The sequence below is a fragment of the Lethenteron reissneri genome, chromosome 22 (genome assembly GCF_015708825.2).
Source record: "Lethenteron reissneri isolate LAM-NWPU_2019-01 chromosome 22, ASM1570882v1, whole genome shotgun sequence".
NCBI classification, from domain to species: domain Eukaryota; kingdom Metazoa; phylum Chordata; class Hyperoartia; order Petromyzontiformes; family Petromyzontidae; genus Lethenteron; species Lethenteron reissneri.
The window spans coordinates 3885533-3957621 of NC_083800.1; the positions used below are offsets into that span (position 1 = coordinate 3885533).

The window sequence follows — 72089 nt, forward strand, 5'->3', positions numbered from 1 at the left end:
AGGCCTCTATCCCAGAGATCCCCTCCCCTCCTGCCCTCTCTACTCCCTACCCGATCAACAGGGGGGGATATTTTTAGAACATCGGCTGAGATTAAAATCAATGGGCATGAAATAATTATGTGTGTATGTATGTGAACTTCTTTCGCACCGTACGTAGCCAACCGTGCTATTCGGAGGTGCGGCGGGGGTGGCTACAAAATAAATACAAAAATAAGTTCCAAAGAAATGAGTTTTCAACATAGATCATTAGCCTACACGCCCTGTCCAAAATAGGGTTTAACTAGTAGGGCCCCATACATGTTGTTGCCTTACCTGCTTAGACAGGACACTTGACAAGTATGGAAGAAGGCCGGTGGTCAGGAGTAATGATGGAGTGATAGCCAAGGATTGGAACGAGTCGAAGAGGATGGAGCGATGTGTGAAGTTGCTCGATGTTTGATAATATTTCGGGATCGTGAAGAGATGCCAGCTGCAGGCGGATCAGCCGTGGCTGATGATGACACTCGTCTCTGCGCCTTCGTTGGTGCAACGTACAGACACAATATGCAAATTAAGTACTGAATATCAAGTGCAAATTCCTCACACCGACCGCGAGCCACCAAGATAAAGAATAGCGGTGTGAGTCAGCTGTGCACTTAACGGACGGCGTTAATGAATAACCGCGCTTCTGTTAATTTCCGTGCTTGTTAAAGAGGAGGTGGTGGATTGGTGTAGCCCAGGGGTCGGCAACCTACGGCTCCGGAGCCGCATGCGGCTCTTTACGGGCTGCTTCTTGACGATATGTACGTATGTACAGTATGTACTCAGATGCATTGCGGCTCTTGAAATACTGAATTTTGTACCGAATTGGAAAGAAATGGCTCTTCTTGTTATTTTGGTTGCCGACCCCTGGTGTAGCCCTTTCGGTGCTGATGTTGCTAAAAGTGTTCTGAGCTGTGATATCAACTCGCTTGTTTGCCCGTCCTAGGACGGAAGCTGTAATATTTACGGAAAAATTGAGCAGAGTATAATTGTATCTTGTGTAAATTTAATGGCAGTGAAACTGGCACAAAACGAAGTCATAAAACACCTCACTTCATGTCACTGTAGCACTGAATATAACTGACCTTCAATTTGTTCAAATTCACTGCTCTGATACTTTATTATCTTCTGCTTTCGGTCGCTGGGGTTGATATAAATTGGAATTCTATACAATATCTGGAAAAGCACCGAGAAATGTCTATTTTACCATAAAGTAGAATCATAAATTAGACTTACCTTTTGTCTCAAGTGCTGAAGACATAAATAACTATATACACCAAATCCACTTGGTTGCTGCGTAGAATTATTTATTAGATTAACTTTCAATAAAGAAACGTCAAACTTAAAGCGAATTTGCAACAACAAAAAAGTCTTTCCGCTCGACCTTCTGCGTGAGTGTAAAAATCCACCTGCTCATGAATATTAATGAGGGGGGTGCGGCAAGTGGAGTGACGTCACGCGCGTTACACACAAACAGACATGCTTGATATTCTTAGGTTTTTTCGGTAAAGTCACGTAGGTAAAAAATTAAAATTAATAAAAGTAAAATAAAATAACAATAAAATAAAAATCATGGCGTGCTGTGATGGTTCCACCTGAAGACGGAAGCTTGTGTTGCCTCCGAAACGTCGTTATTTTTATTTTATTTATTTTTTATTTTACTTTTATTTATTTTAATGTTTTACCTACGTGACTTTACCGAAAAAACCTAAGAATATGAATCCTTGCAGTCACGAAAGCTTCAAATCTAGACCCACTTATACGTGGCCGAGTTGTTCGCTTTAATCGATATGCTTGTTCACGTGGTAGGGCTAGGCACACGCATGGGCTACCCACGTTTCAGCCAGGCCACCCTCGGAATCAATCGTGATTTTCACGGGGTCACGAGGCGCGTGTCGTCAACATTGTGTCTCGTTTAGGTCCGCTCAAGGGCCATTGCTTTATTTTAAAAATGAAAATCATCAATAACATTTTGATATCAACTTTCAGTGGAATAGTCTAACCCAAAAATGATCATGTTTTTCCTTTGTGAGTGAGAACGGAGGAGGCCGACCGAGCTCACGGAGGCATGCCGAACCTTCCCCAGAACGGCCTGGGCACGGCTCGGGTCTAATTCCTATTGTGGTGGAAAAGTGGCATGGACTGTGTGTACACAGACGCACGCACCTTGGCTCCTGTGTTATCATTGACGCTCTGTCTGTACAATGTTTCACACATTAACTTATGAGTATATACACAATAAAAAAAACGGGACAGAACCATGCTGGGAATTACACTGTGTAAAATGGGAACACGTGGATTTAAGACGTAGCACAAAGCAAAGACAACACTGAAAAAATAAGAATATGTTTTTACCCTTTCTGGTAATAAAACAGGTGTCAAGATTTTCAAACACCAAATATGAACCTTTTTCAAGGGATCATGTCTGCCTTAACCACACACAGTACTCGTGGTGAACATGCAAACAAACATGCTATAATAATATATGCATTGTCTTTGAAACTGATAGGCCTACACCACGAGCGTTCCAGACGGCCGCAGAAGCGCACCTGAAAGCGCGCGATGCAGTGACCGTCTGTTTCATGGATAGACAAAAGCCACTGCAACGATGATCGGAGTTCGCGTGATAATGGTTTATGCATATAACTGATCGTACTGAACAAAGCGGATGTACAGCGGGCAGATTTTACTTTCGGAAGCAATAGCAGCTAAACATTACACTACCAATGCATGACCGTGTGTCACTCACACGTTATCGGTGGTGCCTATGGATTGGACTGTGCCCCGGGCCTGTGAGCTACGAGGTCCAAAGTTCCTGGGCGTTTCTGCCGTCGTGAGTTCACCGGGGCAATAAAGCTGTCGAGGGACAAGGGACGTTCTCGCATCGCCTTAGCATTGAGTCCTCCATTTGAGTGAGGCTGAAATAAAAAAAACTCGTTTCGCTTGCCATCATGGTTTCTGCTCGGAAAAAGGCATATTTTCTTCCAACGGGATTCATCAGCATTGGCACGATCGTCATGCTCGGCATTTCGCTGGGCTCCACAAGTTGGGTTTCCGTCAAAGTGACGTACCATCCGAACAATACCGCCAATGCCACCGCGTTCTATGCCACCAGCTACTACGGAATGTTCTCTGGAAATACACTCGTCAACAGAGGATTGAGTTCGGTGGAATTACGGGTTTTCAAGGTAAGGGTTCACCTCTGTTTGATTTTACAGGACATCGCTTCCACGAGAGTGTATTTCTTGAGCAAGGAAAATTGCAACCACCTCGACTGCCCTTATGTCTACTTCTGACACAAAGAGTCCCGAGTATGGCGTGTGGTGTCGCTATGTGAAGAGGTTGGGCAGGCGATCAGTTGGGATTGAGGGACCTGTCCTTGAGCAGTAGAAATAGTTCACCGTGCTTCATGTGATGAATATACTCGTTACTCAGGAACACCCCGCTGCTATATATTACACTTGAGTGTTTCTCAATAATTGTACTTCTCATATTCAGCAATTGTAACATGTTCCCGTTGATATTAAATTCAAGTGGTACATGTGTGTGTGTTTTTGAGCAGGTTAAAGCATAAGCACGATCAGTTTTGTTAATTTCATTCTGAAGGATTACAGCTTAGATCCTCACAGCCCACCGTGATGGATTGAACTCCAAAGTGTTTGCTTTATGAAGTTTCTATCAAAAGAAAACCACACACGCTTGAGTATTTTACAAATGGCAGCTCAGATGTGTATAATGCTACCTCGATTACTGTGAAACTATTAATTGATATGGATCTATTCTACCCTGTATTGTAAAAGTAAAATGTCGGACCATCGAAACGTGGACCTTCCCAGCAGCGTTTTGTTTCTGCCTGCAACAAAAATGCCTGCACCGATTTAGATTGTCGAGTTCGCCTTTTGGCGTCATCCGGTCCAACACCATGTGAGACTAGGCTCTAAGAAAAGCTGTCTTGGGTGTGGACCAATCAATTTCAAGGACAGTGCATACATTATCAGAGTTATATTTTTTTGTTTGCATTCCGACCGCAGGTATTGTGGTCAATGCAAACATGACTCCTTGTAAAAAAAAGTTGTACGTTTTGTTGCCAGATAAAAGGGTAAAAAACCAATTATCATATTTTGTTGCTGGCAAAGGAGGTTCCAATGGTGTCGTCTCGCCAGTTAGTTATGCGTTGGTGGGTATCATAATCGTCGTCATGTTTGATCTTCTCCCACTCAAAACATACATAACATACATGGATATGTTACAGTACATATATGTGTTGCGAACCCCCATGACATTAATTAATAGATTAATGCTCAGTTTCATGACCAACGCATTACTGGACACATAACATGATTTCGGAAAGGATATTTTCACCAACAGCGAAATCGACTCTCCTTATTAGTCGAACCTAACTTGATAATCACAACCAATCGACACTAATAATGCTTAAACTACATCTCGTGCATGATTGTGCCGCTGATGTCAGGAGGTGCCTTCACTCGAGATCCGAGCGCTTGCTCATGACATGATGATGATGATGGATGGAAGTAATCACCAGCGAAATGTCGCGTTCCATTTAAATGTTGTGAGATCGCTATCTCGAACGGCACCGGTGTTGCTGCTGATGCAGTGAAAAGAGTCGGTGCGTTTGACTCGTCTAACACTTTCATGAATTGTCTGCGACACGCCTTTTGTTTAAACGGCCTACACCAACAAAAGAAACCCATGCACGAATTAAACATTTTTGTTCGCATATATCTCCGTTCACAAAACGAACCCTACTTTTGCTGTGGCGGGTTGCTTATTTGACAGTCATCGATCAACTGTTCAAGACGGACGGAGAAAAGGGCACGAGCCAGGTAGCCTACGCCTTCGAGATGTTGTTCCTCGTCGTGGGAGTGCTCTTCGCGGTGATCAAGTGTCTCTTCGCGTTCATCAACGGCCTCACCAACCCATACCACAACATCCAGGGCCCCCGGGGGCTCTACATCTGGATCTCTGTGTGCGGTACGATGACCTGCTTACTATAACCCCTACACCTCGCTGGTGCGAATGCAGACCTCAACACATTCAAAACGTCGTGAACGCTGAACTGTATCTGTAATGCGGCCAATATTTTTCGCCAATTATGCGAGTTCATAATACAGGAGGATTTCTCAACATATCTGGCTGTCGCCTGATGAAGCTAGTTGTAATTACTGGCGAAACGTCGTACTCAGATTGTAAATGTTGTGGCTTGGCTCTCCAACACACCGGTGTGCTGTACTTAGTGACGAATTGGCACGTTCTGTTTACGTGACAACCCTTACTAGTTGGCTGTGTCTGGTGGTGGGTTTAACGACACATTTATATATTTAGGGGCCGTCCATAAATGACGTCACACACCTAGGGGAGGTTAATACATTTGTGACGAGGGGGGGGTGAGAAATGTGACGTAACATCAAAATGCGCAACTTTCAATAAATATAAACAATAAAATTGTTGTAACAACACTAATTTTGATAATTTCCATTATTAACTATTTGATTATTTAAATTACTAAGGTCACCTTTAATTTATTCCATGAAGGAGCATTTTGCTTCTCCATGGGAGAATGGAGAAGCATAAATTTAGAATTTTTTTTTAATGATTGTTATTAAACATTTTGATTCTAATGATTCTACCAGGGCTTTTCATTCTGTGGAATTAATGTGATTGTTATAATTGTACTCTCCATTTTGCTTCGTTCTACTACGAAGTTTCATGTATTTTTTTATAGTTATAATAACTTTTTATATTTTATAATTATAAGAGAATTTCAATATAATATTCTGAACATCTGCAGTTTTAGTTAGACGTTTAATATTTTCAAGTGAATTGTATGCTAAATTTCAGCTTTCCAACGCCTCCATTTTAATAAATGTTTTCTCCTACAACATCAGAGTGCAGCGCCACATTAAATACGCACTACAATAACACCAGTTTAAAGTGATTTGAAGCTTGTTTTATTTTCAAAATGGAATATGGCTTGGGGGGGGGGGCAGAGCTTTGTGACGTCATATTTGAGGGGGGTCTGACTTTTTATGACGCCGTGTGACGAGGGGGGGAGGGGGGGGTCAAAAATCGGCGTGACGTCATTTATGGACGGCCCCTTACGCGATCTAACCCAAAAAAGCCTGTATTATGGATGATATTGGTCGCGACATCCTCCTACGTGTTAAGCTGATTTTTATGCGCGTTGCTCACCCATTCAGGAAAAGCGAATGTGCCGTTCTGCCACAACCTGCGCGATGTTAGTTCGCTACGGCAGGGAATCTTACAAACTCATCCACAAGGCTTCAGCGTACTGCAGCACACACACACACCGCTCCCCACCACACTCAGTTGAAATTCCAGCATAAATAAACACGCGACAGTGTCCCAACCGAAGTGGAGCAACCGCGCCAGTTGTTTTATTTTTTGGGGGGGTTAAAACCGTGACAAGCCACACAGATTTCGATTTAAAGCTTTCGTGACTGCAGGGATTCATCTTCTTGGCTTTTTTCAGTAAAGTCACATAGAAGGGAAATAATAAAATAATAAAAATAAAACATAATAAAATACAATTATCACGACGTTTCGGCCACAACGCAAGCAGCCGTCCTCAGGTGAAGAACGCTGTCTTTCCGACAGACCTGTTCTTCACCTGAGGACGGTTGCTTGCGTTGTGGCCTGAAACGTCGTGATAATTGTATTTTATTATGTTGCATTTTTATTATTTTATGATTTCCCTTCTACGTGACTTTACCGAAAAAACCAAGAAGAAGCGACACAGAGTGGGTTTCATGTCATTTTCGCTCCACGTGGCATTCCCCCCCCCCCCCCCGTGCAGGTGTCTGCTGCCTGCTAGCGCTCATCATATTCCCCGTGGCGGCACAGACGTCTGGCATGACGGAGGTATTCCTGGATTTGATCCCGGAGGAAAGCATCAGCGGCTACACCTACGGGACGCCGTACTGGCTACTGCTGGGCGCTCTGCTCAGCTGCGCCGTGTCCATGGCCATCACGTACGCCTACCACAACGTGCATCTGGAGGAGAGGCAGGCCGCCACCAAAGCCACAAGTCCCGCCACCAACACCGAAGTCCTCATGTACTGAGAGCCCCTCGGCCTGCTTTAAAACACTCAGGACGCGCGGTATTGCAATACAGCACGAGGTTCGCTCGGTCGTTTGAAGCTGCACTTTTTTCGTACGCCCTCAAGTGGCTCAACAAAGTGTGTTTAATTTTCGATTTAAAGCTTTCGTGACTATCTTCTTGGTTCTTTCGGTAAAGTCACGTAGAAGGGAAATAATAAAATAATAAAAATAAAACATTGTAAAATACAATTCTCACGACGTTTCGGCCACAACGCAAGCAGCCGTCCTCAGGTGAAGAACAGAGCTGTCGGAAAGACAGCGTCTGAATGAACACCACCACCAAGCTTGGCAGCGTATATTTAAGCTGGGTTAGAGGACAGCCCTGTTCTTCACCTGAGGACGGCTGCTTGCGTTGGGGCCGAAACGTCGTGAGAATTTTATAATGTTTTATTTTTTATTATTTTATTATTTCCCTTCTACGTGACTTTACCGAAAGAACCAAGAAGATGAAAGTGTGTTTAGTTGAGTGAGCTGCGTAGGAAGGCTGACTGGATTGAATGGCGTGATTAGCTCTCCGATGCGGGGGTGGGCGGTTGTAATCGGGTCTTGTTTGTTCGATATGATGACCGATGTTTAGCTTCACGGTGCTGTATCTTTGGGAGCTTGAGTCCTAACTTGTGACCGGTAAACACATCGCCAATGGCTCCTTTGCCATGAATGTAATAAATTGTCAAGGTCGTTTTTCAACAGTTTTGAATCTGGCTGAGGTGACCGGGTCCGCTGTTGATACAAGCCTCGTGGTTAAACTTGTGCCGCGTGTTGGTCTCAGCCCGGTCACCAATGACTGCATGATAACAAAAACCCAACACCAAAATATTTTTTGATTTAAAGCTTTCGTGACTGCAGGGATTCATATTCTTGGTTCTTTCGGTAAAGTCACGTAGAAGGGAAATTATAAAAAAAATATCAAACAATAAAAACTCTCACGTTTCGACTGCAACACAAGCAATCATCATCAGGTGTGAAATCCCACGTTCGGAAAAAACCGCCACTTTTTTCTAAATTTCTTGCGGTGGCTTTTACACCTGATGATGATTGCTTGTGTTGCAGTCGAAACGTGGTGATAATTTTTATTGTTTTATGTTTTTATTATGTTATTTCCCTTCTACGCGACTTTTCCGAAAGAACCAAGAATACCAAAATATTTTATTCTGAAATTAATTTAGGCAAATTCCATTTGTAGGGAATATAGATATCAGTTTGACTGTTAAGTGATTGACATTAGCTATGTGGCAGGGCAGTTGATGTGCTTCCCCCCTATTGTGTAAACCAGAGGTCACGAAAAGGAATCGGAGGTAGCTCTGTCGTATCCACTTCCAACGGAAATTCTCTAACAAGTGCACAATTTGCCTCGCGGTGTGATGAGAGCACAATGGGGATACAATTTTGGAAAAGGACAACTCGGCTTAGAAGCAAGTGACTCTGGTCCAGTCTGTTTAGGATTATATGCAGGATGTATTCTGCATATTGTAATTTATATGAAGTCTTGACTTGTAATGTCAAATTGTTTGGGAATATATTCAGTCAATTCAACATAACTTTGTATCCACCGAAATAAAATACATCGTCATGTTTTTAACATTTACAATTTAGGCAATGTTAACTTGTTTATTGTAAGATTTAATAACATGCATGATTGTCAATATTGTAAACATATCTAAATAATTTTCGACCTTGTTTCCAATTGTAAGTTTTCAGTAAGGAGAAATATATAAATGTAACTGGCAACGCCGGTCAAAACATGTCCATTTCAAGACTACTTTTCAATCCCAACCGCATTTCCCAGAAAAATGTTGCATAACCAATGTTTTGGCAGTGTATTAAAAAAATCTCAATATGAAAATCGTACTATTTTAGGCTGCTAATGTATGGCCTATAACAATCTGAAATATTTATGGACAACCAGAGGGATCGGTTGTGACTCAAATGACCCTTTATCATGGACTGGTCAAACACAATCCATCCGTTTATGCAATAAAATGGGAATCCCTTTGAGATTTCCCCACAAACCCTTCAACGGCACACCTACCCAATGTCAATTATAGTGGACAAGCTCAGAGCAAAGCCAAGTGATCAGATTATCCATCGCATTCTTTGCAGTTGTGAACATTCACAAAATACCACATTCGTAATATATTCTTTCAAATTACTAATTCAATAAAACGTGGCTCAGCAACGAATGTGCTTCACCGCTTATTAGATACTTTGTGTAGTATTGTCAGCATTTGTACAAATTACATTTTCGTTGCACCGTGGAACACTTAAGATGAAAATGACATACGTCTTTTCTAGAGTATCTTACGCCTCCGCATGTTCACATGCAGCTATGAATTGAAATTTCCATGAAAAATATATTCCCATATTTAAATACACTTGCAATCTCGTGGGAAAAGTTGTCAAATGGGAAGTTTAAACACATTCCTGCGGAGGGAGCTAGTAGGAACTTTGGGTTACTCGGTCAATGGCCAGGGTCAACGGCGGCGTGGTGTATTCCGCAAATATGCCCGAGGGCGGGCACAAGCCGGCGTGAGTAGGTTAAACGTTGAGTTTTATCAGGGCACCACGGGGTGACCAGCCCTTCCCCACCCTCCCAGCCCCTCCCTCTCCACCCAGCCCCACCCCTCCCATTTTTTGATGCACGAAGGACGGACACAACAATCCCCTATGGGCTGGTGTAACCAGGAGGTTCCTACCAGTAAAATCATGCTTGACCGATATTGCTTCTTGTAGGAAAGAAAACAGGACTTTAGTTTGGTATGAAAATGTACAACTTATTTTCAATTACAGCTCAGATTAAAATTACTATTGTGGCGGTTGCAATAATAAATAAATCAAATGACACCGTTTTATTACATACGAAAAAGTTTTAATTTTCAACATCTGCAGTCATGGTACACCAGCAATGGTTCAACACAACCCCTCAACAATAATCACCTTGTGATATTGTGAACACAAACATGAACTTCAACAGCAGCCACTCCATGTAATTATGCTGTGTATTTTAGACCCATTGATAAAAACAATTTAACTTAATCTGTGAAATCTTAATGCGCATAGTTAAGTAAACACATTTGCCTTTCACATATTAGTCGCAAATATGTGCTTGCATTTTAAAGGTGTCAGAAGCAACAAAAACGTCTTATGCTATGCATCAATATAAACCTCTCTCCAAAGCAAGTACTATAAGCCAAACAATGAATGAATGTACATGCCTCATCACAATTCTGGATATAGTTTTCCTTTGTAAAGATTTAAACCTGATGTAATAGCACACTGGGAAATCCATAACTGAATTTAAGCTGTGTTTTGTGATGTTAATATGATCATTGGTGGTGTTAATGGCAGATATACAAAAATTCTTGCAAAACTCGAACATTGCCTCTGACACAAGGGAGATGACAAAAAAATGGAGAGCACATTGTCAATGAGTGTGTTTTAAGGTTTTTTTTTCAACTGCTAAAAACAAAATAACTACAACTTGTACACCAGTGTGGGCTTAGAGACACTTCAGTTTTTAAATAAAAAAACACGTTTTAAATTCAAGCCGAGGGTTGCTCCAATTTCACAGATATAGGCAGTTTGTTTTTGGACGATGGCTGTGATGTAAATGGGACACGAAAACAGTTAGCGGGGCGGGGGGGGGAACGGCCGGGCCTTACAGAGAACATGCGAGTGCTTTATTTGTTGGAGCGGCGTGTGGGCTCGGAGGCGGTTGGGGGCGGTGGTGGCCCACGTCGGTCCAGGTCTTCCACGTAGGACAAGATCATCTTGCGCCGATCTTCAGACGCGCACTCCAGCACCAGGTAGCGCTTGTCATTCTGCAGGACCTTCTCGATGTCCCGCAAATGCTCCGTGTCCTCAATCATCCTGCGTGACCTGAAAACGGCAGACGTGCACGCCACGGATATATATATTGTTACTTATTTATGAAGCAAGGCCTCATACCCGAGTGTCAAATTCTTTGTGGAAGGGTCCTGCATTGAGATCTTTAGCAAATTATTTTTTGAATAACATATTGCATGGAAGATTCCTGGAGTTCCCAGAAAGAACCATTTATATATACAACTGGAAAACACTCAAAGGTGCACATAATTTGTGTTCATGAAACCCATTTTCTGGGCTGGTATCTTCTAGCCACTCAAATAAAGAGTGAAGTTTTATAATTATTTGTTCGCAAACTTCAAAATATTACATGTCACCAAATCTGATTGTTCAAACAACCGCAATTGGCAAAGCTTATTTATTACTAACCCTACGTTAACGCTACTAAATTATTACGTTCCACAAATGTGTGCAGTATATAAATAGAATAGACACCGTTTATCCGTAAAAACAATTTCAACTCTATAAACATCTCTACGATAACGTTGGTGGTTATTATTTCTCCCCTCAAAATGTACAAGCAAGAAATACATGCAAAATATGAAACTCCAAAAGCAGGAATGATAGGCAAGACCCATAAGAAGGTTGAACCCGTTTCACCAGCACGGTGTGAAGAGACATTGGACCTACCTGTAAGTGATGAATTTGGTTTCCTTCAGTAGATTTCGGAACTCGGCTTTGGCTGCAACCATTTTTTCTTTAATGTATTCGTCAAATTCACGTTCCTTTTTCTGTACGAGTAAATACAGGAGAAACAGCAGCGGGCCTTAGAGTGTGTGATACATTATGACACAATGAAGTCCAAAAACAATTATCATGTACACAATTTGAGCAAAAGTGGAAAAGAGTTCAAATTGAAGGTTTGCTCACCCGGTCACTGGATGAAAATTTTGAACACCGTGGGTCCTCCTTTATCAGCTTTCGGACTTCACGCCATGTGGACGTCAACGTTATCTGCATCAATCACACACACACATACTCACTGTCAGTCGCAAACCATGTTAATGAAACATTAAAATAAATTCTTCTTGGTTCTTTCGGTAAAGTCACGTAGAAGGGAAGTAATAAAATAATAAAAATAAAACACAATAAAATAATTCTCACGACGTTTCGGCCACAACGCAAGCAGCCGTCCTCAGGTGAAGAACATGTCTGTCGATAAGACAGAGTCTAAATGACACGTCTTAGGCTTGGGGTGTCTATTTAAGCTGTGAGGGAGGAGCAAGAGAGCCTTGGCAAAAGAATTTGCATTTGAAGAGGAATTTAGCATATTTATGGGAAATGCAGGAATGCGAATAGTGCTAAATTAAATAAATTCTTTAAAAATGTATGAGTGTTTAGATGTTTTAATTTCCATTAAATCACGCAAACATTACCTATTCAATTTACTACGTCAATGGGTTTTTTGGGAACAAAACCATATTGACCGACTCTCCTAGAATGAAGATGGTGTGATCTTAAAGTTGATTCTGGATTGCATGTGGAGCCACTGGCAGTCTTAATAAGCTTACATTTTTCATTCTCGAATGTGGCAATATGCTGCACGTGACGTGAATGTTTACTCACCTCCGAAGTTTCATCCAAGAGCTGCTTGAACTGCTCCTTCTTGCGCTTGGACAAGGCATCAACGTGCTCCTTGAACAACTTCTCCTTCTCGCTACGGTCCAGTAATGAGGCCAGCTCCCAGCGGTGGTCTTTGCGTAGCGATCGCCGCGTCTCATCCCAATTAACCTCTGAAGAGCGCACCTTCAATAGCAAATAAGATGCAATGTTTACGCTACGCTTTGAAATAATTTATATCACGAGGTACACTTATAGCACTTCAAGCCTACAAAGCTGGGTCATCAAGTACATATGAAATTCTTGCTCTTTGGTTCTTTCGGTAAAGTCACGTAGGTATAAAATAAAATAAATCACGACGTTTCGGGCGCACCACAAGCGTCCGTCATCAGGTGGGAAAGCGTGGTCGCTGCTGAGGCAGACGGTTTTCAAAGGTTTGAAATGGGTGTAGCCCAAGGGTCAAAGAAGTGGCCGGGGCTAGTGATGTTAATTTGAGATATTAGCAGGTAACTGCAGAAAAAAAAAGCGGCCTCCTCGACGAGGTCACAGAAGTGGCTATGTTAATGTGAGAGATTAGCATGATGTTAATGTCAGAAATTAGAGGGCATGGAAGTGGCTATGTTAATGTGAGAGATTAGCATGATGTTAATGTCAGAAATTAGAGGGCATGGAAGTGGCTATGTTAATGTGAGAGATTAGCATGATGTTAATGTCAGAAATTAGAGGGCACGGAAGTGGCTATGTTAATGTGAGAGATTAGCATGATGTTAATGTGAGAAATTAGAGGGCATGGAAGTGGCTATGTTAATGTGAGAGATTAGCATGATGTTAATGTCAGAAATTAGAGGGCACGGAAGTGGCTATGTTAATGTGAGAGATTAGCATGATGTTAATGTGAGAAATTAGAGGGCATGGAAGTGGCTATGTTAATGTGAGAGATTAGCATGATGTTAATGTCAGAAATTAGAGGGCATGGAAGTGGCTATGTTAATGTGAGAGATTAGCATGATGTTAATGTGAGAAATTAGAGGGCATGGAAGTGGCTATGTTAATGTGAGAGATTAGCATGATGTTAATGTCAGAAATTAGAGGGCATGGAAGTGGCTATGTTAATGTGAGAGATTAGCATGATGTTAATGTCAGAAATTAGAGGGCATGGAAGTGGCTATGTTAATGTGAGAGATTAGCATGATGTTAATGTGAGAAATTAGAGGGCACGGAAGTGGCTATGTTAATGTGAGAGATTAGCATGATGTTAATGTGAGAAATTAAAGGGCACGGAAGTGGCTATGTTAATGTGAGAGATTAGCATGATGTTAATGTGAGAAATTAAGAGGGCACGGAAGTGGCTATGTTAATGTGAGAGATTAGCATGATGTTAATGCCTCAGCAGTCACGAAAGCTTCAAATCAAGATTCAATTCTTGCTTTTGGTTATCACATTAGAATTTCCAAAAGCTCAATAACTGCTCTCATCGGCTTCTTTATTTTATACGTTTGATATTGATACGCTTTAAATATCTGCTATAGGCATAAGTATTCTGTTGTATTTCCCATTAGCATCTCTACAGAATATTATTTCGCGAGCTTGTTGAATGTGACTTGCTTTTCTAGATTATTTTGTGCGTGACTTTGAAGCCTTCACTTTTAAGTTCTTTAATCATACCCTGTAGTTTATTTCCATTGGTAATAAGATGTGATTAACATATCCATTTATGTTAATGTATAAATGTATCCAGTCTGATTTTAGGAAAAACATACTTTTATAAAAGACATTGTTAAAGGCAATCTCGCTATCAAACTCATCTTGTGATTTATATTGTTACTGCGTTAATGTAATCTCAGTGTAGATGTTCTACCTTTATAAATGGTTTTAATAACATCTACACAATTTGTATAATGTTTTGGTTTTTGAGACCTTTAACGATTCATCTATTTCCACTTCATCAAATTCCTTTTTATAGTCTATTTGGCATTCATATCTCATTGATAGTATATATGTGGCGCATGGAAATCTAGTTCAATCGCTTGGCTGATTGACCTTTAATCCCACCATTATGCGGTTTCTATGATTCTCGAGAAAAATTAATGTACATGAAAGGGTCTGTAATCCATAAATTCAGTTTTGTCTTATTTTTTGTGAATATAATTGAAGCATCAATTTACGATTGCGGTATTCCATTTCTATATTAAAAAATTTGTAAAGGTGCCGGTTAATTTGTTCCTGATTTTTTTTTAATGACGTTCATACAGTTATTTAATCTATTTTGGGACTTTTCCAATTTTCATACCGCCAAGGGCAATGGCTGCTCATTCAATTGTGCCATCTGTACTTTCATACTCTTAATCCCAAAATTATACGTTCTCTGGGGTATATGTAATGTTCTACTATATAGATCTGTGTCTCATACATACATACATGCATATACATTTTTTTGGTCACATTGCCTTCTCAGCTTAAAAATGAAAACTTTCCACAGGGCAATGCATGAAGTTTGTTTTGACATTAAACAAAAACATGTATGTGGCGTTACGTTATCATTCCCTTTCAAGCCGCACGTAAGGAAAGGCACAAATTGGCCGTCAATCGAGCCTCGGCGATGGGAATGAGTCATTTCACCATGTCGGACAGGAGAGCCTTGAAGTGCTGGATGGCTTCCTCGCGCTTGTGCTGCTCCCGCTCGCGGTCGATCTCGCGCGTCTGCTCCGATCGCGCCTTCTGTACCTCGCGCTCTCGCTCACGCAGGCTTGCCTCCGTGCGCGCCTGCCGCTCCAGCTCCCGCTCGCGCTCAGAGTCCCCGGCCTGTGCCGGGAGAACACATCCCCCCAAAAGTCGTGAGTGGCGCTCTAGCGTACGAAAACTGCAACGGGGCGAGCTTGGACGTTTCGTCAAAAACTTATGCAAACACGTGAAACTCTGAACATAAGTGAGGCAAGCTGGGACTACCATAAATACTCATGGAAATATTTGGAGTGCACTAGCATATATATATTAACAATCGAGACGATTAGAACGTTACATAAAGGAGATAATGACTGAAGACTCCAATTCTCTTACTGTAGATTAGTTGGGGAAAACCAGCTTATATTTTCATGAGATGTTTCAACTACAGTAAAGGGATTATAGTCTGATGGAGACTATGATTATTTTGCGGTAGTCTCATTTATTAATATATGTTGTTAGTCGTTGTCAAATGAAACTTCGCTGCTCAATAACCAACGCAGAACATTAAGAGCACAACTTGGGCACTAAACGTGATTTATCGCATGCTACCTTTGCCAGTTTTTCGACATGCTGTCGAAACCACTCCTCGCGCTGGCCAGAGCTCTCGACGGCCTGGAATCGCATGTCACCCTCCATCCTTTCCCTTGCCTTGGTCCAGCGTGACTGCCCGTCCAGATGCTGCTCCATCAGCAGGCCGAAATAGTCACCGCGCACCTATCCGGTGCGCCGCCAAAATAAAAACAAACACAAGACGTACAGGGGTCAGTGCATGCAGAAATTGCCTTACTGTGCATTATGAAACATCCACCCAGCCAAATCTCTTTACGAAAACATGCAAACACACATTCCAAGTTAATCTTGTGTTCCTCTGCTGTTCACTTTTAATATGTTCGAATGATGGAAATGTGTCCACAGATAATTGTATGGTTTTTGCAGTTATGGATTTAACCTGGCCATGGACCGACTGTTTGTGGACATTTTTGTTTTAGCAAGCACACAAAAGATTATCGGAGTCAAAACAACAATATTTAACATTTAAAATATTTAACAAACGTGTATTTGTTATAAAGCCATATCAATTTCAGAGAAGGATAATAGCAAAATATAAAAAAAAAACGTGTCCAATACACTGAATAGAAAAGAGAGTGTAGTACCAGTGTTGTGGGTGGCTACATTCACCACACAGACAACGTGCGCTCCTCACTAGGGAAATCCACAAACTGCTTGCGCTCGCTCAGTGACTGCGGTCAGACTTTAACCGAGTGACAGGCCGCACAGCACATGACTGCAAAGATCTCTTCAGCCATGGGACAGAATAACACAAAACGGTTATCAAGTTATTTTGCATAGAAATTCTTTAAAATCGTAACGCAAACATCATTATACACAATCATGTTAAAAATTACTTTAGGGAGCATCAAATCGCCGCACTTACATCAATGTGCATGGCAAAACATTGGAGCATCGTCGGTGTAATCCACAGGGCTTTGCTGTTTGTTGACAAGTTACGATAAACAAATCATTATAAAAAGGACATGTAAAAGACAAAACGAATTAAACATTATAAACAATGTATTGAATACAAAGAATATCCGTGACCAATGCTGCACCATAGTTACTCTATTTAACTACGTTTGCGGTAAGACTACCGTCATAAAAAGAGTAACGGAACCACATTCGTGGAACAAAAACAGCATTATAAATAATAGTAAAGGATCCTACTTTCTCCATTTTGGACTTGGCACTTTCCTTCTCCTTCTTCTTCAAGGCTGTGACATATTCGACGAACAGAGCTTCGCGATCCTTCATCTTCTCCACCGCCTTGAACCGCGACTCCTTCCCAAACTTGGCGGCAAACTCACTAAAGTTCGACCTGCAGCGTTTGTTTTTGCATTGCGTTACATAATGTACAAAAAACCACACGTACAGAGCAAGGTGAACATCATTGCATATCTAAGGAACCATCTGCAAAAACATGGAAAACTCACAATATTAAAACACACTGACACATACATGCACAATCTGTTAAACATATGGAAATATAGGCGCAAACTGTGTTCAAATTGTGTTGCATATTTAGAAAAGTCATCGTTAAAAACATAGTTACGTCCTTTCCAAAGCTCAAAAGAAAAATGACACACCTGGATGTCACCTTGGTATCTTCGAGTAACTTCTTGAAGTCGTCTTTGATCTGCATCATTTTGTTCTTTCGTTCCTTCCTCTCCTCCTCTGCTCGCACTTTTACAAACTCGTCAAACGCCTGAAACGAGAGCACATCGAGATCTAGCTTGTTAGCTTGAAAGTAAATGAATCGATCAGCAACCATAGTAGTTGTGTAATATACTAAAAAATAGTATCACAATCACTTACCTGTTTGCGCTCTTTTGGATTCAAAAGAAGGTAGCGTGGGTCGAACACCACTTTGTGGAGTTCTTTTTCCCAAGTAGAGAAAGCAGAAACCTACACACATAAAAAGTGTTTTTATAATTCTAGGATGTTTAATACTCAAAAACACTGAAACGTGCTGACATTTCTGTAAATCTGAAAATCAAAAGTATCGAAACACTAACGTGTTTATAAGGAAAGAAAAAAGATGCCAAGTAAAAAAACATCTCGTCATTAAATTACCAAAAAAATATACGAATGCTAGCACAATGGTGAACATTCCAGTCATGACGCCAAGTGGAAGGAAAAGAGAATGTGAATGCAATACTGGCCAGTTGCACAATCACTCCCTCGCTTACCCCTCTCTGCAACAGCATCTCACTGAACTGCTGACTTCGTGTCTCCTGCGGTAGTGTGGCCCTCTCCCTTGCCGCACGGATCTCCGCTTCCATGGACGCCTCCTTCTCCGGCTCCGGCTCCTCCAGCCTGTGTGGCCACAAACATCAAGAGGTATACCTTTTGCTCTCACACAAAACTAAAGTTATTTTCATTTTAACATGTAAAGCCCACTGAGCTATGTAGCTCTTTTTCAGAAGCGACCTGGCCACAAATGAGAACTCGACGAAGTGGCTTACCATGTGTAAATTTATAGCAGCCAACTATTCTAAACACACGTTTCTAAATGTGGAAGGAGAAACTGGAGGATCTGGAGAAAAATCCACGTGACCACGGGGAGAACATGCAAACTCTAAATATACAACAGAAGTCAGACATCGGGATCGAACCTATGACCTCCTGTATACCAGGCGAGTTAGTTAACATCTCACCTGGTATAACACAAGTCCTACGTTTACTCGCGACATACCAAAACGAGGCCGCAAAAATCACTCACTTTCTCTTTTTCGCCTTATTTTCTTCCTCCAAAGGCTTTGGTTCTTCAACCTTTGGCTTTTCTTCTTTCTCTGCAAAAAAGTTAAACAAACAAGCATTCATAGCAGGAAGAAATTCATCTGTTGCAGGATATGAACGTTTATAAAGGTAACATTATCATCAAACATGATCCATCCAACTGATAGATGAATGCCTCCAAAAGTAACCACATCTCTCCTGCAAGGAAAATAATCCAAGGTAACAAGTTACTATTTTCACATCAACCTCTTATTTTTGGCTTCCGTTACAACATATATATGACTGGTATTATTAGGTTGTTACATAACACTGACAGAAAGTCAAACATTCATAAAATGCATTCCTGATTTAGTGAGATAAAGCATCAAGTCTTAAGGCTATTTTTTCTATTTGGGTTCAACATTGAGATGTTCTGCCACCATAAACTATACAAGTTTTGAATGTGGAAAAACTGCAGACTACAAAAATACACACACCCATGCATACAAGATTCTAGCACTAAAATGGTCCATACATAAAGGTCAGGAACCCATTTGCTGTACTGCCATCTTCTTATTCAAGTCCAGTGGGTTGGGGGAGTCACAAAACTATGTATTTCATCAACCCTGGTCTCCCAAGCGCTGGATTACAAGCGGCGTATACCACCTTGCGGGTAGTTCACCTGGTGGCTTTTCGGGCTCCCTGCCCTGTTTGTGCGGGGGACTCTGGATGATCCTGTCCACGTCCGCTCTTTCCACGAGCTCCTCGGGGCGCTCCCACATGGAGAGGCGTGTCGTCGGGTTAAAGAAGAAGACTCGCTCGTCACCTGTCCACACCACACACCTGCAGGGCAGGGCACCAACAGCCTCACCGTCATGGTGTGATTGTATTTCAGTCAACACCACCACACACACTACTAACTCGTAGGCAAGTACACCGACGCGACAGGTTTTCTATTCTCTCATTTATGTGCGTGACAACAACGTGTCAACAGGTATGTTACCCGATACTTGTCATGTTACATTTTGTCAGTAAATAAAGATTATTAAACGTAGAATATAAATTAATAACGAGGTCCAACTCTCTTAGAATATCAACCCCCTCTAAAATTGATGGTTACAACCAGACAGCTTTTTGGTTGGTTTACCACACATAAATGCAATGATCAAAATGTGCATATTAAACTACATTGATAACAATTCCAGACAATGTATATTACTGTACAGGAAACAACTATAAATACCGCTCCAGATTCTGCCATTTTGCACCGCAATTTCTTATGAAATTAAGCAAGCCGCAAGGCACACCCATGCCAAAATGTATTCTTTTCTTCATTTCCTATGTACAAGCAACATCTAAGTCTGTGATGTGAAAACACCATTTTCACCAGTTGAACGACTTACCAGAAAAGAAGTCAGCCTTAATGAAACAAAGCGATAGAAAAGGATTAATTAATCAACCCGTTCTAATCGCTTTATTTCAAAGAGGCCGCTTCCGACGAGAGAGACTTTACTGATTAAGGGAAACTTGTTTTCACATCACCAGGCAAAAAAAAATAATTACTACGATATATCAGAATATAAAGTTTGAGGGAAATAGAGTTATACCATGGGAGGTGGGTGACGGAAAGCGAGCTCGTTATACCATGGGGTGCCCGGAACCGCAGTCGTAGCTATGGGTTTGGCTTTTTGTGCCGCTCTCTCCTCTTCTGTCAGTTCCTCCTGCTGGGGCTCCGGCTTTCAACATAAACACGAGGACATTAATGCAAGGGGATACAGACACTATACTCCACGGAGCTAAATGCATTCTCGTGAATTTAGTTTAAAAAAAAATATTCCAACAACTCCATGTCCATCCACTGCTGCAAGGAAGCCATTAACACCATGGCGTGTCAGTTACGGGGAAACTTAGACCATACTTCACCATTTCTGGACAATAAGGGGGAGCCAAGATACAGATATCTCTTACCACTGATGTTAGCCGTAGCCGGAAACTATATATGGGTTATTAATTTTCTAGAGCAGTGGGCTATTGTTGTTCATTGTTTAATTTTTCTTTTGTTCTGAGTTTTGTGATGTTGTTTCAACTGTTAGTTTACAATTGCTTTGTGAAACAGGTCTCACCTGGTTTAAAGTTGTTGTTGATGATGATGAAAATTATTTTGAAACATGTGAATTAAACAAGTGCATTAGATCAAATACGTAAATAAATTCCTTGTTTTAAATCATCAGTCTCTAGATGACAAACTCAAACAAGCACGTGTATGTTAATATTTTTTGTAATACAAAAACCGGCATGCACAAAGCAATCTAAATATCTTCTTGGTTCTTTCGGTAAAGTCATGTAGAATGGAAATAATAAAATAATAAAAATAAAACATAATAAAATAATTCTCACGACGTTTCGGCCACAACGCAAGCAGCCGTCCTCAGGTGGAGAACAGGTCTGTCGAGAAGACAGAGTCTGAATGACACAAAGTCTGAATGACACACCCCAGACTTACCTGTTCTCCACCTGAGGACGGCTGCTTGCGTTGTGGCCGAAACGTCGTGAGAATTATTTTATTATGTTTAATTTTTATTATTTTATTATTTCCATTCTACGTGACTTTACCGAAAGAACCAAGAAGATGAATCCCTGCAGTCACGAAAGCTTTAAATCGAAATTCAATCTAAATATACCAAGACAGAATACGTAAAAAGAGAAAAGTGCGACGATGCAAGACTGGCCCCCTCACCTGCTTCACCTCGAGTTTTTCTGTCTTCTCACCGTCCACCTCCATGTCTTCTCCATCCTTTTCCTTTGGCGACTGCTCTTTCTTCTCCGCATCCTTCTCTTGTGCTGAAACAAATAGTCAATGAGTACACAGGAAACCCCCACATGCTCCGAATATGCAACACACAACACCCAAGGCAATACCTCTTCAACTCGTAGTTTTTTTTCCACATTATACACATAACGTAACAAAAAGTGAAGCGACATAATAGCTACTACTACCGTGACTTGTACCAGTGATAAAGTTCCCAATTGTATATGCAAATAGACAACTAATTTTATCGAGTCACTACACTGGATGAGGACCTCCCCACACCATGTGGGGCGTGGGGATTAAATGACCATACTTCACCATGCTGGTCAGTGTGGAGTGAAGGTGGGGAGCACATGTGAGAAAAAAGATGTAGAGCACAACAATATACAGTAAAACCTTGGATTGCGAGTAACTTGGTCTGCGAGAGTGTTTTGCAAAACGAGCAAAAATGCTAAATAAATATTAATTTAATAAACGAGCAAGGTCTTGCAATACGAGTAGTACATATACGCTTTGTCTGCCGAGCGTCACGTGATCACAACTGATATACGAGTGCTTTGATATACGAGTGCTTTGGATTACAAATACGTTTCCGGAACGAATTATGCTCGCAATCCAAGGTTTTACTGTATATATTTTGCTGCACTGCCCTCTGCTGCCCACAAAGGCAGCCCCATCATTCCGGTTATGTCAAAGTCATATTTTTAGAAGAAAAAGGCACTACGAATGTTACAGCACAAAAGAGGTGGTCATTCAATGTTAAACCTAATTACTAATGGATGTTCCTGTTTAAACTGAAACATGTTTTAACATCGTCAAGAAAGTGGAATAGACACTACCCACCTATGCATAATACAGCAATATTTAATGCCACCGCCACGTCCTGCTGCCTCCATAGATGCAATGCGTTAATAACGAGCCAGTACGCTGCCACCTAGATTTATCTGACCAACAAATGCATCGCTTCGAACATAGCACGCCACTACATGATTTTTTTTTTGACAAGTTGTGCCAGCAGCACTTCAGAGGATCACGTTCTCGGAGCACAAACAGTGTTGCTCACCCGAAATTATGGAACGTGGTGATTGAGATGTATCTTGGGCAGAGGCTCACCCTTCTTCTCCTTCTCCCTGAGCTCGGCAGGCTTCTCCCAGGTGGACTCGAGCGTACGGATGTTGTAGTAGTACGTGCGCCCATCGGCCGTTTTGTGCTCTGTCCACTCAGCCGATGGCTGGGGCAGCACGAGGCCTTGCGGCGTGGAAATGGCCACTGCCACGGCCACTGGCGGCGGCATCATGGGCACTAGTGGTGGTGGCATGCCTGCAATCAGACCTATACCACCAACAGGGTTGTAAAAGACTGTGTAATTGTACTACAATGTTCCAACACGAATCGATTACCATGAATAATTAATACAAGTTTTGTACATGGTATTAAACAAAAATAACCTGTGATAACAGCACTACATTTTCAATAACACTGCTTAAAGAGGAAAAAAATATCACAGGTAACATTTCAAGCAATGGCCATTTTTTTATTAGCAAAGAACATGCAGTAATTTTCATACAAATTAAAATGAATTGTTCATGTGCGCATGTAAGCCGCTTACCAGGAAGTGGGAGATGCATTCCTGGGATGGGAATTCTGAAAGGAGGCACCAATCCTGGAGGGAAGGTTGGCATGGGAGGTGCCACCACTGAGATCGTGGCCCGTGTTGGAGCTCCTGTCTGAGCTGATAACCCAGAAACAGTGTGGGTAATGGCAATGCCCGTCTGGCTGCCTGTTTGGCCTAACCACATTCACCATAAAAATGACATAAGACCCAACATTTATTAAAATACAAAAATAATTTGCGTATGGGCGTCAGCTTATTGTACAAAGGCTTCTTTCAACGGAAATGGCCGAGAGAACACCGTTAGCCATAACATACTTAAAATGTAAAGTTGTCCCTGCACACTTTTAAAGTGTATGAGAGCTTACTTGCTGTGGTCTGTACAGAAGATGCCCGTGCAGTGTTACTTCCAGCTGCAGAGGCGGTAGGAGACGAGTTTGGAGTTGGCAGCAGACCAGGTGGGGCATTCCCTGAAGGAGTGGGAAGAAGGCCTTGCTGGGCAGGTGTGGCAGGGGTGGGCAGCAACGCAGATGGAACATGGCTACTGCTGGTTCCTACGGCTGGGCGTGACATACTTGGGCTTGCTGTATTAGCGGCCGTGCTCGCGGGTTGATGATGGAGAGCCTGGTTCTGTTGGACTCCTGCCTGCTCCTGACCAGCGGCTGTTGCACGATTCACTGCCGAGACTTGTCCTGCAGCCGCCACTTGACTCGCCAGTGCTTCCATGACCATCGGAAGCTCCGACTGTTGCACAACCTTAACTCCATCTGGCTTCGTCCAGCGGGATTCCCTTGTCCGTGCATTATAGAAGTAAGCCTGGAAATAACGAGTTAATCAGACGTGCATTATATCCAATGTTTGGTTGTGAAAAACTAAAACATGCAATGAGAGGAAATGTTTGCATATATAGAGACAAAAGTTAATTTCTCCACAAAGAAATATAAAAGTCCATCAGTCTACTGGCCCTTCAAACAAAAGGTTTTACAGGTGGTATTTATTTAATCAGGCAAACTCTGGACTGGTTTCAACCTTCTGGGTCTCACCAGCAGTCTTGCCTGTTAAACAAATGCTGTTATTCTACAAGACATTATTTGGGAAAAAAAGATCTACATTACTCTACGTTTGCATTTCATAAATGAAAGTGCGTATATTTTTTTAGAGCCATACCTTCCCATCAGGAGTCTTATTTTCAACCCATATCTCCTCCACTGCGGCATTGAGAACCATTGCCGAAGTCGCCACCAGCCCAGGAGCGTGGGATGGCGTGGAAGTTTGGCCGACAGATGTGGTCGTTCCTGGGGCCTGTGTGACCACGTTCTGGGGCTGAGTTTGCGGCTGCGTCGACGTTTGAGTTTGGTTAGCAGCTGCCAAGGGCGTTGGTACACGAGCGCCACCAGGTATCACTCCAGGTGGGAACAACATTCCAGGGGGCACCGCCATTCCCGGATGTCCCATAAACGGTGGTCTCTGTGAAATTTGGAGTTCGATCAGCACATTGACACTTCTGAAGATTACTTAAAATGAAAGCAGAAATCTGATATACATCAAAATATAAGTGTACATGTACAGCCTTTTTGCCAATCCACTGCTTGATGAGGGCCTCCCCAGGCTATGTAGGCTATGGAGTTATTTGACAATAATTCACCACTGGTCAATGCAGGTTGAAGGTGGGAAACAATGAAAATACAATCCAATTAAATGTTTTTCTGCACCGTCCAATGCTGCCGACCATATAATAACACAATAAGTAACCAAATAATTTTTGAAAGATTATGAAACACTCATATTATTCTTTTTCATAAATTGCTTCGGCACTAATGATGACAAATATACTTGCCTGCAGATGAGGTGGCGGTGGTGGCATGTGAGGAGGGTGCATCCCTCCCGGTGGCGTCATTGGCGGCATGTTCGGGTCGAAAGGCGACCGCGCAAATGGATGCATGCCGCGCACCATGCCGAAGGGAGGCGGGGGTCCCTGCAGCAGTGGTGGTGGGGGCCCACTTCTTATCCCTGCCCCTGGGGGGCCACTTAGAGGTGGGCCTCCGGGTGGGAGGCCGCTGGGTGGAGGTCCACCAGGTGGGGGTACTGATGGGAACCGTGGAGGCTGCAACATCCTGGGACCGGCGTTTGAAACTCTGCATGAAAAAAAAACACCAGATATTAAAACTTAATGTAAAGTGCAGCCATTTTCAAACAACCGTTTCAAGCATCCCCGTGACGTGTCGGTCATGGAGGTTGCTTCACCATACACTTCACCATGCTGGTAAGTGCAGGTTGGAAGGGGAGAATCAGGACCGGTTCAAATCTCACTTGCAACTGATGTTAGCCGTGGTAAGGATTATAAGGAATTAAAAATGTTATTCATATACTGCTGCTCTAAATTATAATCATCGTTATCCTTCCTCCACTCCAGGGTGTCGCTGAGTTGATCAATGTATTGTACACAGCATTCTCCACAATTTTTTAACCACCTATCTTGTCTCACTCCACAATTCTCAGTCCTCACAACAATCTTCCAGTTTCACACTCGGGCTGTACCACTGTATGCATTTTATAATTTTTTTAGTAGCCTCTTTTCATGCGTCCATACCATTTAAATCTTGGCCTCCGGACATGTAATACAATGTCCTCAATAGCCAACATTTTCGTAAAAAAATATGTAACTTAGTTCCTTATAGTTTATCCCACAATACTGTTTGAAAGCCTATTTTCTGCTGCTTCCGCTCCAGTCCCTTTTTTCATAATATATGTATCTGCCGTATATGTCAGCAATTGTACTATAATCAGTCTAAAAGAATCTGAGTCAACTTTAACGATAGTAAATATATATTTGTGTTCAATATTATTGATTTCTCACGTGACAAGAGCTGTTTTTGCTCTGCTTTCTATTTCTTTCATTGCTGCCCTCTATTTATTTTGCCATTTTGTTGACCCTGGTCACTTGCAAATGAGACTATACTGGTGACTCGAGTTTTCACCTTGCTTAACAAAATAATTTTTATTACTTCCAAATATACTTGTGCAGCTGACCTTTGAAACTGTTTCCCTCTTACGTTCTCTTTCTATAATTATTTCACTATCCCCTAGGATTTTCATTGCGAAAAATTGTGGCACAAAAAAAAGAATGCTTTTCTGAGCTGCACGCTGGATAATGGGCAATGCAAAACCAGCTATGTAAACAAATGGACATACAATAGTGGACGCAAGCGATAGTTAGGGCTACCATTTGGCAACAGCGCTACTTTTAAAATGCAACATACGTGCAGTACAAACCAAAAAAAATTAATGAATATAATAGTAATTCACCGTTACGAAGGAGTGAGGCGAGTACGTGAATAATCACATTGACTAACATACGCCTCCATATTCTCTCGACTGAACGCACGGTTGGAAATCGTCGCCTTTCCATTGCTTTCATCACCACCACCCATTGGGTTCATCCAAGTCCGGATGAAGGCCGCCACCATCTCTCGCGATCTACCATGCGCCTGTACCAAAGCTGATTTCATTGCTCCATCTCCAAGTGCAACGTGTCCTCTCGTACGCCACTCCACACCTGTAAACCCCTTATCAGTGCCCACCTTATTACAGACCATTTCAGACCTTATTGGTCACCCCGGACCCTTACAAATCTCAACGTTCATCCTACAAAGTGCCATCACGAGGGAGAAACACAAATATATATTTTTTGCCCGTATTGAAACGGCTGTACGCCGTATGGACCTGAAAACTCAGTTCCTCTCTACAAGAATACGGATTTTCCACTCGGTAATTTTTATTGAACATCGGCCACCATCCCTGTCGTAGCCCACTTTTCTCAACTGTTTGAATTATGGCATAAACAACCCACCGCCCCCCCCCCAATGCTTTACTTGGTGAACTGTCTCAATTTATCAAAAACCCTCAAAGGGCCATCACGTGGCAAATAAACAAAGGGGATGACTGACAATACCGTACCATTCATTGATGAATCCCAAGAAACCCGAGATGTAGTACAGTACCCGGATACCATAACCCAACTGCCCTTACACACCTCCATCCATTCGCATTCAAAAACCCAAAACACCTTTCCTCGCACGAATAATAACAAGGCTACCAAACTGAACAACACGGATACAGAAGCCATAACAAAAGGGAATAGACTAAACAAAAGCGCGCCTTTTGTCAATATATAATTAAACTTATTATTATCACCCATAACCTCCCAGGCCTCCTTATCCTACAACTCTCCAACCCTACTCCAAAAAGACAAACATCCCCGTACAGCATTAACAAACTGTCCGGCACGGGCAGCACCACCCACCCCCGGCTGCCTTTGTCTCCCTCGTGGCGATGTTTACACACCGCACCAGGTACTCATTTGAAGCGGAGTCTACCTATGGGGAGGTCCAGGAAGGGTTCAGTTAATCGTGTTTGGTTTTCACCGTCAGCGGGAATCAAACTCGGGTCCCCGGCTTCGTGGTGCATCGCGATAACCGCTCCATGACCAACCCTCCTCCATTCCCCTAATCTCCCCTTGGCACGAACCACCAAACATTCCTTTTCAAATTTCCATGTATCCAACCTCTCCCCCCCCTTCCCCCAATTAAACATGCAGTTGCCCATCTTCTTAACACCATTCTTATTCCCTTCCAACCCCCCAATACAAGCTTCTCACTCTCATCCCATCCAACCTCACCCGACCTCACCTTCCCCAATCAATGCCTCTCCAAACCCATTACAACCCTCAAATCGTCCATCTTGCCCATCCAACAACTCGTCATCTATTTCCACCCCCTCAACAAACACACTAAAAACCCAATCGCATTTCCCCCTCTACTTTCGTTTGCGTGCATGCCCCACCCCCACCCAAATCCTTTCGTCCACCATCCAACTCATCCCCGATCAATGGGATCGACCACCCCACATACCACACCACACTCCCTCCAAGACAAAGATGCCCCGCGTAGCCCGTTAACAAGACTGCGGTGGCAAGTGCTGTTAGCAAGCACTCTATGAAGTCCGGCACGGCACACGAAGTGGGGGGCGTGTGGGTGGACAACAACCACGCCCGACCGCCTTTGTCTCCCCAGAGGCGATGTTTACTACGCACCGCGCCAGGCACTCGTTTTGAATTGCCGTGTCGACCGAGGGTAGGGGAAGGGGGTGGGGGAGACACAGGACCGGTTCAGCGACTCGTCACCGGTGTTGGGTCACCGTGAGCGGTAACCGAACTCGGCCCGCATGGTTCGCAGTGCGCTAACCACTACCCCACCGCTCCCTCCCACCACCCACGCTGCCACGACCCCATTTGCTCTCCTCACGTCCTACGCTCGTGAATCCTTCTTCACCACCTCCTCCTTCCCGTTGCTCACCCGGGCGCTGCGTTGCCACCGACGCCTGCCCTGCCCGCGGCGGCGGCGGCATCGTCGCCGCCGGGCCCAGACGAGGCCGCGTCTCCGTGCATCTGCGCGTTTTGCGCTCCACTCGTCACCCTCGCGGCAACGAAGTCCGCCATGGGGCTGTCCTGCGCGCCACGGTCTGAAGGACCCCCCCATCGACACCGCCTGCCTGCCTGCCTGCCTGGCAGGGCGACCGTTCAGTAGGAATTTTTTTTAATGTTTTTTTTTTCAGTTCACGACGGACAAATGTTAATGCTAAAATAGTAAATGGCTACGAAAAAATTAAAATTGTGTCGTTTGATTCTATGGATGTAGCCCACTTGTATTTTTCTCCGCGGCGTGTTTTGCAGGCATGTAATGTGAGTCGCTCCCGCCAACGGTGATTTATCGGAATGCGATTCGCAATCGATTACAGAATCTATGTTTTATTTCGTTTCTTTTTGTCTAATTCGTTCTATTCGTTTACCCTATTTCTATTCTCCAATCGGCAAATAAACAAGCAAGTCCTCATATATATACTGTAATGTATATCGTTAATAAATAAACCATTTCTACACGATACGGCTTACGAATCGCAATGTAGAAGAATCGAAATGTTCGGAATCGTTACCCGTCGATTTAGGAGCCTGTTAACATTTTGCATGGGGGAGGGGAGTGCGGAGAGGGGGGGGCAGCTGCTGCCAAATGCTCGCACGCGATTGGTCGAGTGGCGCCAATAACACGTCACGTGCGCAGTACGAACCAATCAGCGGCGCGAGGTTTTAACATTGTGGGGAATCTATTGGCTCGATCATGGGGGCCCTCCTCGTGGCTTGCTCATTGCCAGCCCTGAATCAGCAGGAGGAATCCGATGAGCTGTAAAGCTCTTTTTCAGATGTCCAAGAGGGGCACAGGGGGTGGGCATCGGAACGTTGCAACAAACAATACAAAACACGATAAATAACTAAATGTATATACAAATAAAACCATAGATTTTTTTTGTATACTACCAGGAAAAGCCCACTTAAGGTATTCGCTTATTTTTTAGAAGCCACAAATTAAAGTTAAACAAAGTGGCTTAACAACAACGCCCAACACAGTCCTCAATAACGACGCGAGGGTTTAAAAGGGGGGAAAAACATGACAATTGGCAACGTTTCGTGAAATGACCCTTCTTCATAGCACATGAATATCATTTTACATGCTATGAATAAGGGCCATTGCTCGAAACGTCACCTATTGTTTCTCATTTGAAGGGCACGCGCTGCTATTGAACGTGTTGAGTTGCTTGTGCATCGCTGCTAACGCAGCTGCATAAAACAATATATGGTATTGGTTTGATACTGTACCATTTATTGGCTTGGTAATTTAACGTCCCCTTCATTATAACAGCGTTTGATGTGATACACAAAAAAATAATTTGGTCATGTGAGTGTAATTGCGTTGCTGGAGCCAACAGCTGATTCCTTTTTTACATCAGTAATTTTTTATGTGGTTAAAGTGGGCAGGGATTTCATTATTGAAATAATGATTAATGCGCAGCAGAACTTATTTTGTACATTTAAAATAAAACACTTAAACCCTCGGTAATGAATCATGTTTACATGGCCGAAATACTCTGGTGTATTAAGGCTTCAAGGTAAGAGGTTCACATTTGCTTACAACAATCTCTAAATGCACCCAATCACGTTAGATCTTGGAAGCTAAGCAGCATCGAGTCTGGCTATTGCAATACGTGGATGGGTGATCACCAGGGCTCGCCATGTGGGACTGGGATGTGACCAAGAGATGGAAAGTGTTGAGTGCCACCTCGCATGTATGGGTTTTCTCTTGGTATGTTTTCTCCCACACGCCAAAACACCCCAATGCAATAACCTAAAAAATAACCTCGAGACTTATTGGGCCTTCTCTGGGTAAATAACTGGAATTATTCACGATCATATACGGGAGTAGGAGAAATGCATTAAGCATCCAGTGTTGAATAAAATAACCTTCAGAGTATTTAGGCAATGCATCGGAAAGAGAGGAAGACACAACAGAGAAGGGCTTGATGACTACATACGAAATTGGTGCCAGAAAGATGTGGCACTACTTGAGCATATTGGCATAAGACAAATAACGAAATGTGCAGTGGACACCTACGCAGGCTATCTGCCTCTGGATCGTGACGATGATTTGGGCAATAAAATTAAAACTGATGATTAAATTACCGTGTCAACCAAGCAGGATTGAGCCTAATGATTGAATTTGGTGACCGCTATGCACAACATCACAACAGGTTCTATAGGTATTCTTTGGGTCTTTCGGTAAATAGGTTCAAAGAAAATAATAAAAACACTACGACGTTTCGATCGCAACACAAGCGGTCGTCATCAGGATAACGTGGTAGTTTTTTGTTATTTTCTTTGAACCCATCTACGTGACTTTACCGAAAGACCCAAACAATATGAATTCCTGCAGTCACGAAAGCTTTAAGTCCCGCGTCTGTACTCTTAGGTTTTTTTGGTAAAGTCACATAGGTAAAACAATAATAGTAATAAAATAATAATAAATGAAAATAAATCAATTGATTATAATAAATGAAAATAAATCTATTGATTTATTTTTAATTTATTAGAAAACAATAAATTTAAAATCAATTGATTTATTTTAATTTATTACTATTAAAATCTATTGATTTATTTGTAATTTATTAGAAACTAATAAATGAAAATAAATCAATTGATTTATTTTAATTTATTATTTTAATCAATTGATTTATTTTCATTTATTATTATTTTATTTCTATCATTTTTTTACCGAAAAAATTATATGAATCCTTGCAGTCACGAAAGCTTCAAATCCCGCGGCTGTGCCACGTGGTGGTGGCCAGCAGAGGGCAGTACAAAAAAAAATCCACTGCACTCTCCCATTACGTCCCCAGCGCATATCTCTACCCGCATTCGTTGTAACGATGACCAGGGTGGTGAAGTATGGTCAAAGTGTGTTACTGCACTGTGTTATCCTTTAGTGATTGAGAAAAGCACTTGAGTTTTCAATTCCTTACCAGTGCCTACCTTATATCACACCAATTCAGACCTAATCGGCCACCCCGTGCTGCTTATAAATCTCAACGCTCATCCTACAAAGTTCCATCACAAGGGAGAAACACAAACAAATAGACACATTTTAGTTTGTCCGCAATGAAACAACCGTACGGGTGGTTGACGGCTATGCATCTGCAGTGATTAATACCGAAGGTGGATACAGCAGTTTAGCGACAAGTCAACGCGGCACAAAGAGAACGTCAAAGATAACGCGAAATAAAAAATAAAACCTCGCCGCCACGTACACCGTGACAACGTCAAACACTGCGCGGGATGAACTTCTTTCGCACCGTACGCAGCCATCGAGATCGCATTCACGGTGGTGTTGGTGGTGGTGGGGGGGTGGTGAGAATCGATCGGCTGTTGTTGACACTTTAATATTGTTATTATTATCGGTGACCTCCCTCCTCCGTTGACGTCAGGGCTCGAACTCGGAAGAAGAAACGAGGGCACAGTCGGGAAGCGGTAGCGTTGTCGTCGTTGTCGATACGTGTCTCGTTCTTTTTAAACCTTCCGCTTCGCACTTTTATTATTATTATTGTTGTAACGGTAGTTTTTTTTTCTTCCTCTTTCAGGAGTAAACAACACCGACACGTATTGGCAGTGCGCGTAAAAAAAAAAAATCTACATTAAACCACGGGGCCGTTCTCGTAACGAAGGCGATGCGCGGCTGGGGGTTGGTGTATCACGCGATTGCTCTCGGTGCACGGCAGGATCTGCCCCCCACGACCCCCTCCACGACCCCCCCCACGACCCCCCCCCCCTACGACAACCCCCCCCACGACCCCCCCCCCCCCACGACCCCCCCCCCACGACCCCCCCACGACCCCCCCCACGACCCCCCCACGACCCCCCCACGACCCCCCCCACGACCCCCCCACGACCCCCCCCACGACCCCCCCCCCCAGGGGTTGGCAGTGCGGCACAGCAGCGGGATCGTGAACCCGTCCGTGCGGATCTTTTAAAAGCGGCCCTGTCACACAGCTGGGCCCCTGTTTTTGCGGTGAGGTTTTTGTTGTTTGTTTTGTTTATAAACTCCGCGAGGTTCGTTGCCATGTGTAGAACGCTGCGTTTTTAAAATAGCAATTTGGGGAGTGGGGGGGGGGTGTGGGGAAGGATCATGGATATGTTAATAATAGCACATTTTAACGGGTTATTGCTAAGCAAAGTGGGCATTATTTAGAGGCCTACTATGCAACCCGATTGCAATAATCGCACTGTGGTTGCATTCTCAACCAGGGTCACACTTTAAGTGAAATTACCTTAAACATTATCGAGTGTTTTTATGAATAATTGCATGCTGCGTCATGTGTGTTCTGCAACATGCATAATGGGTGACATTTGTAGCTATCCTAACGTACAGATACGGGATTTGCCCTTTTAAGGACGACACTTTGCTTGAACGTAGAGTCAGCTCAAGCCTTATTTTCGCACTCGAAATATTTATACAGGATCATGAATGTCTTTAAATGACAATACAAACAAGCTGCGTTTCTAATTGTTCGACTGCTGTTAATATAGAGTAAGTACAGCATGAAAGAAAATGTCATCTCCACATGTCAATCATGTTTCGAGTCAATGATTCTTGACGCCTTTCATGCCATTGCTTCCCGGCGTGATTTTAAGCAAACTATTGACCAGTTGTGTGTGTCTCATAGGTAGTGTACCCTGTTAAGTAAATGCTGCTGGTTTGCCAGACGCGTTAGGCATAGAGCACATCGTGAAGACAAGGGCCCGGTTCAGCACAAGACATAATATAGTACACTGATATCTTCACGTGCATATGTGCCCCCTCCCCACCTACCTCCACCTGTCCCCAGTGTTGTGGTTTCCATCAGGACCGGTGTGGCATATCCCCCTGTCATCCACCTCCACCTATCCTCAATGTTGTGGTCGTCATAATGACTGGTAATGTTTTTTCCCCCCCACTGCCTTACTCTCAACTTTACTCAGTATTTGTGGTCGCCATAAGAGGCTGGTATGGCCTGGTCTGATCGCTTGGAAGCGGCCGTGAACGTCGCTCTCCGAGTGCCCGCCCTGGTCCTCCTGGATGCTCTCTACACGTGGGACGTGAGCACGCTGGTGTCCCGGCTACACACCAACAGTGACGGCATGCTCTTCAAGTACAAGTTTGCAGCATGGAATGCATTCTTCCTCGGTGCGAGCCCGCACTTTGTCATTTACACAGCTCAGTGTAACGTTTTAATGAGACACTGATTTTAAAAAAATTCAACATTTTGTCAATTCAATGCTGGATAATGTATGCACTGTATGTTGAACTTCTTTTTCACACCATACGTAGTCAACTGTGCTGTATCAGTCATTGTAGTTTTACGTTTCACGCTGGTCAGAGCTGGTCAGCGTGGGCTTGGTGTATGAGGAAGACGTCCCAGGACCAGTTCAGATATTACCATCACTTGCAACTGGTGTTACCTATGGCCAGCAATCAAACTCAGGTTGCCGTATTCAGTGCAGTGCGCAAACGGCTGCGCCACCGCTCTTCGCCCACACACTACGTGACCAACGTTCTCGTAAGGTGTTTTATTCTACATGGCCAATAATCACCGTACAATTTTAAGTAGCATGACAGATAGTTACTATAAACTACAATCATTACATTGATCTCATGCTTTGGTTTGGATGTAAAAAATAGAAATGTTCACGCACGCTTTAGTTTTGAGCTGCTATACCAGAATGCACACTGACAGAGCTATCAGATCATAGCTAGAGCCTTGACAATTCTGTTTATCAATTCCCATGCTATTGCAAATAATTCACATGTGATCACAGGCCATATTCTTGGGTTTGCGGTGCTGTTTTTGCCCATTGGGAGGCTCACATCGTTCTACCTGCACCTTATGGCTGGCTTTCTACTGGCCAGCACACACATTATTTCAAGGTAAGACACACAACAATATTTTGACATTGGAGTATTTATCTTGACGTTGAGAGAAATTTAACATTGATTAATACTTGTCTGATAAGAAAAACTAAAATGTAATTTCAATGATTTGCTTTCTTTCTGTGTTTTGTTTCTCTCCAGAAGTTATATTGACTTTTCACTTACATCAGAAGAGTCTGTTTATTCCAACCACAATTTATTCATTCATCTAATTGGAGCTATATTAGGTAAGAAGTAGTTCCTGCAAAATATTCCAAATAATGTACGTTGTGTGCACGTTCTAATGTGCTATTTTCTCCAGTTAATTGAGCAATGTGTGTTTTTTTCAGCCCAGGTTTTGGTGGAAGTGCTTTGTGCCTGCTGCCTCAAGACCCGGAAAGTTTGGCGTTTCATGGGCCCCTCCCTTCCCCTTATTGGGGTCCTCTGTGGCCTTCCTAGCTCTGCTCTTCCTCTGTTACAGCGGTTTGCAATCACCCTCAGTGTTACTCAAGTGATGTATGCCGCATTATCAAACATCTACCTGCCTTACTACCTGCTGCGGCAAGCGTGGGCAGAGGGACGCCAGGTTAGTCTTGATAATTTTTTTACTACCCTAAGTCCAGCAGTTTAAACACGAGGTTCACAAGTGTATCGCGTTGATGGCCTCAGCCTGGTCACAAAATGACAGCACGTGGTTTATCTAAATTACATCTCTGAGAATGAAAACTAAACTATGAATTTGTCATCGGACTATATCACAGCAGAGCTTTTGGGAAAGTATGCTTCCTACTGTATAAAGAAAAAAAATATCTTACTTGAAGTATTTTTGAGTTCTTGAAAATTTCTTCTGAGGGACATTCTCTGATTCTCCAGGAGCACTGCTCTGTGAGATTTACATGTGTATTCTTGATTTAATGACATGAAGCTCTTGGCACAATTGGACAAAATGATGAAAAAAATATCACGTAAAAAAGTTTTTGTGCGTAAAGTCAGATATGGCTTTTGCACAACTATGACATTTGGCACTTGGACACATTCATGCTGTCAGTTGTAATGTTTGTTGAGGGAAAATAACAAAGTACAAGGTCCTTCCACATCACGATAAACATGCACAGTAAAGAGTAATGGTCAAAGATCATATTATGCAGCATATACCACTTTTTTAACAAACAATAGATATCACTGTATATATTATATTATTCATATAATATTCCATTGAATGGTTCTGTCTTTTCCACATTTTCTGTGCATGTAGTTGATGGCTGCTGAAGGCATTGTCACGCTACTGATCTTCATGTGGCAGCAGCTGTCCGTACCCTCGCTTTTTCTGACCTTCTGGCTGGTCCAGTTCATGACTCAGACTTCGCTGCCACCACTGGACTCTAAGGAGGACAACTTGGTGCTTATACTCACCAGGTGAACTCACAAAGCGGAGGGCATCCAATATTGGTCACGTTGGTTTTCTTACAATCGATATGTCCATTATATATTTGACGTAGTGCATTGCAGAATCCGCTATCTTCAATTTCAAGAAGCCAATTGTCCTTCTTTAAATAGTTTCATCCATGGTGGCTCAGTGGTTTGTGTATTGTGCTATGAACCTGACGCCCCGAATTTGATTCACAGCTCTTGTTAATAATGGTAGGGAGTGATATCACGGCTAAATCTGGGCATCCCCACCATTCACCAACCTGTACTGACCAACAAGCAAACAGCTCCCATGAGCAACAAAGCTTGGGGCCGCCTTCTTCCAGCAGTGGATTGTCAAAGGGCTATTAAATATAATTATTGAGGCATGTACTGTGTATTTATCCACCATGAGTCCACAACCTGGAATGATTATCCCTAAATTGTTATTAGAGCGTTATTCTTGTGGCAAGTAGAGCAATACGTTTTTACTTAACACTCATATTCTTCCACACATTGTATTATTATCAGTGACTCTTCATTCGCTGTTGTTTGTTGTATGTTTAATATTGCAGTGTAGCCAAGTGCTGCGGAAGTCCATACCTCCTGCTGGGCCTGACATCTGTGGTGTCCCACGTAGCCCAGTCTTTGCTGTCCCTATGCAGACTTTACCTGCACGGTTTCTCTGTGCTTCTACAGCAAGATGCAGTTTACCGGTGAGATGATTTTACCTGCACTGAACACGTGACATACTCATTACAAATTGCCAAAACTTTGTTGTCATTTAGTTATTGAACATATTGTGTCATAACAAAAACATTTGGTCATACTGCATTGACAGTGATGCACAAGCTCAAATAACAAAAAGTGCAACATGTTCATCAATAACACTGCTGTAAAAAGAACATCTATATAAAAATACTAGCATAAGTACCTGGCGTTGCCCGGGTGAAAAATATATTTCTTAATAACCTTACATATATACACAGATGGGCTGCTACCCCTGCCCCCCCCAGCCACGAACGATCTCCTCGGCCGCTGTGCAGTAATATGTAGGGCCTATAGTGTGGTGGGGTGTCGAGGCCTAGTACCGTGCAGAGCCTCCGGCCTCGCCTAAATTGCCCACCCGGCTGAGGCTGGGTACGGGTGCCATTCCCCCCCCCCCCCCGCGCTACAATAATACTGTCTAATCGCTATAATTGTATTATCTACCGACCCTATAATAGTAATTGCACACATTGGGGTGGGGGGGGAGTGAAGAGGACGTGAAACTTTGATGAATTTACCTCAGAGTCGCGTGGTGTGTGTCAAGGCCTAGTACCGTGCAGAGCCTCCGGCCTCGCCTAGATTGCCCACCCAGCTGAGGCTGGGTACTGGGTCCGGTACCCCCCCCCCCCCCCCCGCGCTACAATAATACTGTCTAATCGCTATAATTTTATTATCTACCGACCCTATAATAGTAATTGCACACATTGTGGTGGGGGGGGAGTGAAGAGGACGTGAAACTTTGATGAATTTACCTCAGAGTCGCGTGTTAATGCGTGCGCATATTTTTAACGGGAATTAAAAATGGCGTCCACCCCGCAGCGAATGCGTCGCTACCCGTTGCCAGGGGCAACCGCCGTCCAATGAAACTACGTATGGTCCGGCCACACAGACACACACACAGACAGACCGACAGACAGACAGATTTGCGATTTTATATATAGATAAGAAGTGACGTTTTGGGCAATAGCCCTTCTTCATAGCACATAAAATAATTGTATGGCCCTTTGTCATCACACATTAAATTATTTTACATACTATGAAGAAGGGCCATTGATAAAAAAAAATCGCATATTATGTATTTCTCCTTTAAAGCCAGTGTTAGTGATGAACACATTGAGCCTTTTGTAATTAGAAGTTGATGTAAATGAAATGTCTCCTGTAGAGGGTAGAGTGATGATACAGTGGTTGTTGCACCACACTATGAAACCTAGCAACCAGAGTTTTATTCCCGTCCATGGTTAACACCATTGGCGAGTGACATCTGAACCGGTCCTCGGGGCCATAGTTTTTGGAGGGGGCCGCTTTCGCCGATAAGACATCGGTGTGAGGGCCGCCACACATTTGAAACTGTTTGGTTTGACAGCACGATGGGGTGTTTTCACATCTATGTATTGTCGGAATTACCGCACGTCAGGGGCCGCACTAAAGGCCACCAGGGCTCGCCAGTGGCCTGCGGGTCTTGAAAAGAATAACACTGCCATAGAGACTGGAGGCGGTTGGGGTGGTTTTCCCTAGGCCTCGGTTTCGAAGAGGCCTTGAAAAAAATAGACTTGTAGTCCCAGTGGACTCTCACCTGGTTTAAACAAAGATGTTCTCTTTTTAAATCCTTTATATTAAGTTCGCTTGCTTGCTTGCGCGCTTACGACCGTGCAAATCTTTCAGTCGTTTTTAACCCACTTCCCGTGATCCAATCGAGCTGACATTTTGCACACAGACTCGTTGTGCGTAAGAATTTATTTTCGTGAAAAAATTTTCCAAAATTTTCCACTTTTTAGGGAAAAAAAAATGTCATATTTTATTTAAAATACCAATGTGATAAAAATGAAACTCTTACTCAAGAAAAACAGAAATGAATAATAAAATAAAACCGATGCCACGCATATAAAGGATTTATAGTAAAAAACTTTGTTTTTACGGGTTAATTTTTTAATAGCTCTGACCAGTGAACCACCCAGCCACCTCAAGAATGCTGTGTCTCTTTATGTGCTTCATGCAGGGGGATTTCGGAAGGCGTGATGTTTCTGATGATGGCGATGTGTACGGGGCTACTAGAGCTGCAGCTCGTGTATCGAGCTTCCTCCTCAGCATCATCCTCTTCGTCGTGCTGGCCTCCACCCTGCAATCTGCGCTCGAAATCTCTGAACCTGTTCTGCTCAACTTGGCTGCTGCACGTGATAAGTAATTTAAACTTCAGTCGTTATCAAAGCACGATAATTACTGACCATGTTAATTATCGTTTTGGTGATTCAAATTGGTTGTGTGTTTTGGTGGTTGTGAAAACAGACGTGTTTTTTTATAATAAAATATAAGGTGTGTTATAGGATGATATTGATGCATCAATTGAATGATTCAAATCGATTGTTAGAGGTGGCTGGGTGGCTCAGACGTCAGAGCACTTGGGCTGGCATTGCTGAGGTCCTGCGATTGAATCCAGGAAGCTTTCTAATTAAACTACATTCTCAAGCTAGTTGACGGTATCTGTATATATTTAGATTGTTTTGTCTTATGTTTGAATACTGGTGAGATGAATATGTTGCTATTCAGTTATTTTTCAACGCTGTTGTATATTAACCTAAGTACAAATTCAAACAGCATAGCACTGCACTTACAATCTGATCTTTTGTGATCTGGCAGGAATAGGTGGAAACACTTTCGTGCGTTGAGCATGTGCTTGTTCCTGTGCCTCTTCCCGATGTTCCTGATGTGGAGGATCAACCTGCTTCTCCCAATGGACTCCTGGCTCATCCTTATATCAAGCACTGTGTTAACGGCGCTCCAGGCATGGATACGCACCAAACAACGCACGGTTTAGTTGTGCCCTTGACAAGCTTGCGCATTATAATTTGGATTCCACAGTTCCATCAACCTTGAGCAGAAATGTATTTTAGGCCGCTATTGGACACTTTTTTTAGCACGATTACACGAGTTGCTTACAAAGCAGCAGGTTGTGGTGTCCATTCTGAGGGAGTGTGACAGCTTTGTGTTTTCTATTTACAGGCAATGAGCAGTATCGTTATCTACTTACTCTTCGCCTTTGAAGAGCAGCGTGACTGGCCTCCCGAATTCATGGATGATGTTGTCTATTACCTGCAGGTGAGGATGATAAGTTTTTCTTAATTATCACATATATTATGACTTGAGTTCTATCATTGCATAAGATTGAAATCTCAAAGAGCTTACTGAATTGTCCGCATGTTTGAATATTTTTAGTGTACAGTTTAAAACATTAAAGATACATTTGCACACATGCCCACAGTACTTTTCAATATTTTACATAGGTTTTGTATAATAATACATGTTAACTGTTAAGACAATGGCAGGAATGCATTAAAACAATGTAAGAATATATATATGCTGTGTTTTATATAACAGGCTGGCACCAATGTGTGAGGATTGCCAATTTAATTGATAGGGTAAGCAACTTGAAAGTTATTAATTGAACAAACAAACAGATTGTTGTTAGACATATTCTGGAAAAAAATAGGTTACATTGTATGAGACAAATGTGTAGGATAGATGAAAGCAGGTTCACTTACATGCATTGTAATGGGCACCCAGAGTTCAGAAACCAAGGCAAAGACATAGCCAGATGATGAGATACTGTAAGAGCAGTCCTTAAATGCCAAGTGTCAACATTACAACAAACTACAAGATCTAATGGGAGGAAGGGAGTGATGGTGAGGTGTAGCCACATCAATGGCAACAGCCGTGATGACGATCTCTTGACCTTAGCTGTCATCACCCATGCCTTCAGGGGTTTTGCCGCGGCCTGGAGTTTTTGGCATCTCTGGGGCTCGTGGTGTTCAGCCTTCTCGAGTGGACGGGCGGTGGATGGAGCTGGTCCGGCGTGACTGTGGTGCTCGCCTACGCCTACTACAACCTGTGGCAGCGCGCACGTGCCGGCTGGCGCAGCCTGAAGCTACGGCGCATGGCTGGATCCCGCGTGGCTGCTATGCAGAGGGCCTCGCCGCAACTGTTGGCGCAACATGGAGACGTGTGCCCAGTCTGTTACCAGGTGCGTGCATACGCAACATTGGAAACGAGCCAAGCAAATGTACGGTGTCACCTCAAGTTTTCATTCCACTCCTTGGAGCTGTGAGACGTTTAAAGCTGCCAAACGTTGAGATGGCTCAGCCAGGACACGTGGTGAACTGGGGTAGCACCTCCCTTCTTCAGCCCTGCCCACTTTTCCAAAGTCACACCCACTCAATCACTAGCCCTGTCCACAGTGAGAGGCCTTTGAAATTTGTAATGTTCACCCACCTACTGCTCACAGGCCTACCTCCTCTACCAACACTGTCCACTACTCTGCAGAGGTCGCAAACGGGTTTTGATTCCTTACCCGTACCCGGCCGCACCAGGGTCGCAAACCCGTACCCGTACCCGGCCGGGTACAGGTAGCCGGGTATCGGGTAGGGTACGGGTATCGGGTAGGGTACGGGTATCGGGTACCCGATTGCGACCTCTGGGATGAAGCCATGTTGCAGGTGCGGGTGGGTTGATTCTAGGAACTTGAATTGTGAGAAGAGACAAGACGTTGGGAAATGAGTCACAAACCGTTACTCACCAGTGACTCACGGCCTACCCGTACCCGTACCCGGCCGCACCAGGGTCGCAAACGGGTATCCGTACCCGTACCCGGCCGGGTACGGGTAGCCGGGTATCGGATAGGGTACGGGTATCGGGTACCCGATTGCGACCTCTGCTACTCTGGTAGCCCCACCTTTGGTTCATATCATGATCATGCACGATGCCAGAAAATTTTATAATGGGACAAAATCCCGATTTTAACAGATTCTTATTGATACCGGGATAGCTTTTGTAAACCGAGACTGAGCTGGCGAAAGCAAGACAATTTGTAGTTCCATTACAGTGACTATTGGAATCTGTTTTATGTCCAAGGCTCAGAATCTATATATGCCATATGAGATTAATTTTCATGTTCAAGGTTTGTGGGATGTGTGTTGTACATTTTAGAAAATGTTGGTAAGATACATGGCTCACATTGTGTGGTGCAACAACATTTGTCTCCTGTTTTATTTTTAACCACTTCATTTTGTGTTGTTAAATTAAAATGTTAGCGTTCGCACAAAAAATATTCAGATAGGTGTTAATTGCTTTTTTTATAGTAAAAAATGTCATACTACGCCATGCTTAACTATTGTTTTAAATTTTGTTTTATCTTCAGGACATGAAGGTGGCAGTATTGACTCCTTGCGGCCACATGTACCACCCCAGTTGCCTGCGCAAGTGGTTCTATGTGCAGGACACTTGCCCCATGTGCCACCGCAAACTCGGCGCAGAGGAGAGCAGCGACAACGTCGACACGGCAGAACATGATGCTGGGCTCAGACCCCCACCAGAAGATGTCCCCTCAGCCTAATGGAGATGCAATGTGAATATTCCAGCAGATACTTGCTCAATGAGGACTTAAAAACACAATAAAACACACGTGGATATAGACAATAGAAGCGTTCTGCATGCTGGATCAACACAGCCTCACACAATCAATACTAGCCTACCACATATTGTCTTGGTACAATTCATGGCAGGAATTCACCAAAACGCGTGAAACGGGGATACAGAAAACTTGTTTGAAAAGGCCGCCACCCTTTGCCAACTAAATGTTCTGCTTTACACACAATTGGGGCCATTCTGAACGGGTTGTTGCATTGCTTGTGGGGAGCATGATGTTGGTAGATTCATAAACAAAATATCCAAGAAGGCTTGCTGCTACTCGCCATGCTGATAAATATCCTTAGTGGTATCACAAGGTGGAGATGGAGCAGTGGCACAGTAGTTAGCGTACTACACTACTAACCTGCCCAGTCCTGCTCGTCATCCTATAAGGGACCCTTCGCCCCTCGCTGTGTAATGTGTCACTTGTCACCCTCGCAAATGAGATGTTGCATCTCGAGGGACTTTCCAGGTTAAATATTTTAAATAAATAAATAACCCACTGACTTGAGATTCACAGACACGGCTCGGTGGTGGGTGATATCAGAACTGTTCCTGGGCCACCCTACAAACCTACACGGACCAGTGTGGTGAAGTTAAGTCAAGAACCCACGTGACATTGTGTGGAGAGGCCTTCATCCACAAGTGGATTAACATAGAGCTGTTATATATTTTTTATTTTATCAATGTGAACAATTTCAGCGTGGTACAGAGATGATCAAATATGCATCGTTGTGTAGATAGTGCAATCCACCATCGCGATTGTTTTTTTTTGGCTCGCAAACATGGACTAAATTTTTTAAGTTGGTTATAGTGTTCAGCTGACAATGATGTGTAACTTTTTATTGATTCATTAAGACATTATTGTGGCAACCGTCGTTCCCTAGAGCATTAATTCGTTCTCAAATCATTCAGAAATGGCCACCGCCATCATGGGATATTTTCATTTTCGGTGAATGCCATTGAACCAAAACATTGTCTTCATCACTCGTACACACACAACAGAAACAGTCACAGTACATGGCAGCATCACATGTACCCCACTCGTGGGGGCCTGAGGTCTCGGCAGCTTTGTGAAAAGGTTGAATTTGATGAACATCTCCAGAAAATAGCACTTTACAACATACGCAAATAGATTACTGGACAAAAAAGTGAAAATTGTCTGAACATGGGGAAATGCTTTCCTATCTATACTCTAGACGTACGCAAAGGTAGGCAAGGTTAAGAATTAATTCCTGTATATATGAAAAAGTCAAGATTTGTTGAACATCTATAGAGAATGACAGTTAAAGTGTGCATACTGCACTGGGTGTGCACAGAGTGGCTACGTGATGGATGAATATGTGACGTTGTACTTTCCAATCATTAAAATGTTAGTTGGTACTGTGTACTCGAGCAAAATATATTGTAACCAAATTATAAAATGCACAATAGTTACTTTAACCTGAGAGACGGGGGCGTTTTTTCCACATGTGCCTTCATAAATGTTTTTGATTTATTAGTTTGCGTGTTTGAGGAGCAAGAACCCTCTGAATTTCACCCTGTGTACAACCAAATCGTAATTGTAACCTATAATCTGCATCATGATGTTGGGTATGGTTATGACTTTTGTAATGAATATTGGTTTGGCCCCGTAAGTTTGAAAAAGTACATACTGTTGATATAATTTTTCTAAAGTTTCAACGTTTCCATCGGTGTGAAGTTGGAACGTTTTGTAATTGTATTCAATTGTTCCTGGTGTAACTCGTTTATGCAAACGCTGAATTGTGAAAAAAAGCTTGAAATGTTAATAAAATGTTTATTTTTGTGTGGTTACTGACATCATATTTGTCGTTCGACATATCCGAATTGACCCCTTGATTGTAATTTCAGAAAACAGGAATAGCTAACACTGCTCGTGATGCAGCAAATCTGGCTGTGGCGGTCCCACCTGATGACGGAGACTTGTGTTGCCTCCGAAACGTGATTTTTTATTTTATTTTTATTAATTTTAATTTCATTTTTTACCTGCGTGACTTTACCGAAAGAACTAAGAGTATGACTGATCGTGGAGCCAGTTGAGATTCAATGGCTCCCCCTGACCACACACACAGCTCAAGTTCTGGACTATTATAAATGCTAAAGTGGACAAGCAGTGTCAGGGCCAGTAATCCACATTAGCAAAAAAAATTGGGTGAAAGGAAAAAATATATATATATCCTGTCTTGTATGTTTACAAATTTGACCTTTACAAACTAACGATCCTAAGATGCCTTTTGATGATCTAGGAGGCGTTATCCAGACCTACAGATTATCCGCATTGTCGATTATCTTATTGTATAACCTATTGTCATTGTTTAATAATTACCCTAGCCCACTGTTCTTCATTGCAAGGCCTGCGGGCTACTGGCAGTCCCTGGTGGCCTTTCGTGCGGCCCCCGACAATACACCAATGTGACAAAACCTCCCCATGATTGCCGTCAAATCCCAATGGTTTCAAATGTGTGGCAGCTCTCATATTGATGATGTCTTATCGGCGACAGTGGCTCCCCTCTGCAAATTAGTGAAGAACACTGTTCTCGCCTGTCTGGAATGTTGATATTTTGGGTATGGGCAACTTTCAGCACAATGACGTACCTTCCAGAGTACATTTTTGTAAAACGAAGACTCCGCTAATCTACTGAATGGAAATATTAGTCGGTGCCAATAGGCATTTCCCCGAAATTCCTGCAGATGCTTGGGATGTGACAATTAACCCTCTTGGCAATTTGGTGAATCGTTGATTCAGAACTACAATTCAATTAAAGAATTAGTGTACATTTTTTGCCATCTCATTGGTATATCTATTCGATCTGATTTACAGTTTTGTTCACTATATTGCCTAAATATACCAATATGATTTGATTACATTGAAAAAAAAACGTTGATTCATACATGCAATTCTGTGAATGTGCCATGAACCTTATTAATAAATATGTATTTGTCTTAGACATTTACAAGCACTACATTTAATAGCAAATGCATATCTAGTTTTAACCAGCAGATGGCGGCCCACGACTGATGATGGCAATGATCAAAGCCGTTTTAGGTTTTGTATGAACGGGGACCAATATCGATGGTTATGCATTTTTTAAAAGTGTAAACTCAAATTTTCTGCATTTAAGGAAGAATGATACGGAACATTATGGTTCTGTTGCCCTTCACAACCAGCATGGTAAATTATGGCCAAACCCTCCATGTATGTATGTATGTAGAACTTCTTTCGCACTATATGTAGCCAACCGTGCTTATCAGAGGTGCGGGGGAACGACAACGAACTAAAACAAAAATAAATTCAAAAAGTGAAATTAGTTTCAATCTACATTTAAAAGTGCAACACGCCAGTGGCTTCCTAATATCAAAAGGAAGAGCGTTCCAGACGGCCGCAGAAGCGCATCTGAAAGCGCATGATGCTGTGGCCGTCTTTGTCAAGACATTGAATGGTAAGGCTTTCATCCAGCAGTGGATTGACAAAGGGCTGTACATCATTAGTTTAATATGGATCATAAACATTGTGCTGAGATTGTACAGTAGTCACACGATAACCAATTGTAAAATGTAACATCTCAATGAAATAAAAGTAGAATCATTTGTAAGACAAATGATTAGTTGCTCAAATATCACACGATAATTGGCTCTAGCATCCGGAAAAAGCACAACGAACCACAAACAAATAACCAAGAATAACGTCCGGAGTGATTAACAATTGTTCAGTGGACTTTAGCGTGACAATTATACGTGTAGAGTTTTAATTGCTTAATTTTCGCATTACTCTAAAAATACATGGTGTTATTTTACAAAGTTAGAGCTACTGATGACTTGCTAGTGATACAGGGGCTCCAGAACAATGTGTAACACCCCTGCAGCTGCTATCACCTTTGCGAGATTGCGGCTGTGCTGACAATTAACCCTCTTGCCTGTTGGTCACGCTCTGCCACCAGTAATTATGATTGGTCATTGATACTTCAATTCACATGTGCATGGGCATTTAATATATGTAAAAGCGCAATTTTCAACTGCGCAAATAGAACAATTCTATATAAAGCGTCGTTATGTGATTGCATCGCAAGACGCCGTACAAATTAGGAGAAAGATGTGTGAGGATTTTTTAGTTTTTAAGAGCACGAGAGGGAGCTGATAGAACGTTATGGTGGAATTGCATGTGAAGACACTTCATAGGGGATAGTCATGTGCAGATGAGTAGAGGGACATCTTCAGTCAAGACTCACACAGGGAAGGGTATCAGCTGTGTAGATAGGGTCAGAGCAAGGGAATTCGAGACTATGGGGAGGATCTACAGAAGGCGTGCACTCTCGTAAAGCAAAGGTTGACTGAGGCTTTTGGCAGAAGACCTTTATGGTCACTAGAGCCGAGGGCACCTGAAGGGTGGTAGAGCAAGTCGAGAGAGGAAATGTAGGCAGGAACAAGCCCGCAGAGGCTCTTGTTAGACGGCGAGTGTAAACTTGAAAATTGTTCGGAACTGAGAATCTGAGAACACGTGTGGTGCACACTTCCAAATTGTGCAAGGCGCCATTATGAAACATCCGTTTTGACGCAGTGGTTATCCTACGGACAGACTCTCCCTCTGCCATCGGAGTGTGGAATTTCTACCGCTGGCTCAGGGCTGTAAACCGGAGATGAACACTGATTCTGCGCTTTTTTTTTGCAGGAAATCACTTTGATTTTGACTCTTTTTGGACAAGCACAAGAAATTTGCACTTTAGATGTGAGGCTAAAAAGCGAGCGCAGCTTTTCTGTTTTTTTTTTATGTCTGAAAATTCTGCATATCTTATGGGGGCCCTTTAGATGAAGGCTAACGACGTTGTTTATAGTTGTTCCACGCTCGTGCCACGGCAAAGTTAGCAGAGCACCCCGCAGTGGATAGCGCCGCGTTTGACCTTCATGGATTTAGCTGGCCGGGCTCCGACTCGCCTGTTCGCTCGCTTGCGGAACCCACACGTGGTCTCAATCTAGGGGCAAACAAAAAGGGCCTTTAATAGCCGTGGCACACTCACCACAAATCCCCTGCTGGGCACACTGGAAGTTAACCAGCACTCCTGTAAAGGGGCACACAATTACATGCCCACTTGCTAATCGGGGCTACTTTACGTCCGCGGAGCGAGTGCACAGTTTCACCACCGCTTCAAATAACAAAAATTAACCGAATGACGCTGGAGGGCAGAGCTAAGAATGTGGCCGGTGGTCATTCTGTCGGTTGGCCCTGGGAGCGCATTTGCCTTCAACCCAGAGACAGCTCCTCGATGTGGGCGAAGGGGAACTCGAGTTCATGTTTAGGAGGTCATCATTGCCAGTGCCGTCGATGCCACCGCACCGCGCCACCGCTGTCTTTACTTTTCCAGGTCGCACAGCAATTTTGACCCCTGACCCCTACACGGAGGACGTGGTTATGAGTTCGTCCTCCCAATATAATGATCTCGACCCTCCCTCGTAGTAAACCCCTGTGTAATGTGTCATATAGTCGCCACTGAAATGGATGAATTAGCGACAGCACTTCGCAGTCATTTGTTATTGTATATAGCTTTGTAATACGCACACAACTGGGCGAGTCCAAGCTTCACCTCATCGGCTGTTTACGGTAATTGTAGGTAAGAGGACGTGAACACAAGAGCCCTTTGTAATATTAAACCGTTGCATCTGCAGATTAGTGAAGGCCACCACTGTGGAGATATTGCTTGGAGTTTGCGCAGCACAATATGGGCCCTTTACACGTTGCGTTATTTATTATTTTTCTATGCACGGAGGGTGTGGGGGTAACTAAGGCATTTGTTATTCAAAGAGGTAATACGTGCGACTCAAAGAACGCGCGGATAGGTGTGGTAACATAGGCCCGAAGACAGACATTTTCATTTACAGTTAAGAGGCAGTAAAGAGGTGGCACGGGAGTGAAAGTCGCGCATTTGATTATCATTTCAATTCAAGGCGTAGGGAGTGAGACACTATATTTAATGGTTTCAATACTGTTATGAAGCGTTTGTACCTGGTCTCGGTATTCTCCCCCCCCCCCCCAATTAATTGACACCTAGCATTGTTTTCCTTTTAATATTAATTTCTGCTTTAAATAAACATTGCTTACAAAATATTCAGACATCCTAACCACCGTGTCCAATGAGATGGGGTTGACAGGGCTTCTTGGAGAGGATAATATTACAATGGGACAGGAGGATGCACAAGGATTTGAAGCTGTACAATTGCACTAAAGGGCATACGAATACAAGACTAGGAGGGAGAATATTATATTTTATGAACAAGGCATATAGATTTGTGATGTATGGAACAGAGCGATATGGCTGTTGATCAGGATGTGGGTGGGAAAGTGTAAAGCGGGTGTGTGTGTGACACAAGATATGACCATCATCCACTGTGCGAGCTCGAGAAATCACAGAATTGTATTCGTTTGAGAAATGCCATTTTTATACGATAGTTTTGGAATCCCTCAAAGCCTGACGTGAGAATTTTTTTGGGTGCAATTCTGACACTGCCAACTCAAACGGTCAGAACTGTTGAACTGTCCCTGCGAGGATTTTGACGTAATGCGAAACTAATATGAAATCATGACAGCTAAAGCCACATAATCGGATCTTGCACTGTGTTCGGCACAGGCCTTGGCCTGCACACAGTAAGGTCTTGGAGGAGGCACAGAGGAAGCGGAGGCTGGTAGCGACGCGGGTGAAGGAGTTACGTGATAACGTGAGCCAGGGGACCCATTGACTTGTACGGACAGGCCCATTAATTTGCGCCATTTAACACCCATTGTTGCATCCAAGCAGCAATAGTGACGGGAGCAGGCTCGGTCAGAATTAATCGGAACAGCAAATCGCTGAGGCCGCCCGTCATTAACGCGGAGAGAGAGAGACACGTTCTCCAACAGCTTCATTCCCATATTCATTCATTAATTATCCTGATGCTAAATAAATTTGCCTTCAGGGCAATTTGGAAACACCAATCTTCCCTCGTCTGCGTCTCGGCTGCCAATCCCGTTGCCACTCAGTGAGAGCGGCGGCGTAATTATGCTGAACAGTGATCGTGCTCTCGTTTTCTCAGGGGCGCTCTAAAAAACAATTCCCACAAATCCCCATATTCCATCAACTTTGTTACCATTAAAGTATTTATGAGAGATATGTACATATTTTTACTCGTGTATTTTTTTGGACTGTTTAAAATTATGATAATCATACTACTACTACGTTTCAGTCGGTGCTTTGTCAATCCACTGTTGGATCAAGGCCCTCCCCATGCTGTTGCAGGTTGCTTGACCATCTTTGACGGTGCTGGTCAGTGTGGCTTGGTGATTGGGGGTGCAAGGACCGGTTCAGATTTCACTCACCACGGCTGGGAATTCGAACTCTGAAGGATAGGTTTAGATCACAGTGCGATAACCACTGCGCCACCTCTTCAAACCATATGCCAATTATAATTCCATCAAAAATACGTGTAATCGAATGATTAATTTTAGAAAACAGCGTTCACGCAAATTGCATCTCTCAATCGCTGAGAAGGAATCACAGACTCGCTGGAGAGCTGTGAGGCAGTGAGCCGGCGCTACCAAAATATTTTGCTTTGCAGTTCTTTATATATTAAGATGGTTTCAGCCAATAAGTGTTTATATTACACATGTGGGAGGAAACCGGAGCTCCGGGAGAAAACCCACACATGCGAGGGGGGTGGTGGGGGAATGCTCCATCCGAATACAGAAGGGACAGATGATGTCAGCCCACAACTTGCTGTACTGCTTTTTGCTGGCAAGCCAGGGTTTTGCAACCTCCTCGATGGCGATGGTGAGTCTCGCAATATTCTGTCGTTGGTGTGATCCACCGATCCTCGGCTGCACAGGCGCGCACCACCATCGCCTGGCACGTTCTAAGAGAATATCTAAAAATGCACTCTAAACCCTCTCAGTGTCCATCTACATTGTGAAATGAATTAGAGTAATAAGCCATTTACTTTAAGGACTAAAAAAAAAACATAAAACCTTGGCCAGCAAACAACCAAACATGTCATGCCGTACAACGGAAAGTGCAGTGAAATTATTCTGTTAGTCGTATCGTGTTTAAATACATTAGCAATCCGAACTGCACATTTGTTCTCGACCCAACCCTCGGACTTGTAAATTAATGTTGCGTCAAGTGATAATTTTGAGTTATGGTTGTTCGCCAGGAATCACGATTGGTCAGCCCGCAGTTGCCAAGGCAACACAATCCCCGATCCTAATCTAAATGGGCCCTTAATGAAATTTACGGCTAATGTCTTATTAAAAGCCATTTACTTTCCCTGCCTGGGCGCAAATTAGGGGGCCCGCTCAGAAATGGTGGGCAGCTAATGGAAAGGAGGAGCAGTGTTCATACGGCTCATATTTTCTCCGGCCGCTGAAACTGTACAATGCCCGCGGCGTTAGATTTCATGATTATTTAATATATATACGACTAAAAGCATGCAATGAGAAACCCAGTGGGGAGTCAGAGGGACACCAAATCAATAGAAAAATTATAAATTAACCCAGGACTGCAAATTCAGTTACTGCTAACATTTAAGTTACCGTAACGATGTTTTATGTATAGTGATAAAACCATTTTTTTTCCTTCCTGTTATCCCATCTCTCCCAAAATCACAACGGAACTTTAAATTTAAAACGGCAATTTGTTTCACTTGACCTAATACAGAGACTGCTGCTGGGTTCCTTAAATTAATATAAATAAGTAGCGAATACATTATTTATGCAACTCATAAAATGTTGATGTGCCCACTCGCACACCTCGACACGACGCATGAATTTACATCGAAATATAAAATAAAAATCACTTTCAATGTTTTTGTACAGATTTAATCAAAACGCAGAAATTGCAACAACAACAACAAAAACGTGACTTGCAAAAGAGTTGCGAAATTGCAAACCGGTTCAGCATATGTCGCAAACTGTTTGCAGCCGGTGTACAGAAAATGTAAGAAACTATGTTTATATATCTGCTCGGCAATGTCTTTGGTTTCTTTTGGGGGGGGCGGGGGGGGCGAGCAACCGTGCCGAGGTAAATCTACTGCTGACGATCGTGCTCCGTACATTCTGTATGCACACCGCGGCACACTTGTCCTCATTAGGCCCATAGAGAGACAGGAGTTACCGTCCTGAGCCCGCCGTAAAGACATCTGCACAATACAACTGTCCACCTTCCACCCAAACAAGAGCTGATAGCCACCCATGTAAACACACACGCACATACACTGTCCTTATTTATACATACAATAACCAAGCGATGAAAACTTCAGCCAGTGCCGGCGAATAACAGAACGCCCCATTCAAAGTGTCAGAGTTTGTTTTTAAAATTCGAATTCTCGACCAGTCTTTTCTTTTTTTCCGCCAGTTTCTCTTTTTGGCGAATATTTGTAAAATTGCACGACCGTGTTCTGGTAAAAAAAACCCTCAACCCCACAAACTTGGCTTCGCGTGAAATGGGTCAGATGCGATACGAGAGATGTGAAAACGCCCTGAACTTTGCGCCCGTCAGACTTAAATTATGCGTGTGGTGCACTTCGTTCTATTCAGATCAAAAAGAAGAGCACCTGTAGTTCATGCCTCAAATGTGAGGGTGGTGGGGGGGGGGGAGAGGGAAGCATCGAGGTATATGAACGGGTCGCAACCCCATCTTCTGAGCAACAATTCAGGCCTAGGTGGCTTGTTAGCTAGAAATTATTACCCTAAATGGCCTTGTTACCCGTAAATAGTGGGGATGGAAATCGCTGACAGCGTGCACGGGAGCTGCCCTGATGTATTGGGTGCGAGGGCCGTGCGGTGCGGTGCCGTTAGTGTAGCGAGAAGCCAATTACGTGCACGCGGAGAAGAAGAGAGGACACAACTCCCCACGGGTGTATTGATCGCGTAATGCGCCTGCGTGTGCCAGCGCGCGTGTCCGTGCGCGCGTGCATGGGTGTGCGTGGGGGTTGGGTTGTATTTTTGGACATGCTTGATTCAAAAGTACAGATCGCCGCGTATGCGCGTGCTAAAGTGCCGGGGGAACGTACCGGCCGGTTTCGATGTCCGTCCGTTTCGAATGCAAAAAAGATACGAAGTGACGTGGCTAGCCGGGATGCCGTTCGATGCCCTATGCATGCCTGCAGCGTTTGGTAAACGCATTATAGCTGCTCCGGACTGCTTTTGCTAACTTGTCGCGAGGGATACATCACAGACCTCACAGCACTCTGATCAGAAACTTGCAGAAAAAATATATCGCGTGTGTGTTTTTGCATTTACAGCGCTCCTTTGACATATTATGGCATGGGTGGAGGGGGGGTGGAGAGACAAAGAAACTATAGAGAATTTAAACAACTTCAAACAAAAGTATGTGCACTTGACCACAGACACAGAGGTTATGCCAAAAAGTTTGTTTCACAGAAATTCTCTGAAGCAAACTCTTTGCATCAACCAAAATACAATCAGGTCTGGATTTATGGAAAATCAGACAGCATGAAGTTAGAGTTTGAAGACCCTCATATTTTAAGTACTTTTCCAAATGTCTTGTGATTTGACATTTTATCACGTTATTCTATGTTGGTATAGATGTGTTCAACATTGTTACCTTCTTCTGTTAAATAGATACCACGGGTAGGTTGGATGGCCTTTGACCCTTTACCTGGAATGCACCCGGTCTCATAGTGTCTCCAAGACTGAACTGTTTAATAAAGCTTACAATGCACGATTATTTTGGCGACACTGCGTTTGCAGTGGTGCACAAGCACAAATCACGCAAAACACTCAATACATTCATTGGAAGAAGGACCGTTGGCCAAAATATCGCCTCGAATATCTTGTTTTACATTGAACGCAGTGTTATTGATGAATTTGTTTTCTTTTTCAGCAATGCAAGAATAAATTGTGATAACCCAAGTTACAAGAATTGTGCAGTTAGAAAGGCATTTAGGTGACATATACTAATTGAGAAAAACATTGTTCCTAAACGATCAATGTTATTCATGTACCGTGAGCCTAAAGAACCAATGCACGAGGAGCAAGTGGCATAGTGGTTAGTGCACTGTGCTATGGACCCCGCGAACCGAGTTTGACTCCTGCTTCGGGCCAACATCAGTGATGAACATCTGAACCGGTCCTGGCCTTTCTCTTAGGTTGACTCAGCCTTAAACGTGTGCCTGGTGCAGTGCGTAAATATCAACATTGGAGAGACAAAGGCGGCTGACCAGACCACCCAATATCGTGTTCAGTACCGGCCTTATTAGGTGCTCGCAAACAGCACTTGCACCAAAAGTCTGTGAAGGCATCTTTGCTTCAGACATTACCCTTTAGATGGCAGCATAGGTCCATAAAGAAATGTCAAGACAGTTTCAGCAGCATGTAATTGTGCATTGCTTAACACCACTAGCCGGTGTTGTGACCGAGATATTTTTGTTGTTATTTGCAGCTTTCACCGAATCCTTCATTTCGCATACTGTGGATATTTTTTTTTTGCAGATGATGAAGCTGAGCGTGGCCTGCTCTGTCAAGAAATACTGAATCATAGCGAGAACACGAGCGGCTTGCCAATAGGCTCGCTATTAATGAAATTAATCACAGTTTGTAGCTGAGAGGCATGCGAGAGGTGGCGGCTTGAATGCTTTTAGCTTAGATTTATGCTCAAGGAGGGAAAGTGCACAGCCCTCATACGCCGGTGAGATGAACCGGCCGAGTGAGAGAGGCAAAATCTCCCCCACGCTCTCCGTGCGTCTCTTCGCAGAGCCATGCCCGTGTGCACACTGCCATGCATGCAGTGACCGCACATTGCCGACCAAAATAATATATGTTGTATATATGTTGAACTTCTTTCGCACCGCACGTAGCCAACCGTGCTAATGGGAGATGTTTATATGATATATATATATGTACACCCAAAGGTACAGGGTAATCTTATTCTTCATTTAAAATTGATCATGTTCATGCAATATTTTCGATTTCTCAAATGACAGCTGTTTGTGCTCTGATTTATATTTCCTTCATTGCTGTACTTTGTTCTACTTGTTTTGCCTTTGTCAGTTTGGTGACCCAGGTTACCGCTTGCAAATGGGACTATCCTGGTCTCTTGAGTTCTCACCTGGTTACACAAATAAACTTGGCTTGAACTTTACTCTGAAGCCAAGCGTTCCAATATTGCATGGGGTGATGTGCTCTGATTTCTCTCTCCTTGAACCTCTCACCTGTGCCTCTCCTCTCGTCAAATTTACTCTCCTAATAACACATCCAAAGGTACACAGATTATGAGGCTTTTTATTTTATCTACATGGATGCTTCACACGAATTTAAATTTTTAAAGATGTCCTGTTATCTGAGCAAACAGAGGTGTAATGAGCCACTTCTTTGGCGATTTGATGAATGGCAATGATTCAGGGTCAATTTTTGATAAAAAAAAAAAAAAACTGATTCCTTGATCTTTATTGTATGAATGTCATTATTTTATTTAAAAAAAACAGATTCCTTGATGTTTCTTGTATGAATGTAGTGGCCTCTAGTGACTGCAATGGTCACATGAACCCATTATATACATCATATAGGCTTTGAAAAAAAGGTCCATTCTCATACATCTGATTCCGTGAATTGTGAGCTTAATCATGGACATTAATTGAGGAATCAATGAGTTGTTACAGACGCCAACTAACAAACCACATGTTGTAATCAATCAAGTGATAAATGTCACTCCAAGTCCTGATTACGTCGTTTACTTCACAGCCAGAGACAATTTCAATAAACACGGGACCACTTAGCTCAAGTGTTCTACCAAAGATTTCAATATTCACACCACAGATGTAATTTCACTAGCCTCTGATTTATTTTAGTTTAACCGCAAAAACAATACTCGTACACGCAATAAAAGCCGCATTGCAATCAGTGAAAATAAAGAGAGCCCATGTCTTATGCGTTTTACTGGTAAAACAAGACAGCAGGGCTGAAGACCAACACAATTTTGGCCCTCCTAATGCCTTTAAACGCTACTCGCCAGGTTACAGTGATCCATTTGGCATTCACAGCATCTGTGTGTACAAGTCAAGTCCCTTTTACATGTTTCCCCTTCCCACGCCGTGCTTTCTGCTAAATAATTCAAAAGTTGCAGCTGTCAATGTTTATAACTGCAGTCCAGCAATACAGCAGAGTTTTAGAACCGGAAGGCAATTGATCTCAATGGGCACTCAGGCCTGAAAGCTACCTCTATGGATTAGCAATAAATACGGGGGTCTCTAAAGAGCTCCGGCGGGTTAGCTTTACAACGCCGTATGCTTATTGGCAGTTTCTCGCGTGCGCGGCAATGCGCCCACTCGCTCGCTGCCCGCGCCGCCGCCTCCGCCACAGCAGTGGCATGCGCGGGCGATGGGGTTCCAATGCAGTATTTACACGCGGATTCGTTTACCCCGAGCATGGCGGGGCAAAGCTGCAGGCACGCCTTGCCGGCTGGGTGGGGAACCATTTAGAGCAGATGAGGTAAAAGGTGAAAAAGCGCAGGTCTGCAATTGTCTGATCCGCGCCGCTGCTGGTGGAAGGGGCTTCCCACTCGACAGAGAGCTGTAGATGGCATTTTGGACAACTGCGGATGGCATTTTGGCCAACTTTGGATGGAATTTTGGACAACTGCGGATGGCATTTTGATTAACTGTGGATATGGTATTTTGGCCAACTCTGGATGGTATTTTGGACAACGGTTAACCTGCCCGTCGGACTTCTGGACAGAAGTGGGAGAGTGCCCACACAAAGTTTATCCCACCGCATGCGACTTGTCCGAGCTATGAAAACTAATTTCTTTCCAATTGCTTTTTGTGCTTAGTTTGTTGAACATTCCCCCACACCTCCGATTACCACAGTTGCCTACGTACTGTGCGAAGTAGTTCAACATAGAAAGAAACAAACTAACTGTGGTGTATCCATTTATACTGGTGGATGGATAGAATTGGGAGAGTTGAGGCAGGGAGGGAGATTTAAGACATTTGCCTCTTGCTTCAACTGCTATGCTGGGAAATCTCAATGAACTGGCAACCTCTGGATTGAAATTCCGGTGTGCTAACCGTGACAACATTGCAATATCCTGGGTATTGAGTAAAGAGTCAAGACTGTAAAGAAGAAGGAACCGATTTGAATCACAGTGCCAGGGGGGGTCCAAAGGTAAACATCAGCCCGTGAGGTTTTTTTTTTGGTTTACTGCAATTGCACCCCCACATATTTGTGGGTTATGCCAAGCCTCGGGCATTTTGACAGGGAGGTCCCTGATCCCGAGGGGGCACGCGTTGACATCTGTGCCAACCCACACTGCTGCCCCTATTCCGTCTCCCTCGCCACCAACAACACAAGCAAAAATAACCCACTACCTCTCCAATGACCTACTTACGATTGGGGTCACGAATATGCTCGTTTAAGTATTAATATTGAAACGCCCTGTACTGAGATAGAACGGAGTTTTGCTTTTAATACACTTTTACCCGACTTGCTCCACGGCAAACAGATATAACGAGTTTGAATACAACAGTGTTTTTTTTTTGCACTGAACAAGGCCCCCGTCGTTGAGATGTATTTATTTTGCTAATAACATCTGGTAACCCAGCAGCGTTTGTTCAACAAACCTGAATCTGCTGATGAGATCCAGAAGGTCGAAACCAGACCAGAGTTTGCAAGCTTGAACAAATACTGTGAGACAAATATTGGTCTGGAAGGCCAACTGGCCACTTACGAAAGTCATTGTATTTGTATGTGGAGACACGGAGTTATGTTTACATACTTCATTGACACATTAGACCGATAAATATAATATGAAATCGTGATTTGCATACTCGTGTATTATTTTTCATTGACTGACAACACACGCGTGCATTCCGAGGCTCAACGAGGTGGCGGACGTGTTCATGGGTCAAAAGCCGAATGTTCAGTTATATTGTCTCTTCTTTTTTCTGGGGCCAACTCGTATCAATGGCTCCGGGGAAGACGGTAGTAGGCTGCTGGCCAGGGAAGAGTTCATCGCAACATTCTGCCTTTCCTGCTGCAGATGTGACCACGTTGCGCGCGGCAGTACTCGCCAACGCGGGGCACGCTGGCAGGGGTTAGACGGGTTATATTGGCCGTTGCTTGGTGGGACATTCTGTTGTTTTTGGAGCGGTGGGAAAGGGAGCGAATTTTGGCTGCTTAACTTGAGGGCAATTAGGCACAATCAGTCGGTGAATTAGTGGATTTCCTGAATGCCCCCAGTGACATAAAATGGATAGCTCCACAGCAGGCCACAAATCTAAGTGTTACAACACAAAGGAGAATATAGGTGAGGGTGGAAAGGTTTAAGTGAAAGCACACACCCAAACAAACAATAAAGATCTCCCAATATAGCCTATGTAGACTGTTGCGGCTAGTGCTATTCACGAGTACCTGTGATGGCTGACAATGCACACTAGGGGGTCGTGTGACCAGCACCACGCCTGGCCACCTTTGTATTTCCAGTGCTGATGTTTAGACACCATACTAGGTGCTCATGTAAGGCTGAGTTGAGTTAGGAGAGGCCCAGGACAGATTCAAATATCACTCGCCAATTATGTTAGCCGTGGTCGGGTATCGAACTGCGGTCCCTGGGTTCATAGGGCAGTACACTAACAAACTATGCCACTGCTCCTCTACACACAAAGACGAATATCCCCCATTTCGCCTTAACAGACTTGGTGCAAGTGCTGTTTATGAGAAACCTATGAAGGCTGGTATGGCACACCAGGGAGAGGGGGGGGCAAACACCAGACCCGGCCACCTTTGTCTCCCGAGTGGAAGACAAAGACACACACAGCATGCAAAGAGATTTCTTCAAAATGAGCACCGCATACAAGGAGTTGCAAACCAACGCGACTTGGCACCAGAGAGCTTCCTAGAGCACATGCGCGAAATAAACAAACTAAAAAGGTTGCACAGAATGTTGAGGTGCCAAACGTACTGTATTTAGATTTTGACTCCTGTGACATTTTCAAACGGGAGAGCAAATGATTCTCTTCAGCGAAGGCCGACGTGCACCTCTAAACATGGGGCAGGGGGCAGGGTCAGGGGGCAGTCAAGCAGTGGAGCCCCCCCCCCACCCCCCGCTCCGTGACAGGAAGGGCAGCCTGTAGAAGCCACCATGCGTCAGAGAACTCAGAATGTCAAAAAGGGCCCTTTGGGGGGAAAGTCAAGATTCGGTTGACAGACTGGCTACCTCACCCCGTTCGGCATGTCATGGTGTGTCGTTTGCAATTTTATGCGAGGCAGAGAAAGGTTATTTTTGTGTGTGTGTGTGTGTGCGATTGTCTACTTATGCAAGCTGGCTTTGCGGAGTCGAAAATGAGTGATGTTTTGCATTTGAGCTGTCCGATGACAAAAAGGTTTCTGCGGTCGAGTGGGTCTGAAAAGAAAAAAAACTTAAATGCTATTGGGATACGATTGTAGGACTCCAGTAATCGAAGCTACTTCAATGGGATTGTCGCCGATTTTTTTTTGTAGCCGCGTGTGTTTTATAGAATGGCCATGTTGGCTCAAAATATTATCGTCAGTAGAAGCAAAAGAGAAAATGCGTCGTGCATTTATCCGATTCAGCATCAAACAAACAAAAATCGTTGAGACGTTTTGAGCATAGCTGTCAGGAAATCATCATGCCTTAGGGCTGTCTTCATAACTAAACCAGAGTGTTTCTATATGAACAAAAAACTTTAGTAAAATAAATATTTTTTATCCTGACCCTTTGCCACTCGTGTTACCAGGTATGCTAACCTGCAATGTGAACAAATGGCGAATGTACTATTGAGGGCATTCGTGCATCTTCTCTCTTGCTGGCCACATCACATAGTGTTCATTCTAGGCCTTCGGGCCGGTGGTCAGCAGCTGTGATAAGTAAAAACCCAACTTGCCATCCTGCTTTTCAACAGGGACCAACACTCCATATGATCCACCGGCTCGATTCCACGTTGTTGGATTATGGGCGTGATGTCAGAATGTCAAAGTCATTTGTCGTTGACGAGTAAAACCCCAGCCCAACGCCTGTGCACCTTTGAAACAGTGCAACCACTTGCCTTTGCCTTCTCACGCTCATCCAAATCCTATAAGTATGCGTAGCATAGCCGGCCAGAGTCAAGGCTGGAAAATATGCAACAGTCTCTCTCCAGTGGCCTTCCTCAGCTGCCTGCATCGTGCAAGACATGATTATTTACACGCTTTTTGGCTTTGCCACATGGCGCTGGGGTTCTGGGGGTAAGATTTGTTTTTACTATTATTAGCAATTAACCAAGTTGGCTACAACTGCTACTCTACGATCAACAGGGCAATCGCTGGAAGGTGTAGAGAAATAGAGCTCTATATTGTCTTAAAAAGATATCATTACGCTGGGGTCAGTGATCGTAACGCTTCCTGTGCCTGCTGCCATAGCTCAATCAAAACTCGGAGCCATGGACGGCACTGCGGTGTGTGTGTGTTTGGGTTGCACTCTGGGGGAGCGCTGTGAACCCAGCGACCCGAGTTCAATTCCCGCTCACGACCAAGAAAATTGGCGAATATTCCAACCGGTCCTTAAATTAGTACCGGGTGCAGTGTGTAGTAAACATCGCCACTTAGGGAGACAAAGGCGGCCGGGCGTGGTGCTTGGTCACCCACTCCCTCGTGTGCCGGGCCAGCCTTTGTCGGTGCTGGCTAATGGCACTTTGCCCCATCAGTTTGTGAAAGCTACAGTATATACGGGGGATCTATGTGTTTGGGTTGCACTCTGTGTTGTCGGGCGTGATATCTGAAGTTTCTCTCAACGCTGCTGGGAACTTCTTCGCGTCTGAGCTCAGGAAGGGGAACTGAGTTGAACACGCGGTACAAGCCGAACGGCACTCTACAGCAGCAACCGTGAAACCCCACGCAGTAGTAACACCGTAAGGCAAGTCCACCTGCAATCCACAGAAAGTCATCTTCTCACTTTAGAGCTGATCTGACAGTGTTTTATTTGAAGATACCGTTAAGTCGGTGAGCAAATGAAAAAAAGCCGATGTAAAATGCAAGCACACAGAAGTCTTGAATGCTCACGTTAATCCCTCGTGTGTCGATTCTCAGCTGTGTTCTCTTGTTGTTCTGAAGAAGCAAAGATATCCCAAAACATCGCCCCAAGCAAAGCCTTCCTTAAAGTGAGCCTTGCGATGCAACAACGCTTCTCTTGCGTCAGCAAACGTAAGCGAATGTTGATCGCCTTTTCTCACGCGCAAAACAAAACCTGAGACTGTATTTATGGGAGTTAAAAGATCCGGATCATTTGGCACCTTGAAAAAAACAGTCATGTTAGGCTCTGTTAAGCTGGATCAACATGGACACATTCTGATGGAAAACTCTAAATGTATATGGGCTGTCTGGCTTTGTTGGAAAGGGTTTATGCAAACAGTTCTGTAGCAGCAGTGGCATAAATTGGTCAGTTCCTTGTTGAGCACCTTATACATAAAATAAATAGATTCCAGCCATTCTAAGTACACCAATGGATGAAGGCCTCCTCGTGTCATGCCAGTCATGGAGGTTGGTTGTTTGACCATACTTCGCTTCAAAGGTCAGTGCAGGTTGGTGAAAGGGATAATGATTGCCACGACATGAAAATCCAGCCTCTTCTGGTTTAATTATAAGCTGGCCTGAGTCAATTCAGCACCCCCTAGAAGGTTGGGTAGACAAGCTTCTGGTGTTATCTGTGGCATAGGAATCGAACACGGGTCACCTGCTTCATAGCGCAGCACGCTAAGCGCTGCACCACCACTCCACCACTGAGCACCTTCTGCCACATCATGAACAATATCCGCTCGGGATAAACGTTAGAATATGATGAAATGGTAGTCTTCAGTGAAACTGCCAGAGAGGTGGCTCCCCAGAGTGCATACTCCCTTCCGAGTAAGAAACGTCTCAGTTCAACACCCTGTCACCAGATTTTCAAATGTGACAGTGCTATTGAGACAGATTACTATGTGTATTATTAATTGCCCTAATCATGCTATAATTAAACTCAGCTCAACGTATAATAACGTTTGGTGTGCGATGTACACATCTGCCTGCGCCTCAGCAAATTAAACACATATATACACTTGTACGTAAATTAAAGCAATTATTATTTGCGTGCATTAATCTGAACGCATTCGCAGTATTTCTGCATCAGCACGCTTTTGCAATGGTGCACACTACGTTCAATTTCATTTAATTGCCTAATCTATCACGTACTGGCAAAAGCGTAACTTTGTTTACATCACCGTGTGGTTGAATTTCACAGACAGCGAATGCCGCCATAGATACTGACAGTTGACAATAAGCATGTGCCGTGTTGCAGACGAGGCAATAAAATGTATATTCACTCTGAGCAGTATTTTCACTCCAGGGGAATCAATCACATGACACCCTCTCTAGAGGTTTCTCTTGCCCGGAGAAAGGTACAACCTCCATAGGTCACTCCTATCACTGCGCCCCGACCTGTTGCACATTACAGGAAAATACTTTTTTCCTGTTTATAAATCGACAACCTGTTTCTGTTAAACACCGCAACCCAATTCCCAAAAGCAAAATTTTGGTCGGGCATTCATTATACGAAAATGTCAACATATGAAAATAATAATACATTCGTGTATGCACTTGTACGTAAATGTGCAGACGGATAAATAAACACGTGTGTGTGTGCTTCACTAACGGTGCAGCAGCAGATAATTGCAGTCATTTGTGAATCATTTGCTCTCAAAACCCGGAAATCCACTTCTCTTTCATCATCATTTCGCTGCGTAATTATTGACTGTTTTCATTGCTTATTTATTTATTGCCGTTTTGCCTCTATTTGTGAAGTGCTTTGCGACAATGTATTGGGAAGGACCCTTTTTCAAATAACGACTAATTGATCATCATCATCATCATCATCATCAATGGAACAAATCATTTTAATGAAAGACAGTCTATGCAAGATTTGAGATTACGTTGTTTATTGCATAGATATACGTTTCTCTGCAAGACATCTATTAAAAGATTGACCACCAAGTTTAATTCCACAATTAAACCTTTCAAATTCAAGACGTACCTCAATATCATCACGTTGCCTCTCAAGTCTAACCACTACATCTAGAAACTGTTCTCTCTAACTTGGTGCTGCTCAAATATGACACATTCTTGCAATCCTCCTACAATCAAAAACCACGCCAGTCAGACTGCAATATGAAATTCTACCAACCCATTGCTAGCTCAAAATGAATGTAAGTCCATTTGAACTAGGCCTTATTCCTAGTTTAAAATGTAATAGTAGTTTAAAGCCCAATTGTCATTCTGCTGCTGGATGAAAGACACATTCTGTCGGTCATGGGGGCTGTTGGGCTATACTTCACCACGCCGGTCAGCGCCAGTCAGTGAAGGCATGGTGCCCGGGACCCGTTCGGATATCACTTTGCTACCGATGTTAGCCGTGACTGAAAATCAAACTCAGGTTTCCGGGTTCATAATGTCATATCCGACGCACTGGGCCACCACTCCGTCCAATTAAAATGTTAGTGTGTAATTGTTGCAACCGATTCATGTTCTTTGTATTATTTAAGATTTTTTGAACGTGGTTTGCTGTCGGCCCTTGTACCACACAGTCTGCTGAATTGTTTTCACCTCGGGTCTCCCAAGGTACGGACACAATCGGTGTGACACTTGAAAAAGGAGTCTTTTCGTCTCGATGGGCTCTCACCTGATTTGAAGTAAAGAGCATGAACGCATGAATAATTGTGGTGTGAGCGTGATGACAGGAGGGCCAGCCATTGCGTTGCAGACCACGTGACTCTTAACACGATGTGCTGCAGACCCCAATACTCACACCGCAGATCCGACTTGCAAGCTGCCCGGTGATGAATGCACGGACATGTACAGCCCATTCGTCAATCCCCTTTTGGATCAGGTCCTTCCCTCACCTTGTGCGGGCCGTGGAGGGTTTTATGACCATACTTCACCACGCTGGCCAGTTTGGGTTCGTGAATGTGGGGAGGGGGGGGGGGGAGTACAGGACAACAATGATTTTACCCACATTGTCCTCTATGGTCCAATACACCTGTTTGACTACATGGTGGTCACACATAGAAGCATTACCCAGGCTCATACCTCCTTAGCTATTAAGTTCGGACGCTATCAGGTGACATTCCTTGTAATTGTGTCACAGGCTGGAGAATTACGACAACAAGTTGTGAATTGCTTACGCTTAATTTTAAATTCCGGCTGGTGAGACACGGGGAGATTCAGTGCCCGGGTTCAAAACACCTAAGGGAGAGATCATCTGCCTGCAATCCAACAGTGTGGTCTCCTGCAATCTCCGTCAAATCCCAATGGAAGAAGGCCCTCCCTCCCCCCCCCCCAATGCTTGCGACCACCACAATCACTGTGCTCGCCCATTCCGCGCCGTCGCTCAGACGGGCGCGCGCGATCCATACACGCACGGGCGAGTGGGCGAGTGGGCGCGTGCACACTTGGGCACGCGCTCTCCCTTAGCTTGACTCTTATGCACGTCTACCTGACCCAGTCATTTGGCGCGGTGATGGCTAAATGTGTTATTGGAAGAACTGGTCTACCGCGACGTGTCGTAAATGCGTCCGACTCATGTATATTTCAGGGCCCGGGACGTCGGCCGGACCCCTCCTAAAGTGCACTTTTCCCGCGGCACGGCCACATCACCTGTGCGTGTCAGCGGCGCAGCGAGAATCAATAACGATTTATAATTCACCAGTCTGACCTATCAGTTTTTAACGGCCCCCCTTCCCATCCACTCTCATTAATTTTGCATCGCCATTGACCGAAACCCGCCCGATTTTTACGGCCTTCTTTCGGCCAAGTATACTTTCCGCGGCTGCCCGCCTACCTACTCATCATTAAATAATTCAGACAAACCTCTAATTGGGTTTATTTGAAAGCTTTTAAGAGCGTTGGAGCGAGGCAGTTGTTTACCTTCATGTATTATGGAGGGCTGGTTGCGGAGAGGACTCCGCACCGGTTATACACATCATTGTTGCGAGCTGTTCCGTAGGAATCAGATCACTCCCAAAAAAAAACACACAATCTCGCTTAATGCCCTTTTAAGTTAGTATCACCTACTTTACCTCGCTGGTAAACATTTTATAAGCATTGTCAGTGGCGTTCCTGGAGCCACTAAAATGCACTCAATGGGAAATTCATGAAATATAATCGACCCAGTGGTGCTTTTGAGCTGCTCGTAAGTGATGTCAATCAGTTTCCGCAAACACAAATGACCCTCCAGCCCGCCCGCGTGAATCCTTAATACGTGACCGCTTTACGGGAAGCACTATGGGACTTTCGGGAAAACAATTATATCACGACACACGCCCCCGGCTGACCCCTTTAACTCGAGCGGGCTCATCCCAGGCAGATAGCCGTGATTGGCACCACTTCATGTTGTTTCCTGACCATTATTAATGTCAGCTTCGGTCGGGGTGGGGTCTCGAGGTTGGGGGGGATTGGTGTCAGCGTTAATGTGTATGAATGAGGATTGAAATCGAGAGTTTGTCCGGCAGGTTCAAGTGAAAGCGTGTATTATTAACCAGATTCTCGAGCCGCCGGGAGGGCATTCATTGTTAGGCACCGTACGAGTTTATACTAATGGCTGGAAACGTGATATCTTCATGTTTACGCCGAATGTAACATGTTACGTAAACAAACAGGAGAGAGGTTTGATGTACTCTGCATGTATACATTGTGTGTTTCAGCGCAGGACAACGCGTGCTCCAAATTGTGTTTATGCATTTATAAACACACGCCATTTAACATATTTTCGAAAGCAATTTTTTAAACACAAGGTACATGTAATGCTTGCAGCTGTAAACAGCAATAGTTTGAATGTGTCTTCTTGGTTCTTTCGGTAAAGTCACATAGAAGGGAAATGATAAAATAATAAAAATAAAACATAATAAAATCATTCTCACTCTATTATTTTATTCTTTAATTATTTCCCTTCTACGTGACTTTACCGAAAGAACCAAGAAGATGAATCCCCGCAGTCACGAAAGCTTTAAATCGAAGTTTGAATATGATTCCATAATTGTAGACGACGGTGCGGTGGCAGGGCGGTAAGGCAGCTCACTGCACTTTGAATCCAGCGAACCCGGCTTTAATCGATGCTTCGTAATATTTTAACCGGCCACGGTTCACGCTGATCAACGTGGTCATGGTTCACACTGACAGAGCGCGGCGAAGTATGGTCAAACCAGCCCCTATGATTGAAAGGCATCCAGAGGGCCTTAAACCAGGGATGGATTGACAAAAGTAGCTGTGGACGTAAACAGGATAGAGAATGGAATTCGCTTGAAAAGTGGCGAGTATTATTTTGTTTTACTTGGCCCGCAACAGCCAAAGTTATTGGTGACAAGTTACTTGTATTCACGCATTCTGAAACATTTTTATACACTGAGAAATCGCATGAGAAGGTTTTCGTTCTTTTAAATATATATTTTTTAGCAAAACGGGCACTAAGCTCTGGAAAAAACCCTTGGAGCAGATTTGACAGCTTAAAAAACGAAGCAAATCAAAAACTGCTTGACCATTACAGTATCGCTTTCATAAAACATCAAAACTGCAATATTTCACGGGGGGGGGGGGGGGGGGGGGGATGCCCCTAAGGGCCGAGCGGAAAAATGTACATCATGTTGAAGTCGTGGTCAGCAACGTGTTACACCGATATCACGCTGACACGAGCGTGCCTCAAAACTCACGTTGCATTTCCCCATGAACCATTATTGTGACGAGGCACACGCAAGGCAATAAACTACAGTCCTAAGGTATGTCTGTTTTTTTAATCTTCATGATATCATTGAATATATATATTTTTTTAATGCTTTCCATTTGGTTAGTAAACTCTTTGTGGATTATAGGAATTCACATTCCGTTGTTCTTTTTTTACAGAAAGTGTTATTATTTGTTCTAGGTTGTACATTCAGCATCTTTTGCACTTTCATTTGAAGACATTTTTATAATTGAAGACCAGGTTTTTGTGCAATGTTTATTTAGCAATAACTGTAAATGACCCCCTCCCCCCATTGAAGCTCTCGTTCTTCTGTAAAATGTCTCACACCATTGCTGTTAAATAAAATACAAAAAATAAACCCGACTAAAATCAAGCAACACCATTATTGATGGCCATTGGCATACTAAAAAAAACACAGTAACCAAATTAGAATCCACGAATTTGTTAAGCTGTACCAGTAAGCTCCCTGACATGGTTTAAACAGCGGACATTAGGGGTGTAAAATATCTCACCTTCCCAATTTGGTGAACTGTCCCAATTCCTGGCATCAACTATTCATTTCACGAAACACATTTTGCGTGTGTTTAACATCGTGGTGTATTCAAACATGCCGCTGGTGGCGGGAGGAATCACGTCAACCTATTGCATACCTAAATTATTATACATACCTAAATTATTATACGTACCTATATTTGTGTATATGTACCTACTACGTACATGTTTGAAAAAAAAACATGCATTCTAAACAAAGCCATTTGATGTGTGTAATACCGTAAAAATTTGATCGTTGATATTAATGCCCGAATCGATGCATCGTCCCTCCCCTAAGTGGATTTCCACCGCATTTAATCTGGAATGGCTACAGATGTCGGGATGAGCTCCAACTGTTGAGCAGTCTGCAGCCCACGCCGAGGGCCTCAACAGAGCAGCTGTAAATCCATCAAGAAGCCAAACATTCTCCGCTCACCACACTTTCTGTTAGCACTGCACCGTACACCTCTCACAGCAGCTGCGCGGAGTGTGGACTGTCCTGGTGCAAATAGATACACGCACGTTTGTTGTTCTTGTTTCGTGGTCTTGATTGAGTTTTGTGTCATGTCATAAAACCAATAACCCATTTGTATCTAACAGGGGCAGTGCAATGTCCCACGAAATGTCAGTCAAACTGATATTTTATTCTCAAAACTGGCATTTTGCCAAATAAAACACGGAACAAATTTTTTATGCCATAGTATTTGTACAGTCGTTGGGGTGCGAGTGGAGACCATCAACTCATGACACTTGCGCACCCCGTTTAATTAAAGGCGACTGCCTGGATTACAACTCGGGTTCCCCTTCGAACAAACTCAGTGCTCTGACATTGAGTCGAGTAATGATGAAGTGCTTCGTTTATATAACGCACCAAATTTGGCCACAAATGAGTCAGAGTGAGGACATACGACAAAAGATCAAAATAGAACGATGGACAGGGTTTGGATAGTAAAGCTTTACTGGAAAACAAGTAGACAGAAATTCTGTAAGGAGTGCATCCGTGTTACAATAGCGTACACGCAGACAGTTAAAAAAGAGAAAATACCGTGAGGACAATCCAGACCAGGGAAATGGAGCAGACAGTGGTTGAAAAATATAAATAAACAAACGCAAACGCAGCGGTGTGCACACGAGAGGTCAAAGCAATAATGATTGTGCTTGCCCAGTGCCGACTGCCGTGCTGCTGTGAACATCAGGCAGTGCGCACAGCCAGAGGCCCATAGCCAAAGAGAGTACACGCCACAAATAAACCACAATAGCTCGCTGATTTCGTCAAGGAGCAGCAGCGGATTTTGGTTGGCCATCGGACAAAGGCGGTCACCGCATCGCGCGCTTTCAAATGAGCTTCTGCGTCCGTCTGGAACACTCTTCCATCCGATATTAGGAAGCCACTGGAGCTGTGCACTTTTTAATCTAGATTTTTAAACTCACATAGTACTGCTTTTTGGATTTAGTTTGTTGTCCTTCCCCCGCACCTCCGATTTACATGGTTAGCTACGTACGGTGTGAAAGAAGTTCAACATGCATACGTACATGTGACGAGTAGGTTGATACCTCCCAAGCTACTCAATATCTACCGAACTACCCAATAGATACCACAACTATATCATTGAGTTCTGCGACGGTGACCTTCTTTAATTCCAAATAGCATAAATTGGCCCTAGGTTTTCTATATTAATTACATTTAGGAGAGCTTTTTTATTTTCATTTTAAAGCACATTGTGTGAGCTTCAAAGTAGAATTTGCATGACATGAATAATATTACTGCCACCTGCCAACAAAGTGCCTACAATAGTTACGTTTGTTCGTCTAATTGTTGTGCTTTGGCCAGTGCCACTGTGCCATTTAAATTATTGGCACTTACAATGCACAGCTGTTGACAGTTGAATTAGATTATGTACTTGAGCACACAATAGTGATATGTGTCTTGAAATGGTTTTCGTAAGAAATGGCCACACTTCATTTTATGATTTGCTGGTGTGTTTGGCAAAGTAGGAGCGGAAGTAATCGTTTAACATGTACTGGCATTAAAAAGGAAGACGTAAATTCGACTACACATCTCCTGGAATTGCAGAATGTATGGTCATTCACTCCGAGTCGTTGCGTCCCTGGCCAATCAGAATTGGATACATGTTATTTTATCCAATCTGATTGGTTCTCGTCACCTGTCATTCAAATTTACGCTCTGGGCCACTACTGCGAGTGCGCAGGCGACACCACTTTGACACTTTCTAGGCTGATCAAATTTTTTGTGTAAACAATGGCAGCAGTTCATCCAAATTCTGTAATTTATTTACAAAAAAACCCTTTCACAAGGCTTTCGCTGGAAGAAATAAAAAAGATAAAGGATCTCGGACCGGACCAACCCGATTTACAAATCCAGCAGCAGGCCAGTGACAGAGGACGAAGCTACACACGAAGCTTCACCCGCGCTTGTTATGAGAAACGGAGGTGGCTGGCTGGATGTGATGTTAGCAATTCTCTTTTTTGTTTTCCCTGTCTTTTATTTCAAAGTGTCGGCACTGAAGTTTTGTGGACAACGACGGGGGTAAGAGACCTCAAACATCTCTCTGACAATGCAAACGTCATGAAAGTAGCCGCAGCCATATTGATAATAGCATGAAACTAACGTTTTTATGTTCAAGTAGGAAACATGCTTTTTGGTACTTTGGTCTGAAATGTATATAAAAGAGAAACATTTATGTTCAAGTAGGAAACATGCTTTTTGGTACTTTGGTCTGAAATGTATATAAAAGAGAAACATTTATGTTCAAGTAGGAAACATGCTTTTTGGTACTTCTTTTGGTCTGAAATGTAAATAAAGATCATAAAAATTTATATTCAAGTAGTCAAAATGGTTTTTGGTACTGCTTTATATTTATTTGCCCCCCTTAATAAAATAAAAAAAATGCGCCCCCCCAAAAATAAATATCACCAGCCGCCACTGTGCCATACACAGATATATCACCACTCAGTAATCATAGCATCATCATGAAGAGCTTAGTCAGCCGTGATATATCCACTGCTGGATGAAGGGCCTCTTTAAGTTATTTCCATCTCTCAATCTGGCAATCGAAGAATCTTCCTCGCTTCTGCACATCAGCTGATCGATCTCATTGCTCTACCTCCATGGTGGTCTTCCTCTTGGCTGTATTCTCTCCTTGGGCTGTCATTCCGCTGTGAGTCTTGACCATCAGTAATCAACCCTTCTAGCATTGTGTCCTGGCAAAGCGTGCTCGTGTTTTTAAACATTCAATACGATGTGCCGAATTTTGTCCGACTCCCAGCATGCACCTTCCCCATTGTTTATTTCAATACTTCTCTTTATGATCACGGTTGTGGATATGAATGACGTTTATTTAATTCATGAAACTATATTTCCAACCTCAGCCAATGCATCTTTTCGCTTTACGAATATTGCAACCCCATTTTCGTTGTTATTTGATTTAGCTATAACAACGGCTTTGTTTTTTTTGCTTTGCCGGCAAGCTTCGAAAAAGCATGGAATAAAGCACATAACCAAACTGAAGTTCAGTCTAAAATGTCTGCTACTGAGAATGTCGTCATCACATCGAGTAACTTTTTTAGCGTTACATTTTGAAAACCAAAACGCAAAGTCACTGCACACAATGGAGCTTTTGAGGGTTTGCTCGCTAAAATCGTACCGCCCATGGCAGGCAGTCGTGTAGACCCTTGTACGCTTGGCATCCACACATTGATGGCAACTGCATAAATTATGGCAGAGGCCTATTCCCAATTGTCATCCAATTTGGTTCCCCGCAAGGCAGGGTGCATAACAAACTGAGAGCACCGCTTTCCACCCACAAGTTCAACACAAGGCAGCGAGTAAAGCGATCTCTGCGCGGCTGTAAAGTGGTACATCAACGCCTGCCTCGATTGTCTTGGCCTGTGCTGCGTTTTCTGGTTGCTTGCACCACACGCTGTATGAATGGCACGATGTCCGACGTTTCGCTGCGTGGGCCAAGATGAACTTCCTCCTGACGAAGCCATCCCTCACAGTTCGGCGATCCAACGATGCCGCGTCTAGGCGAACCGAATTGACTTCGGGTCGCTGGAAAAACCTCCCAGCACAACCCCCTGAAAACACGTTGGAGGGAGCGGTTCGTTGGAAGCGTTTACAACGTGGCTCTGCGTGGCATCATTCTGTCGCACTGGGCCTCTTGATAGCTGACACGTCTCGGCACACTTGCCACGGGATTTTTTTTTTTATTTTTGCCACCGCTGTCAAGTTGTAAATAATCACCAGGCACCCGCCCCCCCCCCCCCCCACTGTTTTCAGCCGAGGCCTGGGGAAGATGGGTGCTACAATTTTTTGCAGTTTTAATCCTCCGATGCCAAAACGAGGAGCGAGCGCATTGTGAGAGGGCCTCGGCAAAGCGGAGGAAGGAGGCCGACAAGACGGGGAGTGCAAACGCGCAACCTTGCCAGATGGGCGGCGCAGCCTGCCTTGGCAGCTTGTCCAATTAAACATTCAAACGAGGGCGGCGGTTTGATCAATTAAACATGCAAATGAGACAGGGAGCAGCTGAGCCATCAAAATAAATAAACTTTTTTTCCCCTCGCCCGGCGGTTGAGTGCGAGAAAATTGCTCGCGTGAGCAGAGGGCTTTTGTTGTTGTTGTTGGTTCACGGTGCAGGTAGGCGCTCGGCGTTCTTCCGTGCCGACGTTGGCGAAGAGAACAGCTCCCCCCCCCCCCCAAAAAAAAAATCACTGTAGAAATTATACCGCTTCATGGACAGAAGATAAAAAAGAAGAAACGAGCATGCACAGTGAGCGCGTCAGACAAAAGACAAAGATCCCCCGTGTAGCCTCTAATTCATAGTGAGAGGAGGAAAACAAATATAAATTTCGATTTAAATTCAGACGCTGTCTATCCGACAGACCTGTTCTTCACCTGAGGACGGATGCTTGCGTTGTGGCCGAAACGTCGTGAGAATTATTTTATTATGTTTTATTTTTATTATTTTATTATTATTTCCCTTCTACGTGACTTTACCGAAAGAACAAAGAAGATGAAAAACAAATATAAGCCGGTTATTCATAATAAAGTGTTTTTGGGTTAGATCGCGTAATTATAAATGTGTCACGAACCCTCCACCACCCGACACGGCCAATCAGTAAAACGCCTACGTGTTAAACTAAATAAGCCGGTTACTTAAAAACAATTTTTTTAGAAACTTTATAAGTACCTGCCATTTGGTACTTAAGAAACCGAAGATATTGTTACGATTTAGTTGGAACAAAATGTGAACTTGTTCATATCAAGACTGCACCTGCATTACGTATGTGTAACACTTTTATGCCAAACGACAATGAACCCCCGTATAGCCTTAACAGACTGTTGGGGCAAGTGCTGTTAGCGAGCACCTATGAAGGCCGGCACGGCACACGAGGGGGTGGGTGGCCAGCACCACGCCCGACCGATTTTGCCTTGTTTCCCCAGTGGCGATGTTTACACAGCGCACCAGGTACTCATTTGAGGCTGAGTCGACCAAGGGGAGGCCCAGGAGCGGTTCAGATAATCGTCACTGGCGTTGGCCGTGAGCGGGAATCGAACTCGGGTGGCTGGGTTCATAGCGAACACATGTGCGCACACACACACACACACAACGCACAAAGCTGTGTTTATAACATCTGAGCAAAGTTAGTCCTGCTTAAAAAACAAAACCGCTTTGCCAATGACTTGTGTACAATTTGCCTGCCAATTAACTGCTACAAAACTGAGCAATTAAAGCCGGTGGAATGTTTCCACGTCCACGAAATCCTGAACGTCCTTCATTTACCCGCGCTAGAGAAGAGAA

The 72089-nt window shown here is 43.5% G+C and overlaps 3 protein-coding genes across 12 annotated transcripts; 2 read left to right on the forward strand and 1 right to left on the reverse strand.

The window, feature by feature from the left end:
• Positions 1–2840: 2840 nt before the first annotated feature.
• CLRN3 (clarin 3) lies at positions 2841–9344 on the forward strand. The gene is given in 4 exon segments (XM_061556398.1): positions 2841–3194; positions 3197–3209; positions 4822–5016; positions 6860–9344. Coding segments are annotated over 4 exon segments (696 nt in total). The 5' UTR covers positions 2841–2972; the 3' UTR covers positions 7126–9344.
• A 667-nt stretch (positions 9345–10011) lies between these two features.
• LOC133345536 (transcription elongation regulator 1-like) lies at positions 10012–31735 on the reverse strand. Of its 10 annotated transcripts, none has more exons than XM_061556396.1 (21): positions 28379–28572; positions 24862–25159; positions 24192–24491; positions 23600–23840; positions 23393–23494; positions 23022–23075; positions 22526–22771; positions 21341–21444; positions 20248–20339; positions 19286–19446; positions 18608–18677; positions 18075–18201; positions 17701–17790; positions 17472–17590; positions 17053–17203; positions 15880–16044; positions 15226–15408; positions 12613–12792; positions 11917–12000; positions 11677–11777; positions 10012–11040 (listed from the first exon to the last, which is right to left on the reverse strand). In XM_061556396.1, the coding sequence occupies exons 1-21, from the start codon at positions 28519–28521 to the stop codon at positions 10842–10844; spliced, it is 3210 nt and encodes a 1069-aa protein (XP_061412380.1). In that variant the 5' UTR covers positions 28522–28572; the 3' UTR covers positions 10012–10841. The 10 variants fall into 10 exon arrangements, with proteins under 10 accessions (XP_061412380.1, XP_061412374.1, XP_061412372.1 ...); XM_061556390.1 differs by having other exon boundaries at positions 23022–23201; XM_061556388.1 differs by having other exon boundaries at positions 23022–23144; positions 23393–23840; positions 28379–28574.
• A 1695-nt stretch (positions 31736–33430) lies between these two features.
• Positions 33431–43794, forward strand: LOC133345538 (RING finger protein 145-like). The gene is given in 13 exon segments (XM_061556397.1): positions 33431–33628; positions 34261–34369; positions 34514–34599; positions 34702–34937; positions 35607–35767; positions 36334–36474; positions 38523–38596; positions 38599–38704; positions 39161–39305; positions 39524–39619; positions 40281–40541; positions 41715–41891; positions 41893–43794. Coding segments are annotated over 13 exon segments (1803 nt in total). The 5' UTR covers positions 33431–33450; the 3' UTR covers positions 41926–43794.
• Positions 43795–72089: the final 28295 nt, after the last annotated feature.

Excerpts from the sequence above, each read along its gene's own strand:
- LOC133345536 (XM_061556386.1), bottom strand. The coding sequence starts at position 28,521 with ATGGCGGACTTCGTTGCCGCGAGGGTGACGAGTGGAGCGCAAAACGCG. Across the intron at positions 18,678-19,285 it reads GGAGCCCGAAAAGCCACCAG|AGAAAGAAGAAAAGCCAAAG; the intron begins GTGAACTACCCG and ends ACTTTTTTGCAG. Across the intron at positions 17,591-17,700 it reads ATCCAAAAGAGCGCAAACAG|GCGTTTGACGAGTTTGTAAA; the intron begins GTAAGTGATTGT and ends CTCTCGTTTCAG.